The 72,089-nt window shown below is 41.6% G+C and overlaps 1 protein-coding gene across 1 annotated transcript; it reads left to right on the top strand.

The window, feature by feature from the left end:
• Nucleotides 1-23,112: 23,112 nt before the first annotated feature.
• PSMG1 (proteasome assembly chaperone 1) lies at nucleotides 23,113-39,011 on the top strand. The gene is made up of 7 exons (XM_073668424.1): nucleotides 23,113-23,343; nucleotides 23,998-24,107; nucleotides 34,447-34,601; nucleotides 34,926-34,988; nucleotides 36,102-36,300; nucleotides 37,974-38,110; nucleotides 38,803-39,011. The coding sequence occupies exons 1-7, from the start codon at nucleotides 23,210-23,212 to the stop codon at nucleotides 38,875-38,877; spliced, it is 873 nt and encodes a 290-aa protein (XP_073524525.1). The 5' UTR covers nucleotides 23,113-23,209; the 3' UTR covers nucleotides 38,878-39,011.
• The last annotated feature ends 33,078 nt before the right edge of the window (nucleotides 39,012-72,089 follow it).

The raw sequence follows: 72,089 nt of genomic DNA, 5'->3' as shown, positions 1-72,089 counted from the left end.
CGAAGCCGGAACCTCACCCTCAGCCTCCTCCTCAGAATAAGAGATGTTATCAAGGGCTTGGAACCGGTTAGAAAGACCAACCAGAGGGGAGTCGGTTTTACCTTCCTTAGGTACCTTGGTCAGAGCGGGAGAAGATGTTTTATCTCCCTTCTTTTTCTTCTTTTTGGTGCCGAGCTTACGCTTGTTCTCTAGCCACCACTTATTATCCTCATCCATACTTTCATAATGGGAGGATTCTGAGGCAGAGGCAGTTTCCTCCCTGTGGATCATCCTGACCTCCTCATCCAACTCATCATCCCTCGGGGCCTCAGCAGCAAGACTGGCATCCAGGACAGGGGCTGCCCCGGTAGTCTGGGGCTCGCCCCGCTCCCTCTCCTATCTGCGCTTGTCTAGACGCCTCAGCTGGGCAGGCGTCTTTTTATTGCTTTTCTTCCCTGGCCCCTCAGCTCCCCCACCCCTGCTAGTCCTCTCCCCAGCAGAATCGGCCTCACGGCTTTCTCCCACCGGGGTCTCGACTGCATTAGCGAAGGAGCGAGGACAACGGCTGAATGGGTGACCTAACTCACCACACAGGTGGCACCTAATCTCCAGACAAGAGGCAGCAAGATGGCCGACACCCCCACACAACGCGCATTTCTGCACAGTGCAGTTTGCACTGAAGTGTGTGGGGTCGCCGCACCTGTGACAGAGCTTCGGTTGCCCCTGGTAGAAGACCAGGATACGATCCCTACCCAGGAAGGCAGACGATGGAATGTGGGCAACCGTACCACCTGAACGCTTAAGTTTTACCATAAACGTCCAGGCCCCTGACCAGATACCAAACTCGTCGCGGTTTTTCTTTGGCATCTGCACCACCTCTCCAAACCGACCAAGCCACGTCATGATGTCATAGCAAGAAAGCGACTCGTTACGAGTCATCACGGTCACTTTCTTGATATGGTTTTGGCGAGACACTGCCTGAAAGGCAAAGTCTCGCCAGCCGGGCTCATTTTTTGCCAACTCATAATTCGCCCAGAAGAGCTCAAGCCCCTCCGGCCGAACAAAGCTGACATCAAACTCAGGCGTGGAATAGGGATGTATCAAGGCGTAGATGTCAATCGCCTTGAAGCCCATCCTCAGCAGGAGCTCCACAACTTTAGACCTTGGAGGACATGCATCACTGCCCCTCCACCGAAGACGGACCACATTCCTACGCACACTGCCTGGCCCGGCTGTTGGGAGGGACCACACTGTATCCCCCCCTTTTTGCTCTCGGAAGGCCCCGAGGCCATGCCTCTCTATCCAGAAGGATAGATCAACCTCTCGACCCTCTACCATTAGTGATCTCTCCCCCTTCTTTAGAGCCTCCAGAAGGCGCCGTTGCAACATGCCGTCCCCAAAGCCCGGAGACGAGGAGGATGCCCTATTTGCCCCGGAGGTGACACTGGCATAACTCTGGACAGGTGTTGCCACCCCCGGGGGGGCAACCGGACCAGTGACCACATCAGCCCCAACAGCATCACCATTACCCACCTCCATCTCACCCTCCACCAAACCAGCAACCACACCACTAGACAATGAATTAGCCTCATTCACCCCCACCACCACATTCATTCCTGCTGGACCAGTAACAATGGTGGATGACATTTTGACCTCCGCATCAGGCACATGGGGCTCAGTCACCTCCATAGAACTGGAGGCGATCTCACCCCCGGTCTTATGTGTGCCCTCCACATCATTGGTCGGTAATTTCCGCTGTTTGGCATTCGGTATAATGTGCCGCTGATCTTTAGCTGCTGTTAGGCTCCGCTGATCTTTAGCATCAGGATCTTCCGGACCAGCGACGCCAACACAAAATAGCACTTTCGTGGGAGGACCGGAACGCTCAGCCCCGACAGCCCCCTCACACTGCCGCCGCTTCTCAACTAAGTGATCAGCGGCAACAGCATTCAGAGGTGCCGAGGCTACCGGAGCAGCCCCCGACACCGGGCCGCTCCCCCCTCCCACTGAGGAGCACACCACAGCATCGTGGCCTGACGGAACGCCCGCCGCCGGGCCGCCCTCACTGTCCAGCCTCTCGGCTGATGCACCTCCTGCTACAAGCAGAGACGGAGCTCTGCGCCTCACTACCGCGCTCTGTAATCTCCCCGCGCCTTTGCACTGAATCCACAGCAGAACCCGGGCTGGGCTGGGCAACGGGGCTTATACAGCGAGCTGAGCCTGCCGCCGACTCAGGGGGTACAGGGAGGGGGACATATACGTATCTTACCACTTCCTGCAGCTTTGGCTTGGTCTTCTTTGCCTTTTTGTGGCCCCCAGGTGCCTCTTCTGGTAGATCGTCACCAAGATGGAAGTTTTGGAGGCACACTGGGGACTCCAGAAGCTTAATCTCCGCAATTAGCGCCCCTCCCTGGCCGCTGCTGTCACTGTCCTCCCCAGAGCCAGCAGAACTGTGACCGGATGTCACTATCGCCTGTCCTGCAGGGAGCTCACTGCACGTGGCCTGCGGGTGACTTTGCAGGCTGCCAGGTGGGGCTTCTTGCTGGTCATCATCACTCTCATCATCCACCTGGCTCTCAGGATGCAGCCCCATCTGCCTTTGCTCTCTGGTATCAGCCATTTCTTCATTTATTAGTTTTTCTTTGAATGGACCACTCTGCTCTCTGATGGTGGCTTTCCTTATTTCCAGCAGGTGAATCTCGCTGGTCAGCCTCTTTACTTCAGCCTGGAGCTTGGCCTTCCTTGGTTTGGAGGCCCCCGCAGCTTTTGCGCTTGTGCAGCGCAGCTCCTCCCGGAGCCTCCTGATGAGCTTACTGGCATCTTCATACTCACGGAGGTGGATCATGACCCGGGAGGCATAGGTGGACACAGACTCCCGGGGTCCCTGCAGCGCCCACCCCCTCTCAGGGAGGTCGGCCTCACCTCCATGAGCACTCAGCTTTCCTCCGGAAGGAGCGCCATCATGCACGCCGCTGTCAGGCTTTTCCTCCATGCTGGAAGCCTTGCGGCTTCTAGGGGTCTCCACAATCCTGGGGGGAGTAGGAGCCACATTGCTGTGACTCCTGGTGCAGCGTCTCACCCCCGAGTCCTCTGATGTGCAGGCCGGTTGCAGGTTTCTTCTGCCCCCCGCCGGCCTGGTTCAGGAAGCAGAAGCCTGGGACTTGGCTCCTTCACTCATCCCAGAAACCCGCTCTCTCTCTGGGAAAGAGAGAGAGCAGGTCCCCAGGTGGAGAGGTGTTGGTTTCTCAGAGATCAGGAGCTCACAGCAGGATCTGCAGCCACCACACCCGTAATCGGCACACTGACTAGCAGCTGATCAGAGCTGCACCCAGTATGCTGCTGGTGCAGTCACTGTGTACATACATTACATTACTGATCCTGTACTGATCCTGAGTTACATCCTGTATTATACTCCAGAGCTGCACTCACTATTCTGCTGGTGCAGGCACTGTGTACATACATTACATTACTTATCCTGTACTGATCCTGAGTTACATCCTGTATTATACTCCAGAGCTGCACTCACTATTCTGCTGGTGGAGTCACTGTGTACATACATTACAGATCCTGAGTTACATCCTGTATTCTACTCCTGAGCTGCACTCACTATTCTGCTGGTGCAGTCACTGTGTACATACATTACATTACAGATACTGAGTTACATCCTGTATTATACTCCAGAGCAGCACTCACTATTCTGCTGGTGCAGTCACTGTGTACATACATTACATTACTGATCCTGAGTTATATCCTGTATTATACTCCAGAGCTGCACTCACTATTCTGCTGGTGCAGTCACTGTGTACATACATTACATTACTGATCCTGTACTGATCCTGAGTTACATCCTGCATTATACTCCAGAGCAGCACTCACTATTCTGCTGGTGTAGTCACTGTGTACATGTAGCACCCTGAGGATTCGGCTGCTACAGGGGTATTGCACCTCAACCCAGAGGTGTGATATTCCACTCCCGGGTAAGGATGGAGTGTGGAACTGAGCTCAGAAGGCTGCATGCACTACACACATCCCATTTCCGGAGGGCAGACCAACGGTACTCCCACTTAGAAATGTGCAGGTACGACCGAGTCTGTCCTTGGCTGGAGTGGGAGGGGGGTGGTACATCCCAGTAGTGTAGGGGCAGATAGGGGGAGCAGCCTGGGTAAAGTTAGGAGCTCATTGGGTGCTGGTCACCTGAGCTCACACATAGAGGGAGTATTTAAGGTGGGAACCACTCTAAGATCAGGGTCAGTCAGTCAGCCACAGTCAGTCTGTGAGAAGTCAGCCTTTTGCAGAGCAGTGGAGGAAAGCAGAGGAGCAGAGCAGCTCCAAGGCCCAGAGAGAGAGAGAGGAGAAAGAAAGACCCAGAGGGGGAGAAAGAAGGAACTCCAAGAGCCCAAATTAGACCAGAGGGTGAAGAGTTGGCAACAGGGTACCGGATCCCAAACTGGTGGGGGCTATAGCATACCTCAGCCAGAGACCGGAGGCCGTGGGCAGCATCTGCCACGGCCACCCACCAAATCCACCCGGAAGGCAGACCACGCGTAGGGTCAGGGAACCCAGAGTCAAGGGTTCGCCAACAAGAGGCCCGAGGGAGCCGGACATAGGTGGATCCCTGGTGGGGAAGGCCAGAGACGAGGACAGGACAGAAAGGGAGCTCAGAACCACGCTCCAGAACTACTTGGGGGTTGGCCGAGTCCAGGACCTGGTGGACGCAGCACGGCTCGGGTGGTCACTCAAGGCCGGAGTGACCGGAACATCTGCAGTAAGTAAAGAACCCTGAACTGCACAACCCGACTCTGACTCTCATTACCATCATCCCTGCACTTCCACAACCACCATCCTCTGCACCTGACCCCCTGAGGCTATACCCCTCCCGTTGGGGGTTATACTACCTAAGCTGCACAAACACCATCAGCCTCAGTGGACCCTGCTGCAGCGGCGGCCGAAGTGACCGCAATTCAACGGGTGGCGTAGTCGACATAAAGAACTTTAGTAACATCAGTAAGGACTGCCACACACTGAGCTTGACACCCTGGGCACGGACCGGGTCACAGCCACTCGGAGACTACAACCCCCATCTGATCCGGCTCCGGGTATCCCCAACAACACTGGCCCAGGGGGCGCGTCAACTTTGGCGTAGTCGGCAGGTTTACGTGCCCGCAACAACCGGGTACTGCGTGCCTGAAGAAAAGTTCACCGTTACCTTAAAAAGAAGTCTCCTGCCGGTTCCGGAGGGTCCCCGCCATCGGGCCCCATCACAGGTCGTTTCCCGCCGGTTGTCCGCCATTTGCAGCTTTTTCCCGCCATCCATGGAGTTTTCCGCCACTGGGAGACGATTCCCGCCATTTCTGAAGATTTCCCGCCTTGGAAGAGCGGACGCCATTATGGGCGTGCCAGAGGGTGGCAAGAGGTCACCTCCCATCGTGGGCCAGGTCGAAGAATGGCGCCAAAAGCGGAAACCGCCCCCACCAACAGAGACTGTGATGCTGGAAGTGTCCATCAGCGTAAGAGAACTGCCCCTGGAACTGACAATCACAAAGTTGCCCCGGGACCACCCTCAATGTGGGCGGAGACAGAAGAAGAGAGCAAAGATGGGTGTCGCCTGGAGCAGTCTGGAGAGAGCGCACCCGGAGACAAGACGTCTGGAAGAGAGTCCAGAAAGAGCCTACCCGGAGATGGAGGGAGAGCCAGGCAGCACCGACCCAGTGGTCAGGAGCCTGATGCGGGCCGCCACTCCAGGCAGCACCGACCCAGTGGTCAGGAGCCTGTTGCCGGTCGCCATTCCAGAAGGCCGGCTGGAGACAACGAGAGGAGAGCAGAGCAGCACCGACCCGTTGGTCAGGAGCCTGCTAGAAGCAACGACCCCACTAGGCTTAGTGGAGGTCCTGGCACAGCTCCCCCGAGATCGGGAGTGTGCACAGACTGCGCTGGAGGGCCTCGCACGGAGGATGGCCCGGGTGCAGCGAGAGACGTTAGCAGAATGGAGCCGTGAGATGGCCCAGCAGACAAGAACTCGTCAGCGGAGCACGCCACCCGAGACGAGGAGACAGACCGCCTCTGAGGATGGCGCAGGAGGACTGAAGGCCGGAGACGGCGCCGAGAAGGGAGCCGAACGAATGGAGGCAGGTAAAGGGGACGTCTATACCCCGAGCCGGGAAACCGCGTGCCTGCCCCAGCTCCCCGTCGCAGAGCCCGAAGTACCCCCTGCCGTGCCCGTCGCTGCAACGTCACCGCCGCAGACTAGGCCTCAAACGGAAGCCGCGACCCCTGTGACGTCACACGCCTCGACCCCGAGCGTGGCCAAGCAGGAAGTACCATCGGCCTGGTCGCAAGGCCTAGTACCCCCGGGCGCCGCAATACCAACAGCGCCCCCTACCTCCGCGGAGCCACCGGCCTGGTCGCAGGGCCAAGTAGCCCAGGGCGCCGCCGTCCTTACGGTGCCCTTCACTTTCCAGGTGCCCCAGGCCTGGCCGCAAGGCCTGGGCAACCCGGGCGCCACCACCACCGCGCCCATAAAACCAAGAGTGCCGCATCTGGGAGAAGATCTGTTTGCCCAGCATACGTGCCCGAACGGGTCTGAAACTGAAACTGTCCACAAAGAAAGAGCAGGAGGACGTCGTCGTTGAGTACAGCAGAGTAGAAGCTGTATATAGTTGCCCGTCGGGGCACAGTGAACCGTTGCTGCTAATATAGTCCCCGTTGGGACCAGAGAACTGAACTGTTAACCCGTGTGTCCCTATCCCCACTGACCGAGGACTGAGAGCGGTCATCCCTTCCCTAATACCTGGCCGAGGACTGAGAGCGGCCATATCCCCTTGTATATAGTTGCGCTTCCTAAAGCGCCCCCTTCCGGTTTTATAGGAAACTGTTTGATTCCAAGAGAGACTGTCGCACTTTACCCGGTCACAAGTTGCACAGTGACCGGAGGAACCAGAAGATAAGAAAGTTTATATGAAAAGTTTATGCTGATATATATGATGATGTTTTATATGTTTTATATGTTTATGTTTATAAAAAAAATTGTATCTTTTGGATGTTGTTTAAATTTTACAGCCCGAGGACGTGCTGTGATTTACCAGGGGGGAATGTAGCACCCTGAGGATTCGGCTGCTACAGGGGTATTGCACCTCAACCCAGAGGTGTGATATTCCACTCCCGGGTAAGGATGGAGTGTGGAACTGAGCTCAGAAGGCTGCATGCACTACACACATCCCATTTCCGGAGGGCAGACCAACGGTACTCCCACTTAGAAATGTGCAGGTACGACCGAGTCTGTCCTTGGCTGGAGTGGGAGGGGGGTGGTACATCCCAGTAGTGTAGGGGCAGATAGGGGGAGCAGCCTGGGTAAAGTTAGGAGCTCATTGGGTGCTGGTCACCTGAGCTCACACATAGAGGGAGTATTTAAGGTGGGAACCATCTAAGATCAGGGTCAGTCAGTCAGCCACAGTCAGTCTGTGAGAAGTCAGCCTTTTGCAGAGCAGTGGAGGAAAGCAGAGGAGCAGAGCAGCTCCAAGGCCCAGAGAGAGAGAGAGGAGAAAGAAAGACCCAGAGGGGGAGACAGAAGGAACTCCAAGAGCCCAAATTAGACCAGAGGGTGAAGAGTTGGCAACAGGGTACCGGATCCCAAACTGGTGGGGGCTATAGCATACCTCAGCCAGAGACCGGAGGCCGTGGGCAGCATCTGCCACGGCCACCCACCAAATCCACCCGGAAGGCAGACCACGCGTAGGGTCAGGGAACCCAGAGTCAAGGGTTCGCCAACAAGAGGCCCGAGGGAGCCGGACATAGGTGGATCCCTGGTGGGGAAGGCCAGAGACGAGGACAGGACAGAAAGGGAGCTCAGAACCACGCTCCAGAACTACTTGGGGGTTGGCCGAGTCCAGGACCTGGTGGACGCAGCACGGCTCGGGTGGTCACTCAAGGCCGGAGTGACCGGAACATCTGCAGTAAGTAAAGAACCCTGAACTGCACAACCCGACTCTGACTCTCATTACCATCATCCCTGCACTTCCACAACCACCATCCTCTGCACCTGACCCCCTGAGGCTATACCCCTCCCGTTGGGGGTTATACTACCTAAGCTGCACAAACACCATCAGCCTCAGTGGACCCTGCTGCAGCGGCGGCCGAAGTGACCGCAATTCAACGGGTGGCGTAGTCGACATAAAGAACTTTAGTAACATCAGTAAGGACTGCCACACACTGAGCTTGACACCCTGGGCACGGACCGGGTCACAGCCACTCGGAGACTACAACCCCCATCTGATCCGGCTCCGGGTATCCCCAACAACACTGGCCCAGGGGGCGCGTCATACATACATTGCATTACTGATCCTGAGTTACATCCTGTATTATACCCCAGAGCTGCACTCACTATTCTGCTGGTGCAGTCACTGTGTATATACATTACATTACTGATCCTGAGTTACCTCCTGTATTATACTCCAGAGCTGCACTCACTATTCTGCTGGTGCAGTCATTGTGTACATACATTACATTACTGATCCAGAGTTATCTCCTGTATTATACTCCAGAGCTGCACTCACTATTATGCTGGTGCAGTCACTGTATACATACATTACATTACTGATACTGAGTTACATCCTGTATTATACTCCAGAGCTGCACTCACTATTCTGCTGGTGCAGTCACTGTGTACATACATTACATTACTGATACTGAGTTACATTCTGTATTATACTCCCAAGCTGCACTCACTATTCTGCTGGTGCAGTCACTGTGTACATACATTACATTACTGATCCTGTACTGATCCTGAGTTACATCCTGTATTATATTCCAGAGCTGCACTCACTATTCTGCTGGTGCAGTCACTGTGTACATACATTACATTACTGTTCCTGTACTGATCCTGAGTTACATCCTGTATTATACTCCAGAGCTGCAGTCACTATTCTGCTGGTGCAGTCACTGTGTACATACATTACAATACTTATCCTGTACTGATCCTGAGTTACATCCTGTATTATACTCCAGAGCTGCACTCACTATTCTGCTGGTGCAGTCACTGTGTACATACATTACATTACTGATCCTGTACTGATCCTGAGTTACATCCTCTATTATACTCCAGATCTGCACTCACTATTCTGCTGCTGTAGTCACTGTGTACATACATTACATTACTGATCCTGTACTGATCCTGAGTTACATCCTGTATAATACTCCAGAGCTGCACTCACTATTCTGCTGGTGCAGTCACTGTGTACATACATTACATTACTGATCCTGTACTGATCCTCAGTTAAATCCTGTATTATACTCCAGAGCTGCACTCACTATTCTGCTGGTGCAGTCACTGTGTACATACATTACATTACTGATCCTGAGTTACCTCCTGTATTATACTCCAGAGCTGCACTCACTATTCTGCTGGTGCAGTCACTGTGTACATACATTACATTACTGATCCTGAGTTACATCCTGTATTATACTCCAGAGCTGCACTCCCTATTCTGCTGGTGCAGTCACTGTGTACATACATTACATTACTTATCCTGTACTGATACTGAGTTACTTCCTGTATTATGCCCCAGAGCTGCACTCACTATTCTGCTAGTGCAGTTACTGCGTATATACATTACATTACTGATCCTGAGTTATATCCTGTATTATACTCCAGAGCTGCACTCACTATTCTGCTGGTGCAGTCACTGTGTACATACATTACATTACTGATCCTGAGTTACATCCTGAATTATACTCCAGAGCTGCAATCACTATTCTGCTGGTGCAGTCACTGTGTACATACATTACATTACTGATCCTGTACTGATCCTGAGTTATCTCCTGTATTATACTCCAGAGCTGCACTCACTATTCTGCTGGTGCAGTCACTGTGCACATACATTACATTACTGATCCTGAGTTACATCCTGTATTATACTCCAGAGCTGCACTCACTATTCTGCTGATATAGTCACTGTGTACATACATTACATTACTGATCCTGTACTGATGCTGAGTTACATCCTGTATTATACTCCAGAGCTGCACTCACTATTCTGCTGGTGCAGTCACTGTGTTCATACATTACATTACTGATCCTGTACTGATCCTGAGTTACATCCTGTATTATACTCCAGAGCTGCACTCACTATTCTGCTAGTGCAGTCACTGTGTGCATACATTACATTACTGATCCTGCACTGATCCTGAGTTACCTCCTGTATTATACTCCAGAGCTGCACTCACTATTCTGCTGGTGCAGTCACTGTGTACATACATCACATTACTGATCCTGTACTGATCCTGAGTTACATGCTGTATTATACTCCAGAGCTGCACTCACTATTCTGCTGGTGCAGTCACTGTGTACATACATTACATTACTGATCCTGTACTGATCCTGAGTTACATCCTGTATTATACTCCAGAGCTGCACTCACTATTCTGCTGGTGCAGTCACTGTGTACATACATTACATTACTAATCCTGTACTGATCCTGAGTTACATCCTGTATAATACTCCAGAGCTGCACTCACTATTCTGCTGGTGCTGTCACTGTGTACATACATTACATTACTAATCCTGTACTGATCCTGAGTTACATCCGGTATAATACTCCAGAGCTGCACTCACTATTCTGCTGGTGCAGTCACTGTGTACATACATTACATTACTGATCCTGTACTGATCCTGAGTTACATCCTGTATTATACTCCAGAGCTGCACTCACTATTCTGCTGGTGCAGTCACTGTGTACATACATTACATTATTGATCCTGTACTGATCCTGAGTTACATCCTGTATAATACTCCAGAGCTGCACTCACTATTCTGCTGGTGCAGTCACTGTGTACATACATTACATTACTGATCCTGTACTGATCCTGAGTTACATCCTGTATTATACCCCAGAGCTGCACTCACTATTCTGCTGTGCAGTTACTGTGTACATGCATTACATTACTGATCCTGAGTTACATCCTGTATTATACTCCAGAGCTGTACTCACTATTCTGCTGGTGCAGTCACTGTGTACATACATTACATTACTGATCCTGAGTTACATCCTGTATTATACTCCAGAGCTGCACTCACTATTCTGCTGGTGCAGTCACTGTGTACATACATTACATTACTGATCCTGAGTTACATCCAGTATTATACTCCAGAGCTGAACTCACTATTCTGCTGGTGCAGTCACTGTGTACATACATTACATTACTGATCCTGAGTTACATCCTGTATTATACTCCAGAGCTGCACTCACTATTCTGCTGTGCAGTTACTGTGTACATACATTACATTACTGATCCTGTACTGATCCTGAGTTACATCCTGTATTATACTCCAGAGCTGCACTCACTATTCTTCTGGTGCAGTCACTGTGTACATACATTACATTACTGATCCTGTACTGATCCTGAGTTACATCCTGTATTATACTCCAGAGCTGCACTCACTATTCTGCTGGTGCAGTCACTGTGTACATACATTACATTACTGATCCTGTACTGATCCTGAGTTACATCCTGTATTATACTCCAGAGCTGCACTCACTATTCTGCTGGTGCAGTCACTGTGTACATACATTACATTACTGATCCTGTACTGATCCTGAGTTATATCCTGTATTATACTCCAGAGCTGCACTCACTATTCTTCTGGTGGAGTCACTGTGTACCTACATTACATTACTGATCCTGTACTGATCCTGAGTTACATCCTGTATTATACTCCAGAGCTGCACTCACTATTCTTCTGTTGCAGTCACTGTGTACATACATTACATTACTGATCCTGTACTGATCCTGAGTTACATCCTGTATTATACTCCAGAGCTGCACTCACTATTCTGCTGGTGGAGTCACTGTGTACATACATTACATTACTGATCCTGTACTGATCCTGAGTTATATCCTGTATTATACTCCAGAGCTGCACTCACTATTCTTCTGGTGCAGTCACTGTGTACATACATTACATTACTGATCCTGTACTGATCCTGAGTTACATCCTGTATTATACTCCAGAGCTGCACTCACTATTCTTCTGGTGGAGTCACTGTGTACATACATTACATTACTGATCCTGTACTGATCCTGAGTTACATCCTGTATTATACTCCAGAGCTACACTCACTATTCTGCTGTGCAGTTACTGTGTACATACATTACATTATTGATCCTGTACTGATCCTGAGTTACATCCTGTATTATACTCCAGAGCTGCACTCACTATTCTGCTGGTGGAGTCACTGTGTACATATATTACTGATCCTGAGTTACCTCCTGTATTATACTCCAGAGCTGCACTCACTATTCTTCTGGTGCAGTCACTGTGTACATACATTACTGATCCTGAGTTACATCCTGTATTATACTCCAGAGCTGCACTCACTATTCTGCTGGTGGAGTCACTGTGTACATACATTACATTACTGATCCTGAGTTACATCCTGTATTATACTACAGAGCTGCACTCACTATTCTGCTGGTGCAGTCACTGTGTACATACATTACATTACTGATCCTGAGTTACATCCTGTATTATACCCCAGAGCTGCACTCACTATTCTGCTGGTGCAGTCACTGTGTACATACATTACATTACTGATCCTGAGTTACATCCTGTATTATACTCCAGAGCTGAACTCACTATTCTGCTGGTGCAGTCACTGTGTACATACATTACATTACTGATCCTGAGTTACATCCTGTATTATACTCCAGAGCTGCACTCACTATTCTGCTGGTGGAGTCACTGTGTACATACATTACATTACTGATCCTGAGTTACATCCTGTATTATACTCCAGAGCTGCACTCACTATTCTGCTGGTGCAGTCATTGTGTACATACATTACATTACTGATCCTGTACTGATCCTGAGTTACATCCTGTATTATACTCCAGAGCTGCACTCACTATTCTGCTGGTGCAGTCACTGTGTACATACAGTACAGACCAAAAGTTTGGACACACCTTCTCATTGAAAGATTTTTCTGTATTTTCATGACTATGAAAATTGTACATTCACACTGAAGGCATCAAAACTATGAATTAACACATGTGGAATTATATACTTAACAAAAAAGTATGAAACAACTGAAAATATGTCTTATATTCTAGGTTCTTCAAAGTAGCCACCTTTTGCTTTGATGACTGCTTTGCACAATCTTGGCATTCTCTTGATGAGCTTCAAGAGGTAGTCACCGGAAATGGTCTTCCAACAATCTTGAAGGAGTTCCCAGAGATGCTTAGCACTTGTTGGCCCTTTTGCCTTCACTCTGCGGTCCAGCTCACCCCAAACCATCTCGATTGGGTTCAGGTCTGGTGACTGTGGAGGCCAGGTCATCTGGCGTAGCCCCCCATCACTCTCCTTCTTGGTCAAATAGCCCTTACACAGCCTGGAGGTGTGTTTGGGGTCATTGTCCTGTTGAAAAATAAATGATGATCCAACTAAACGCAAACCGGATGGAATAGCATGTCTCTGCAAGATGCTGTGGTAGCCATGCTGGTTCAGTATGCCTTCAATTTTGAATACATCCCCAACAGTGTCACCAGCAAAGCACCCCCACACCATCACACCTCCTCCTCCATGCTTCACGGTGGGAACCAGGCATGTAGAGTCCATTAGTTCACCTTTTCTGCGTCGCACAAAGACACGGTGGTTGGAACCAAAGATCTCAAATTTGGACTCATCAGACCAAAGCACAGATTTCCACTGGTCTAATGTCCATTCCTTGTGTTCTTTAGCCCAAACAAGTCTCTTCTGCTTGCTGCCTGTCCTTAGCAGTGGTTTCCTAGCAGCTATTTTACCATGAAGGCCTGCTGCACAAAGTCTCCTCTTAGCAGCTGTTGAAGAGATGTGTCTGCTGCTAGAACTCTGTGTGGCATTGACCTGGTCTCTAATCTGAGCTGCTGTTAACCTGCGATTTCTGAGGCTGGTGACTCGGATAAACTTATCCTCAGAAGTAGAGGTGACTCTTGGTCTTCCTTTCCTGGGGCGGTCCTCATGTGAGCCAGTTTCTTTGTAGCGCTTGATGGTTTTTGCAACTGCACTTGGGGACACTTTCAAAGTCTGCCCAATTTTTCGGACTGACTGACCTTCATTTCTTAAAGTAATGATGGCCTCTCGTTTTTCTTTACTTAGCTGCTTTTTTTTGCCATAATACAAATTCTAACAGTCTATTCAGTAGGACTATCAGCTGTGTATCCACTTGACTTCTGCACAACACAACTGATGGTCCCAACCCCATTTATAAGGCAAGAAATCCCACTTATTAAACCTGACAGGGCACACCTGTGAAGTGAAAACCATTTCCAGTGACTACCTCTTGAAACTCATCAAGAGAATGCCAAGAGTGTGCAAAGCAGTCATCAAAGCAAAAGGTGGCTACTTTGAAGAACCTAGAATTTAAGACATATTTTCAGTTGTTTCACACTTTTTTGTTAAGTATATAATTTCACATGTGTTAATTCATAGTTTTGATGCCTTCAGTGTGAATGTACAATTTTCATAGTCATGAAAATACAGAAAAATCTTTAAATGAGAAGGTGTGTCCAAACTTTTGGTCTGTACTGTACATTACATTACTGATCCTGAGTTACATCCTGTATTATACTCCAGAGCTGCACTCACTATTCTGCTGGTGCAGTCACTGTGTACATACATTACATTACTGATCCTGAGTTACATCCTGTATTATACTCCAGAGCTGCACTCACTATTCTGCTGGTGGAGTCACTGTGTACATACATTAAATTACTGATCCTGAGTTACATCCTGTATTATACTCCAGAGCTGCACTCACTATTCTGCTGGTGGAGTCACTGTGTACATACATTACATTACTGATCCTGAGTTACATCCTGTATTATACTCCAGAGCTGCACTCACTATTCTGCTGGTGCAGTCACTGTGTACATACATTACATTACTGATCCTGTACTGATCCTGAGTTACATCCTGTATTATACTCCAGAGCTGCACTCACTATTCTGCTGGTGCAGTCACTGTGTACATACATTACAATATTGATCCTGAGTTACATCCTGTATTATACTCCAGAGCTGCACTCACTATTCTGCTGGTGCAGTCACTGTGTACATACATTACATTACTGATCCTGAGTTACATCCTGTATTATACTCCAGAGCTGCACTCACTATTCTGCTGGTGGAGTCACTGTGTACATACATTACATTACTGATCCTGAGTTACATCCTGTATTATACTCCAGAGCTGCACTCACTATTCTGCTGGTGCAGTCACTGTGTACATACATTACATTACTGATCCTGAGTTACATCCTGTATTATACCCCAGAGCTGCACTCACTATTCTGCTGGTGCAGTCACTGTGTACATACATTACATTACTGATCCTGAGTTACATCCTGTATTATACTCCAGAGCTGAACTCACTATTCTGCTGGTGCAGTCACTGTGTACATACATTACATTAATGATCCTGTACTGATCCTGATTTACATCCTGTATTATACTCCAGAGCTGCACTCACTATTCTGCTGGTGCAGTCACTGTGTACATACATTACATTACTGATCCTGAGTTACATCCTGTATTATACTCCAGAGCTGCACTCACTATTCTGCTGGTGCAGTCACTGTGTACATACATTACATTACTGATCCTGAGTTACATCCTGTATTATACTCCAGAGCTGCACTCACTATTCTGCTGGTGGAGTCACTGTGTACATACATTACATTACTGATCCTGAGTTACATCCTGTATTATACTCCAGAGCTGCACTCACTATTCTGCTGGTGGAGTCACTGTGTACATACATTACATTACTGATCCTGAGTTACATCCTGTATTATACTCCAGAGCTGCACTCACTATTCTGCTGGTGCAGTCACTGTGTACATACATTACATTACTGATCCTGTACTGATCCTGAGTTACATCCTGTATTATACTCCAGAGCTGCACTCACTATTCTGCTGGTGCAGTCACTGTGTACATACATTACATTACTGATCCTGAGTTACATCCTGTATTATACTCCAGAGCTCCACTCACTATTCTGCTGGTGCAGTCACTGTGTACATACATTACATTACTGATCCTGAGTTACATCCTGTATTATACTCCAGAGCTGCACTCACTATTCTGCTGGTGGAGTCACTGTGTACATACATTACATTACTGATCCTGAGTTACATCCTGTACTATACTCCAGAGCTGCACTCACTATTCTGCTGGTGCAGTCACTGTGTACATACATTACATTACTGATCCTGAGTTACATCCTGTATTATACCCCAGAGCTGCACTCACTATTCTGCTGGTGCAGTCACTGTGTACATACATTACATTACTGATCCTGAGTTACATCCTGTATTATACTCCAGAGCTGAACTCACTATTCTGCTGGTGCAGTCACTGTGTACATACATTACATTAATGATCCTGTACTGATCCTGATTTACATCCTGTATTATACTCCAGAGCTGCACTCACTATTCTGCTGGTGCAGTCACTGTGTACATACATTACATTACTGATCCTGAGTTACATCCTGTATTATACTCCAGAGCTGCACTCACTATTCTGCTGGTGCAGTCACTGTGTACATACATTACATTACTGATCCTGAGTTACATCCTGTATTATACTCCAGAGCTGCACTCACTATTCTGCTGGTGCAGTCACTGTGTACATACATTACATTACTGATCCTGTACTGATCCTGAGTTACATCCTGTATTATACTCCAGAGCTGCACTCTCTATTCTGCTGGTGCAGTCACTGTGTACATACATTACATTACTGATCCTGAGTTACATCCTGTATTATACTCCAGAGCTGCACTCACTATTCTGCTGGTGCAGTCACTGTCTACATACATTACATTACTGATCCTGAGTTACATCCTGTATTATACTCCAGAGCTGCACTCACTATTCTGCTGGTGCAGTCACTGTGTACATACATTACATTACTGATCCTGAGTTACATCCTGTATTATACTCCAGAGCTGCACTCACTATTCTGCTGGTGCAGTCACTGTGTACATACATTACATTACTGATCCTGAGTTACATCCTGTATTATACTCCAGAGCTGCACTCACTATTCTGCTGGTGCAGTCACTGTGTACATACATTACATTACTGATCCTGTACTGATCCTGAGTTACATCCTGTATTATACTCCAGAGCTGCACTCACTATTCTGCTGGTGCAGTCACTGTGTACATACATTACATTACTGATCCTGAGTTACCTCCGTATTATACTCCAGAGCGGCACTCACTCTTCTGCTGGAGCAGTCACTGTGTGCATACATTACATTACTGATCCTGTACTGATCCTGAGTTACATCCTGTATTATACTCCAGAGCTGCACTCACTATTCTGCTGGTGCAGTCACTGTGTACATACATTACATTACTGATCCTGAGTTACCTCCGTATTATACTCCAGAGCGGCACTCACTATTCTGCTGGTGCAGTCACTGTGTACATACATTACATTACTGATCCTGAGTTACATCCTGTATTATACTCCAGAGCGGCACTCACTATTCTGCTGGTGCAGTCACTGTGTACATACATTACATTACTGATCCTGAGTTACCTCCTGTATTATACTGCAGAGCTGCACTCACTATTCTGCTGGTGCAGTCACTGTGTACATACATTACATTACTGATCCTGAGTTACCTCCGTATTATACTCCAGAGCGGCACTCACTCTTCTGCTGGTGCAGTCACTGTGTACATACATTACATTACTGATCCTGAGGTACGTCCTGTATTATACTCCAGAGCGGCACTCACTATTCTGCTGGTGCAGTCACTGTGTACATACATTACATTACTGATCCTGAGTTACATCCTGTATTATACTCCAGAGCGGCATTCACTATTCTGCTGGTGCAGTCACTGTGTACATACATTACATTACTGATCCTGAGTTACCTCCTGTATTATACTGCAGAGCTGCACTCACTATTCTGCTGGTGCAGTCACTGTGTACATACATTACATTACTGATCCTGTACTGATCCTGAGTTACATCCTGTATTATACTCCAGAGCGGCACTCACTATTCTGCTGGTGCAGTCACTGTGTACATACATTACATTACTGATCCTGAGTTACCTCCTGTATTATACTCCAGAGCGGCACTCACTATTCTGCTGGTGCAGTCACTGTGTACATACATTACATTACTGATCCTGAGTTACATCCTGTATTATACTCCAGAGCGGCACTCACTATTCTGCTGGTGCAGTCACTGTGTACATACATTACATTACTGATCCTGAGTTACCTCCTGTATTATACTCCAGAGCGGCACTCATTTTTCTGCTGGTGCAGTCACTGTGTACATACATTACATTACTGATCCTGAGTTACATCCTGTATTATACTCCAGAGCAGCACTCACTATTCTGCTGGTGCAGTCACTGTGTACATACATTACATTACTGATCCTGAGTTACATCCTGTATTATACTCCAGAGCTGAACTCACTATTCTGCTGGTGCAGTCACTGTGTACATACATTACATTAATGATCCTGTACTGATCCTGATTTACATCCTGTATTATACTCCAGAGCTGCACTCACTATTCTGCTGGTGCAGTCACTGTGTACATACATTACATTACTGATCCTGAGTTACATCCTGTATTATACTCCAGAGCTGCACTCACTATTCTGCTGGTGCAGTCACTGTGTACATACATTACATTACTGATCCTGAGTTACATCCTGTATTATACTCCAGAGCTGCACTCACTATTCTGCTGGTGGAGTCACTGTGTACATACATTACATTACTGATCCTGAGTTACATCCTGTATTATACTCCAGAGCTGCACTCACTATTCTGCTGGTGGAGTCACTGTGTACATACATTACATTACTGATCCTGAGTTACATCCTGTATTATACTCCAGAGCTGCACTCACTATTCTGCTGGTGCAGTCACTGTGTACATACATTACATTACTGATCCTGTACTGATCCTGAGTTACATCCTGTATTATACTCCAGAGCTGCACTCACTATTCTGCTGGTGCAGTCACTGTGTACATACATTACATTACTGATCCTGAGTTACATCCTGTATTATACTCCAGAGCTGCACTCACTATTCTGCTGGTGCAGTCACTGTGTACATACATTACATTACTGATCCTGAGTTACATCCTGTATTATACTCCAGAGCTGCACTCACTATTCTGCTGGTGGAGTCACTGTGTACATACATTACATTACTGATCCTGAGTTACATCCTGTATTATACTCCAGAGCTGCACTCACTATTCTGCTGGTGCAGTCACTGTGTACATACATTACATTACTGATCCTGAGTTACATCCTGTATTATACCCCAGAGCTGCACTCACTATTCTGCTGGTGCAGTCACTGTGTACATACATTACATTACTGATCCTGAGTTACATCCTGTATTATACTCCAGAGCTGAACTCACTATTCTGCTGGTGCAGTCACTGTGTACATACATTACATTAATGATCCTGTACTGATCCTGATTTACATCCTGTATTATACTCCAGAGCTGCACTCACTATTCTGCTGGTGCAGTCACTGTGTACATACATTACATTACTGATCCTGAGTTACATCCTGTATTATACTCCAGAGCTGCACTCACTATTCTGCTGGTGCAGTAACTGTGTACATACATTACATTACTGATCCTGAGTTACATCCTGTATTATACTCCAGAGCTGCACTCACTATTCTGCTGGTGCAGTCACTGTGTACATACATTACATTACTGATCCTGAGTTACATCCTGTATTATACTCCAGAGCTGCACTCACTATTCTGCTGGTGGAGTCACTGTGTACATACATTACATTACTGATCCTGAGTTACATCCTGTATTATACTCCAGAGCTGCACTCACTATTCTGCTGGTGCAGTCACTGTGTACATACATTACATTACTGATCCTGTACTGATCCTGAGTTACATCCTGTATTATACTCCAGAGCTGCACTCTCTATTCTGCTGGTGCAGTCACTGTGTACATACATTACATTACTGATCCTGAGTTACATCCTGTATTATACTCCAGAGCTGCACTCACTATTCTGCTGGTGCAGTCACTGTGTACATACATTACATTACTGATCCTGAGTTACATCCTGTATTATACTCCAGAGCTGCACTCACTATTCTGCTGGTGCAGTCACTGTGTACATACATTACATTACTGATCCTGAGTTACATCCTGTATTATACTCCAGAGCTGCACTCACTATTCTGCTGGTGCAGTCACTGTGTACATACATTACATTACTGATCCTGAGTTACATCCTGTATTATACTCCAGAGCTGCACTCACTATTCTGCTGGTGCAGTCACTGTGTACATACATTACATTACTGATCCTGTACTGATCCTGAGTTACATCCTGTATTATACTCCAGAGCTGCACTCACTATTCTGCTGGTGCAGTCACTGTGTACATACATTACATTACTGATCCTGAGTTACCTCCGTATTATACTCCAGAGCGGCACTCACTATTCTGCTGGTGCAGTCACTGTGTACATACATTACATTACTGATCCTGAGTTACATCCTGTATTATACTCCAGAGCGGCACTCACTATTCTGCTGGTGCAGTCACTGTGTACATACATTACATTACTGATCCTGAGTTACCTCCTGTATTATACTGCAGAGCTGCACTCACTATTCTGCTGGTGCAGTCACTGTGTACATACATTACATTACTGATCCTGAGTTACCTCCGTATTATACTCCAGAGCTGCACTCACTCTTCTGCTGGTGCAGTCACTGTGTACATACATTACATTACTGATCCTGAGGTACGTCCTGTATTATACTCCAGAGCGGCATTCACTATTCTGCTGGTGCAGTCACTGTGTACATACATTACATTACTGATCCTGAGTTACCTCCGTATTATACTCCAGAGCTGCACTCACTCTTCTGCTGGTGCAGTCACTGTGTACATACATTACATTACTGATCCTGAGTTACATCCTGTATTATACTGCAGAGCTGCACTCACTATTCTGCTGGTGCAGTCACTGTGTACATACATTACATTACTGATCCTGAGTTACCTCCTGTATTATACTGCAGAGCTGCACTCACTATTCTGCTGGTGCAGTCACTGTGTACATACATTACATTACTGATCCTGTACTGATCCTGAGTTACATCCTGTATTATACTCCAGAGCGGCACTCACTATTCTGCTGGTGCAGTCACTGTGTACATACATTACATTACTGATCCTGAGTTACCTCCTGTATTATACTCCAGAGCGGCACTCACTATTCTGCTGGTGCAGTCACTGTGTACATACATTACATTACTGATCCTGAGTTACATCCTGTATTATACTCCAGAGCGGCACTCACTATTCTGCTGGTGCAGTCACTGTGTACATACATTACATTACTGATCCTGAGTTACCTCCTGTATTATACTCCAGAGCGGCACTCATTTTTCTGCTGGTGCAGTCACTGTGTACATACATTACATTACTGATCCTGAGTTACATCCTGTATTATACTCCAGAGCTGCACTCACTATTCTGCTGGTGCAGTCACTGTGTACATACATTACATTACTGATCCTGAGTTACATCCTGTATTATACTCCAGAGCGGCACTCACTATTCTGCTGGTGCAGTCACTGTGTACATACATTACATTACTGATCCTGAGTTACCTCCTGTATTATACTGCAGAGCTGCACTCACTATTCTGCTGGTGCAGTCACTGTGTACATACATTACATTACTGATCCTGAGTTACATCCTGTATTATACTCCAGAGCTGCACTCACTATTCTGCTGGTGCAGTCACTGTGTACATACATTACATTACTGATCCTGAGTTACCTCCTGTATTATACTCCAGAGCTGCACTCACTATTCTGCTGGTGCAGTCACTGTGTACATACATTACATTACTGATCCTGTACTGATCCTGAGTTACATCCTGTATTATACTCCAGAGCTGCACTCACTCTTCTGCTGGTGCAGTCACTGTGTACATACATTACATTACTGATCCTGAGTTACATCCTGTATTATACTCCAGAGCTGTACTCACTATTCTGCTGGTAACTTTAGAGAACGGGTGGGTATATACAATGCGGTGTATCCAGGTACAGGGGGGCTTACGGTGACGGCGTCCATATTGGAGCTGCGGCTCTGTCTCGGTGTCGGTATAATCCAGAGTCTAACTTCACAATAACTGAAGAATAAAGCATAATGTACTAAAAAAAGGTTTTAAATAGTAATAAAACCTGCGTATTCGGTATCGCTGCGTCCGTAAAAGTCCAAACTAACAAAATATAAAATTAATTATCATTTTACACCGAAAAAAAATCTAAATGCCTCTAGTGCAGTTTTCTAAAAAGAGATATAATCGCTCTATGTCCCCCAGTATGGCAGAAATATGACCTACAGCTGGATGCAGCCCCCTCTGCTCCATGGACCGAAACATTAGAGTTAGCAGCAGTGGAAAATCTTAGTCTCCCTCTAGTGGCAGACAATGATAGTGTTCTATACGTACTGCAGTAATGCAGGCTGCTCTATCGCCATCTAGTGGTGGAAATTGTTTATGAGAGAAGCGTCGCCACTCGCCACGAATGGTAAATGTGTCTGACCCCCTAATATACAGTCAGCTCTGTACCCCTGCGCTATATCACGGATAGATACGAATCGTATCTCCTTGTTGCCGCAGTTATAGGACCCGATTCAGATAGTCCGGTCTGTGTGTTTTTATTAATCAGTTATGTCTCCCTCTAGCGGTAGTTGCTTCACGTCACACAAGAGAAAGTGCAGTGCATGGCGATCGGGCTCCCTCTAGTGTCCCCAGCTGGTTAGTACAGCACAATTCAGGATATGTAAAGTAATGCATTTTAAGCACGATCGTATCAGAGGTCATGCTCCCTCTAGCGTCAGCTATTGGTCAGTGCATACACGTGTTATTGCCGTGCGTCATGACGCATCTACACGTTGACGCTACGCACAGTGTTTGGGCTCCCTCTTGCGCTAGCTGATGAGTATTACATTTGTGCAATCAAGTCTCCCTCTCGCGGCTGTTTCTTAGTACTGCAGTATAAATCCGCGTTTGCATTCTCCAGGCTCCCTCTTGTGGTGAGAGGTGAGAATTGATCCCTCCTCCATTTCGCCTATGTCATGCTGCACAGCCACTTCCTGCTGCCATTGCTCTTTGCACACAATACACAATCATGGCCACCTTCTTTGGGGAGGTTGTATCTGTGTTATCCAGAGCTGTGGAGGAGGAAGAGGAGGAGGAAGAAGATGGAGCAGAAGAGCTGGATGAAGAAGACAAGGAGATCAGGAGGGAGTTAGCAAAAAAAAGGTAATTGTGTCTTCAGCACCTGACTGCGGCGCGTTCCAGCGTTATAATAAGACAGGATTATAAGTCTGGGGTACGTGGCTGTAATGTACGATACGATGGGCGGCGTGCAGCCTCACTGTTGGAAGCTGCATATTATTTTTAACCCCTTAAAGTGTGGGTTGTCTCATCCTATTAAATGAGCAAAAATTTTTAAAAATAAACTATTTTGCAATTTACCTCTGATTATAAAAAATCCTCTCCCTTCTCAATAACATAGGGATTTTTTTTAATTATATTATTTACAGCTTGTTGCGTTGGTTACCAACCACCTGTGCAGTTAATCAGAGGTGGTCGGTTTCCCAGGCAGGTCCCCTGTTGTGCTCTTCCAATGCTGCAGAGGCAAAGGGGTCTCCATCAGCCGCCTGGAAGAGCTCAGAATAGTCAGTTTCTCATTGGTTTCCTGCAAAAAAAAAAAAAAAAAAGGGGGATTATAAGTTTGCACGGACCCCATGATGATGATGAAAGCGACAGCTCGTACTGCGAAAAACAAGCCCTGAAAAATCAAGAGCAAAGAGAATCCCTGACGGGATCATTGTACTGGGTACCAGCCTTGAGATAGTCTGCGGTAAGCGCTGGTTCAGACCTGACGTCTGGTGTCCTTTGCTGTCTCTGTAGAGAAGTGACCGTCACGTGGAGCTCTGAAAGCTGCGCAGCCATGGAGAACTCTGGTGACCGTACGCTGCCCTGCTCCAGCCTCATCCTGGGGGTCGGGGACAACGCTGCAGGTATGACAGATACGGAATTACTAAACAAAAATAAGTCACCCTGAAATACTCTGTGCTGCTGGCGGGGCCCTACTTCTTTGTATATGTTACTCCCGCCCCTATCAGAAAGCCAACGGATTGCCGTGGATATGGGGTAGTTTCAGGAGAAGAAGCTCAAAGGAATTGTGACTATAGTTGTACGTGCCGAGGCGCCATCCTTTGTGCTTATTCTCCTGAAACTGCTCCATCCTCGGCAATCCGTCGCTTTCTGAAAAAGGTTCAAAATCTAGGACTGAAGCATCTAATCTATCTTCCAATTGGATTGCTTCAATAAAACTGTCACAATTCTACAACTCAACCCCCGAGTGCTGAATTTTTCTCTATTTAAGTTTACAGACTGGATCCCTACTCGGGCATCGCTACCCTTAAAAGAGTGATGTATAGTACTATATAATAATTATCTCACTATAATTTAGGCTGGATGTGAGGTCTGCGTGTCTCTCCCAGTAATATAGGCTGGATGTGAGGTCTGCGTGTCTCTCTCAGTAATATAGGCTGGATGTGAGGTCTGTGTGTCTCCCCCAGTAATATAGGATGGATGTGAGGTCTGTGTGTCTCTCCCAGTAATATAGGCTGGATGTGAGGTCTGCGTGTCTCTCTCAGTAATTTAGGCTGGATGTGAGGTCTGTGTGTCTCTCCCAGTAATATAGGCTAGATGTGAGGTCTGCGTGTCTCTCTCAGTAATATAGGCTGGATGTGAGGTCTGCGTGTCTCTCTCAGTAATATAGGCTGGATGTGAGGTCTGTGTGTCTCCCCCAGTAATATAAGCTGGATGTGAGGTCTGTGTGTCTCTCCCAGTAATATAGGCTGGATGTGAGCTCTGTGTCTCTCCCAGTAATATAGGCTGGATGTGATATCTGTGTGTCATCCTGTAATTTAGGCTGGATGTGAGGTCTGTGTGTCTCCCCCAGTAATATAGGGTGGATATGAGGTCTGTGTGTCTCTCCCAGTAATATAGGCTGGATGTGAGCTCTGTGTGTCTCTCCCAGTAATATAGGCTGGATGTGAGCTCTGTGTGTCTCCCCCAGTAATATAAGCTGGATGTGAGGTCTGTGTGTCTCCCCCAGTAATATAGGCTGGATGTGAGCTCTGTGTGTCTCTCCCAGTAATATAGGCTGGATGTGAGCTCTGTGTGTCTCCCCCAGTAATATAAGCTGGATGTGAGGTCTGTGTGTCTCCCCCAGTAATATAGGATGGATGTGAGGTCTGTGTGTCTCACCCTGTAATACCGGCTGGATGTGAGGTCTGTGTGTCCTCCAGGAATATAGGCTGGATGTAAGGTCTGTGTGTCTCTCCCAGTAATATAGGCTGGATGTAAGGTCTGTGTGTCTCTCCCAGTAATATAGGCTGGATGTGATATCTGTGTGTCATCCTGTAATATAGGCTGGGTGTGAGGTCTGTGTGTGTCTCCCAGTAATATAGGCTGGATGTGAGGTCTGTGTGTGTCTCCCAGTAATATAGGCTGGATGTGAGCTCTGTGTGTCTCTCCCAGTAATATAGGCTGGATGTAAGGTCTGTGTGTTTCTCCCAGTAATATAGGCTGGATGTGATATCTGTGTGTCATCCTGTAATATAGGCTGGGTGTGAGGTCTGTGTGTCTCTCCCAGTAATATAGGCTGGATGTGAGCTCTGCTTGTCTCTCCCAGTAATATAGGCTGGATGTGAGCTCTGTGTGTCTCTCCCAGTAATATAGGCTGGATGTGAGGTCTGCGTGTCTCTCTCAGTAATTTAGGCTGGATGTGAGGTCTGTGTGTCTCCCCCTGTAATATAGGATGGATGTGAGGTCTGTGTGTCTCTCCCAGTAATATAGGCTGGATGTGAGGTCTGCGTGTCTCTCTCAGTAATTTAGGCTGGATGTGAGGTCTGCGTGTCTCTCCCAGTAATATAGGCTAGATGTGAGGTCTGCGTGTCTCTCTCAGTAATATAGGCTAGATGTGAGGTCTGCGTGTCTCAGTAATATAGGCTGGATGTGAGGTCTGTGTGTCTCCCCCAGTAATATAAGCTGGATGTGAGGTCTGTGTGTCTCTCCCAGTAATATAGGCTGGATGTGAGCTCTGTGTCTCTCCCAGTAATATAGGCTGGATGTGATATCTGTGTGTCATCCTGTAATTTAGGCTGGATGTGAGCTCTGCGTGTCTCTCCCAGTAATATAGGCTGGATGTGAGGTCTGCGTGTCTCTCCCGGTAATATAGGCTGGATGTGAGCTCTGTGTGACTCTCTCAGTAATATAGGCTGGATGTGAGGTATATGTGTCTCTCCCAGTAATATAGGCTGGGTGTGAGGTCTGTGTGTCTTTCCCAGTAATATAGGCTGGATGTGAGGTCTGCGTGTCTCTCCCAGTAATATAGGCTGGATGTGAGGTCTGCGTGTCTCTCCCAGTAATATAGGCTGGATATGAGCTCTGTGTGTCTCTCCCAGTAATATAGGCTGGGTGTGAGCTCTGCGTGTCTCTCCCAGTAATATAGGCTGGGTGTGAGCTCTGCGTGTCTCTCCCAGTAATATAGGCTGGGTGTGAGCTCTGCGTGTCTCTCCCAGTAATATAGGCTGGGTGTGAGCTCTGTGTGTCTCTCCCAGTAATATAGGCTGGGTGTGAGCTCTGTGTGTCTCTCCCAGTAATATAGGCTGGGTGTGAGCTCTTTGTGTGTCTCTCCCAGTAATATAGGCTGGGTGTGAGCTCTGTGTGTCTCTCCCAGTAATATAGGCTGGGTGTGAGCTCTGTGTGTCTCTCCCAGTAATATAAGCTGGGTGTGAGCTCTGTGTGTCTCTCCCAGTAATATAGGCTGGGTGTGAGCTCTGTGTGTCTCTCCCAGTAATATAGGCTGGGTGTGAGATCTGTGTGTCATCCTGTAATATAGGCTGGATGTGATATCTGTGTGTCTCTCCCAGTAATATAGGCTGGATGTGAGGTCTGCGTGTCTCTCCCAGTAATATAGGCTGGATGTGAGGTCTGCGTGTCTCTCCCAGTAATATAGGCTGGATGTGAGGTCTGCGTGTCTCTCCCAGTAATATATTCTGGATGTGAGGTCTGTGTGTCTCACCCAGTAATATAGGCTGGATGTGAGGTCTGTGTGTCTCACCCTGTAATACCGGCTGGATGTGAGGTCTGTGTGTCCTCCAGGAATATAGGCTGGATGTAAGGTCTGTGTGTCTCTCCCAGTAATATAGGCTGGATGTGATATCTGTGTGTCATCCTGTAATATAGGCTGGGTGTGAGGTCTGTGTGTGTCTCCCAGTAATATAGGCTGGATGTGAGGTCTGTGTGTGTCTCCCAGTAATATAGGCTGGATGTGAGCTCTGTGTGTCTCTCCCAGTAATATAGGCTGGATGTAAGGTCTGTGTGTTTCTCCCAGTAATATAGGCTGGATGTGATATCTGTGTGTCATCCTGTAATATAGGCTGGGTGTGAGGTCTATGTGTCTCTCCCAGTAATATAGGCTGGATGTGAGCTCTGCTTGTCTCTCCCAGTAATATAGGCTGGATGTGAGCTCTGTGTGTCTCTCCCAGTAATAAAGGCTGGATGTGAGCTCTGGGTGTCTCTCCCAGTAATATAGGCTGGATGTGAGGTCTATGTGTCTCTCCCAGTAATATAGGCTGGATGTGAGCTCTGCGTGTCTCTCCCAGTAATATAGTCTGGATGTGAGGTCTGCGTGTCTCTCCTAGTAATATAGGCTGGATGTGAGGTCTATGTGTCTCTCCCAGTAATATAGGCTGGATGTGAGCTCTGCGTGTCTCTCCCAGTAATATAGGCTGGATGTGAACTCTGCGTGTCTCTCCCAGTAATATAGGCTGGATGTGAGCTCTGCGTGTCTCTCCCAGTAATATAGGCTGGATGTGAGCTCTGCGTGTCTCCCCCAGTAATATAGGCTGGGTGTGAGGCCTGCGTGTCTCTCCCAGTAATATAGGCTGGGTGTGAGGCCTGCGTGTCTCTCCCAGTAATATAGGCTGGGTGTGAGGCCTGCGTGTCTCAGTAATATAGGCTGGATGTGAGCTTTGTGTGTCTCCCCCAGTAATATAGGCTGGGTGTGAGGCCTGCGTGTCTCTCCCAGTAATATAGGCTGGATGTGAGCTCTGCGTGTCTCTCCTAGTAATATAGGCTGGATGTGAGCTCTGCGTGTCTCTCCCAGTAATATAGGCTGGATGTGAGCTCTGCGTGTCTCTCCCAGTAATATAGGCTGGATGTGAGCTCTGCGTGTCTCTCCCAGTAATATAGGATGGATGTGAGGTCTGCGTGTCTCCCCCAGTAATATAGGCTGGGTGTGAGGCCTGCGTGTCTCTCCTAGTAATATAGGCTGGGTGTGAGGCCTGCGTGTCTCTCCCAGTAATATAGGCTGGGTGTGAGGCCTGCGTGTCTCTCCCAGTAATATAGGCTGGGTGTGAGGCCTGCGTGTCTCAGTAATATAGGCTGGATGTGAGCTCTGTGTGTCTCCCCCAGTAATATAGGATGGATGTGAGCTTTGTGTGTCTCTCTTAGTAATATAGGCTGGATGTGAGCTCTGTGTGTCTCTCCCAGTAATATAGGATGGATGTGAGGTCTGCTTGTCTCCCCCAGTAATATAGGATGGATGTGAGGTCTGTGTGTCTCCCTCAGTAATATAGGCTGGATGTGAGGTCTGCGTGTCTCTCCCAGCAATATAGGCTGGATGTGAGGTCTATATGTCTCCCCCAGTAATATAGGATGGATGTGAGATCTGTGTGTCTCCCTCAGTAATATAGGCTGGATGTGAGGTCTGCGTGTCTCTCTCAGCAATATAGGCTGGATGTGAGGTCTGTGTGTCTCTCTTAGTAATATACACACGTGGTCAAAATTGTTGTTACCCCTCGTTTAATGAAAGAAAAACCCACAATGGTCACAGAAATAACTTGAATCTGACAAAAGTAATAATAAATTAAAAATTTATGAAAATGAACAAATGAAAGTCAGACATTGCTTTTCTGCTTCCACAGAATTTAAAAAAAAATACTAATCATATCTCCCTGTTGCCGCAGTTATAGGACCTGATTCAGATAGTCCGATCTGTGTGTTTTTATTAATCAGTTATGTCTCCCTCTAGCGGTAGTTGCTTCACGTCACACAAGAGAAAGTGCAGTGCATGGCGATCGGGCTCCCTCTAGTGTCCCCAGCTGGTTAGTACAGCACAATTCAGGATATGTAAAGTAATGCATTTTAAGCACGATCGTATCAGAGGTCATGCTCCCTCTAGCGTCAGCTATTGGTCAGTGCATACACGTGTTATTGCCGTGCGTCATGACGCATCTACACGTTGACGCTACGCACAGTGTTTGGGCTCCCTCTTGCGCTAGCTGATGAGTATTACATTTGTGCTGCAAGGCTCCCTCTCGTGGCTGTTTCCTAATACTGCAGTATAAATCTGCGTTTGCATTCTCCAGGCTCCCTCTTGTGGTGAGAGGTGAGAATTGATCCCTCCTCCATTTCGCCTATGTCATGCTGCACAGCCACTTCCTGCTGCCATTGCTCTGCACACAATACACAATCATGGCCACCTTCTTTGGGGAGGTTGTATCTGTGTTCTCCAGAGCTGTGGAGGAGGAGGAGGAGGAGGAAGAAGAAGATGGAGTAGAAGAGCTGGATGAAGAAGACAAGGAGAGCTCTGCGTGTCTCTCCCAGTAATATAGGATGGATGTGAGGTCTGCGTGTCTCCCCCAGTAATATAGGCTGGATGTGAGGTCTGTGTGTCTCCCCCAGTAATATAGGCTGGATGTGAGGTCTGCGTGTCTCCCCCAGTAATATAGGCTGGATGTGAGGTCTGTGTGTCTCCCCCAGTAATATAGGCTGGATGTGAGGTCTGTGTGTCTCCCCCAGTAATATAGGCTGGATGTGAGGTCTGTGTGTCTCCCCCAGTAATATAGGCTGGATGTGAGGTCTGCGTGTCTCCCCCAGTAATATAGGCTGGATGTGAGGTCTGTGTGTCTCCCCCAGTAATATAGGCTGGATGTGAGGTCTGCGTGTCTCCCCCAGTAATATAGGCTGGATGTGAGGTCTGCGTGTCTCCCCCAGTAATATAGGCTGGATGTGAGGTCTGCGTGTCTCCCCCAGTAATATAGGCCGGCTGTGAGCTTTGTGTCTCTCTCTTAGTAATATACACACGTGGTCAAAATTGTTGGTACCCCTCCTTTAATGAAAGAAAAACCCACAATGGTCACAGAAATAAATTGAATCTGACAAAAGTAATAATAAACTAAAAATCTTTGAAAATGAACAAATGAAAGTCAGACATTGCTTTTCTGCTTCCACAGAATTTAAAAAAAAATTAAACTCCTGAAATCGGCCCGGACAGAAATGATGGTTCTTCTTAACTTAATATTTTGTTGAACAACCTTTTGAGGCAATCACTGCAATCAAACGATTCCTGTAACTGTCAATGAGACTTCTGCACCTCTCGACAGGTATTTTGGAGACTCCTCATGGGTAACTGCTCCAGTTGTCTCGTGTGTGAAGGTTGCCTTTTCCAGAATGTTTCAGCTCTTTCCAAAGATGCTCAATAGGATTTAGGTCAGGGCTCATAGAAGCCACTTCAGAATAGTCTAATGTTTTCCTCTTAGCCATTCTTGGGTGTTTTTAGCTGTGTGTTTTTGGTCATTATCCTGTTGCAAGATCCATGACCTGCGACTGAGACCAAGCTTTCTGACACTGGGCAGCACATTTCTCTCTGGAATCCCTTGATAGTCTTGAGACTTCATTGTACCCTGCACAGATTCAAGACACCCTGTGCCAGGTGCAGCAAAGCAGCCCCAGAACATAACAGAGCCTCCTCCATGTTTCACAGTGGGGACAGTGTTCTTTTCTTGATATGCTTCATTTTTCCATCTGTGAACATAGAGCTGATGTGCCTTGCCAAAAACTTCCATTTTTGTCTCATCTGTCCATAGGACATTCTCCCAGAAGCTTTGTGGATTGTCAACATGTAGTTTGGCAATTTACAGTCTGGCTTTTTTATTTTTTTCAACAATGGTGTCTCCTTGGTCGTCTCCCATGAAGTCCACTTTGGATCAAACAACGATGGATGGTGTGATCTGGCACTGATGTTCCTTGAGCTTGAAGTTCACCTTTACTCTCTTTAGAAGTGTTCCTGGGCTCTTTTGTTACCATTCGGATTATCCGTCTCTTTGATTTGTCATCAATTTTCCTCCTGCGGCCACGTCCAGGGAGATTGGCTACAGTTCCATGTATCTTAAATTTCTGAATAATATGTGCAACTGTAGTCACAGGAACATCAAGCTGCTTGGAGATGGTCCTATAACCTTTACCTTTACCATGCTTGTCTATAATTTTCTTTCTAATCTCCTGAGACAACTCTTTCCTTTGCTTCCTCTGGTCCATGTTGAGTGTGGTACACACCATGTCACCAAACAGCACAGTGAGTATCTGTAGCCCTATATACAGGCCCACTGACTGATTACAAGATTGTAATCAGCTGTGGCAAGAAGGTTTGCTGTGTCTGTCAGCGTAGTGTCCAGAGGCTGGAGGCGCTACCAGGAGACAGGCCTGTACACCAGGAGATGTGGAAGGGGCCATAGAAGGGCAACAACCCAGCAGCAGGACCACTACCTCCGCCTTTGTGCAAGGAGGAACAGGAGGAGCACTGCCAGAGCCCTGCAAAATGACCTCCAGCAGGCCACAAATGTGCATGTGTCTGCACAAACGGTTAGAAACCGACTCCATGAGGGTGGTATGAGGGCCCAACGTCCACAGATGGGGGTTGTGCTCACAGCCCAACACCGTGCAGGACGCTTGGCATTTGCCACAGAACACCAGGATTGGCAAAGTCGCCACTGGCGCCCTGTGCTCTTCACAGGTGAAAGCAGGTTCACACTGAGCACATGTGACAGACGTGACAGAGTCTGGAGACGCCGTGGAGAGCGATCTGTTGCCTGCAACATCCTTCAGCATGACCGGTTTGGCAGTGGGTCAGTAATGGTGTGGGGTGGCATTTCTTTGGAGGGCCGCACAGCCCTCCATGTGCTCGCCAGAGGTAGCCTGACTGCCATTAGGTACCGAGATGAGATCCTCAGACCCCTCATGAGACCATATGCTGGTGCGGTTGGCCCTGGGTTCCTCCTAATGCAGGACAATGCCAGACCTCATGTGGCTGGAGTGTGTCAGCAGTTCCTGCAAGATGAAGGCATTGAAGCTATGGACTGGCCGCCCGTTCCCCAGACCTGAATCCGATTTGAGCACATCTGGGACATCATGTCTCGCTCCATCCACCAACGTCACGTTGCACCACAGACTGTCCAGGAGTTGGCGGATGCTTTAGTCCAGGTCTGGGAGGAGATCCCACAGGAGACCATCCACAACCTCATAAGGAGCATGCCCAGGCGTTGTAGGGAGGTCATACAGGCACGTGGAGGCCACACACAATACTGAGCCTCATCAGGAGCATGCCCAGGCATTGTAGGGAGGTCATACAGGCACGTGGAGGCCACACACAATACTGAGCCTCATCAGGAGCATGCCCAGGTGTTGTAGGGAGGTCATACAGGCACGTGGAGGCCACACACAATACTGAGCCTCATTTTGACTTGTTTTAAGGACATTACATCAAAGTTGGATCAGCCTGTAGTGTGTTTTTCCACTTTAATTTTGGGGGTGACTCCAAATCCAGGCCTCCATTGGTTAATAAATGTGATTTCCATTGATGATTTTTGTGTGATTTTGTTGTCAGCACATTCAGCTTTGTACAGAACAAACTATTCAATGAGAAGATTTCATTCATTCAGATCTAGGATGTGATATTTGAGTGTTCCCTTTATTTTTTTGAGCAGTGTATATAAAAATAAATATGTGAGATATATAATCAGTGCTTTGTGTGTGCAGCTTACTGTACATGTAATTTAGTGATTAAATATTTACATTTCTGAAAAAAAATGGCGTGGGATCCCTTTAAATTTTATTAACTAGCAGAAGGAATATCAGCTCACAGCTGTATACTTAGCCATTACTGGTTACTAAAATGGGGGGAACTCCCTCCTATAATTAATAACCAGCAAAGGCTAGGCAGATAGCTGGGGGCTGATATTAATAGTCAGGGAAGGGGCCATGGATATTGGGCCCCTCCCATACTACAAACATCAGCTCTCAGCCTCCCGAGAAAAGGTACATCCATAAAAAGCGCCAATTCTGGCACTTAGCCTCCTCTCTTCCGACTTGCTCTGCGGTGGCAAGTGGTGCGGTGGCAAGTGGGGCAATAGGGTTGGGGGTTGATGTCAGCTTTATATTGGCAGCTGACATGAAGCCCAGGGGATAGTAATGGAGAGTTGTCTATAAGACACCCCCATTACTAACCCCATAGTCAAATTGTAAAATAAAATACAAACACCCAGAATAAATTCCTTTATTTGAAATAATGACACAGACTGCTTTATTTAATCTCAATTTACCAAAAACAATCATACTTGCCATAGTGCCCAATCCATTGAAGCCCATGTCCCCTGTAAAAGAAGTAAAATAATAAAGAACCATATTCCTGACCTCTCTGACTTGATGATAATAATCAATTTGTCCCGCGATGCGTCTAGCTCTGCTACATCTAGATGGCAGGCTGAATTGTTGCATCATGCGCCTATACAGCTTGCCATCCAGCAGAGACACTGAACTGTGTGTGCTAGCACGCAGGTCAGTGCCCCGCTGTAATGGGGAAAAAAGTGAGCGTAGTTCATATCCAATAAACTCCTTTTACCTCACGGACGTCAGTGAGAGCGCCGTGGGAGAGCTATCACGGCGCTCGTGCTGACATCATTGAGGTGATAGGAGTTCATTGGCAATGAACTCCTATCACCTTTCTGACGGCACTGCGAGCCCGAGAACTTTCTCACGCTCACAGTGATTTCAGTGAGGTAAAAGGAGTTCATTGGATATGAAGCTTTGTATCTATCTAGGGTGCTGCTATCTTCAAATGTTATCATGTTTCATCTCATCATCGGTCCTGGCCTGAATTTTCCTTCTACCAGTCATTGATAGACACTGAGCAGTTTGTGTTCAGTCTGTGGTGGATCCTTTCCTTACTTTCTACACTCATACACAGCCTGTGGTTTTTTTTACTCCTCCTCCTGCAAACTGCATTGTTTGCTTTCCTCTTTATCTACAACATGTGTGATCTGCGCTCCCTGAACACATAGATGCTTTCTTCCCTCTTCATAAATGTAAAAGTTTCTTAATTTTATATTTCGGAAGCAAATGAACAGAAACAATGCCATAGCCTTTTAAGGACAGTGCTCGAGTGCCATGCATTAGCAATTAATACACTGAAGGAAAGTAATAATCATTTATTTCTGTCTCCAGGGTTTCTGTCGGCCTATATCCTGAGCTCTGGGAGCTGGGAGGTTGCCGGCTCTATTAAATTATGGAATGAGAGATGTCGAGACCACACAAGCAAAAGTGACACAACAACTTCTGCATCATCCTGTATCTTCTACCGATCCCTCACGGATCCCTCAGTAAGTGGCGGCAGGAGGAGATATATTCTCTAAGCTGATGCGAGAATTAAAGATGCCCTTGAGGCTCAGTATATGGGTAGTACTTTCCTGACATTCAGGATTTCTTACTTGTGATTTAGTACCTTGTACTTTTATAACTGGTCGGTTCTTAATGTAATGGACATCAGCTTTCTAGTGAATCTGAAGAAGCAGAGCTGCAGTGTAAAGTATGAGGGAGTTTCAGAGCAGCAGAGTGGGCATTTAATGATACAAGAGGTAGATTTCACACTAGCTAAGACCAGCAATAGACAGCCGCCATTACTGAATTTGTTTCCCTGGTTTCAGGTGCTGCTCTGCCTGTGTAAGTCCTATGTGGCCGAAGATCAGCAGTTCCAGTGGGGTGAGAAGGTGAGAGACAGACTGACGGCCGATGTCCGGCTATTCTATTCCATTCTGCTCCCATCTCCTAGTTGAGAGGATTATCCGTCGCCCGCTACACAAACACTTTTTGATTGCAGCAGTCGGATTCTGTAGAAATCCTTCGATGACATCAGCGGTCTTCTGTGATTTAATATGATGTCATCAGATCTGTTTGTAATTACATTAATCTCCGGCAGGTGAGGGGCTTACATCCATCCATCATTATCTCCTCCACCAACATAAGGGAATATGTGAAGGAATCTTGTAAAGTTTGAACATATTGGGGGATATTACGTGAGCTGGAAATATTAGCATCACTTAGATACTGGAGGTGTGACCCTCTACAATAATAAAAGATAAAATAATCCCCTAAATGCTGTGGCCTAACTAGAGTCCTATGGGCCCAGTGCAAAATTTGAACCTAGTCCCCTATCTGCATGATGATCGAATGTACAGCCCCTATGGCTTTCTAGAACCTATAAAGACATAAGTGTTGACCCGTCATGTAATATTGACCTCCGTCCTGGTCCCCTTCCTGTCAGAATGGCCCACCGTCCGGGTCCCCTTCCCGTCAGAGTGGCCCACCGTCCGGGTCCCCTTCCCGTCAGAGTGGCCCACCGTCCGGGTCCCCTTCCTGTCAGAATGCCCCTCTATCCTGGAGCTGATGGGTCTCTGCGCTGCAATACATTTGAGCTGAATGTTCGTCATTGGACGAACATCCTGCTGAAATAGGCCCTGGCGTTGTCAGGTCCCACTCCTCCACAGGCCCAGGCACACCCTCTGTGACCACGACCGTTACGCCCCTGCCTAAATGTAACACTCAGAGATCACATAAGTTCACTGACTGATAAGAGGGTGATAACAAGAAGAAATGCTCCTGTATCTTTTGTCACTGGAGATTGGACCGAACTGAAGCCCTAATATTTTGTCCATTACTTGCATCCTTCGCAGTGAGAAGATGTAAGAGCTGGTTTCAAAGTTTTCCCAGTGTCCTTTTTTTTGTGGATCTGCCTAGAGTTTCCGGACTTTGAGAAGGCTGGTTGTCACCCATCAGAACTAAAGGCTTAGCAGACTTCTCCTATCTTATTTTGTCTCTTCCAGGTTTTCAGTTGTCTCCAGAAGTCATCTCTGAAGGTGACTGTCCTCTCCACTTGTCCCTTCACGGACTATAAAACCACAGAATCCATACATAATCTGACGGTCCCATTTCTCAAAGTGGTTACCACAAAGCAGTTCACAGACCGCACACCCTGCAGTTACCTGGAGCAGCCGAATATCGTGGACGGGCTGCCCTCGGCAGGTAATATTGATCGTCAGTCCTGTTAGTTCTGGCAGCGGCTGTCGGATGATGACACAATAAATTGCGACCTTTTTTCCAGAAGAGAGCACAATGTAGCATTATGGGGTGGACGACTTATGGATAGGGGCTACTATGTAGGTATTTAGTGCATTATTCCTGTGCCCTATTGTGTATAACTCCTTCAGATTTTGTGGTATACTATGCTTGATGAAGAGACCGGAGTAGTCTGGAAAGCTTGCAATTTGTTACCATCTTTTCTGTTAGCCATTAAAAGGTACCAACCACTGAGGACACTCAAGTTATAATATTTTTCTATCTACTGTCTAACACGGTGCAAAGATATCTTTTTCCTGTATCACTATGTAGGTAGTCACTTGTGCAGTGTATGGCAATAGTGATGTGGTGGCACTGGCCATATAAAGTATGAAAATCACCTATTGTCAAAGTACTTGAGCCAGGTACTGACTGGAATATGTTCACATTACCAAGTTCATTCCTCTTTTTTTCCCAAAAAAACTGCTATCTTTGATATACTGACTTATAAAAGTTGCAGATTCTAGGCTCAGTAGGTGTTCCCAGTGAAGCTGCAGATTCTGAGCTCAGTGGATGTTCTCTGTGCAGCTGAAGGTTTTGTGTTTTAATAATTGTTCCTTGTAAAACTGCAGGGTCTGAGTTCAATGAGTTTTCCCTGTAAATTTGTAGTTTCTGAATTCAGTGGATGTTTCCTGTGAAGCTGGAGATTGTGCTTTCAGCAGGTGTTCCCTGTTTAAGTTGCAGGTTCTGAGGTCTGTGGGTGATTCCTGTGAAGCTGCAGGGTCAGAGCTAAGTTAATGTACTCTGAACAATTACAGGTTCCAAGCTTAGTGGTTGTTCACTATGGAGCTGCAGTTTTTGAACTCTTGCTTCCCTGTGAAGCCTCAGGTTTTGATCTCCGTTAGTATACCCTTTGAAACGACAGGTTCCATGCTCAGTGGGCATTCCCTGTGAAGCTGCAGGTTGTACACTCAATGTGTTTCCTGTAAAGCTGCAAGTTCTGTGATCAGTGGGTGTTCCCTGTCTGAAGTTGTAGGTTGTACACTCAGAATGTGTTTTCTTGTGAAGCTTCTGGTTCTGAGATCAGTGGGTAGTCTCTATAAAGCTGTAGGTTGTACACTCAATGGGTGTTTCTTATGAAGCTTGAGGTTCTGAGTTCATTAGGTGTTCACTGTGAAGCGTCACCCTGATTCTTATTTTAAAATCCCAGAAGCCACAAAAGCCAAAATCTCAAGCCTGTGTAATGTTTCGTCCCTCTCCCTTTTGCACCATGACATGGAGGTGCAAGAAGGAATTTCTGAGAAGTCTCCTCAGGGATTCATAACTTACCAGTTGGGAATCTTTCTTCCTGACCTTCACTGACTAAAGATGTCTCTACAGTAGTCAGAGTGGATTAGCAAGAAGGGAAGCTATGACAGCAGCAGATTTATTTGAAGTTTGTCACCTTGGAAACATATATGTCTGCATGGGAACTGTATACTTTTAATGGAGCTTTTTATTCAAGAAGAGTTGAAAAGTTTCTTACATTTTTGGAAAACGTAAGTGTCTGCAGGATGCCTTGTGATTTTCTTTTTCTCCTTTGTCCTTATTACATTCGGTTAATAGAGTATTGAATTGTTTTCCCATTCCTGTTTTTGCAGTGATGGCGCACTGTCAGGTGTTTAGGATCCCCGCCGCGTTCTACCAGTGCTACACCGATGTCGCCAATCTGGACTCAGTCACGATTGAAGCGTTTCGCCCCTTACTGTCCTGTCAGAACATGAGTCTTCTGGCCGCGGTAAGATTTGTGGGTTTTAAGAAGTAATGCAACACATCACGTGCAAATTCCTAATGGAAGCAATGTAAAGAGCCGTACAACAGGCAGATAGTCGTGCCGCCATACATGAAATAAGGTGGTAGCTGGTCCTGGACTGGAGATATGTCACCGAGGTGGTTAGCCTAGTGATGTGAAGGCTTCAGCGCAGATAGTGCTGAGAAGATTTTAATGGGTCCAGATTTTGCCTTCGAGTTTTAGGAACGGCTATAAGAACAGGGTGGGACTGGCTGTTCCCATATCTCCACTTCCAGGCTTTGAACAGCCTATATAAGGAAGCTCAGCTGCCTCAGTCTTGGTCTGTGAGTGAGAGGTGAAAGACCTCTTTCTGCTGTGAGAGTCTGGACATTACTCAAAACAGGCTCCCCAGGTCAATCATATGGACTATTTTGTTTTTCCTTTTCTGGTCTTCATGCTGAAGGAAATGCTGTTTGTTTTTCTTTATGCTGGAAGAGTGTGAACTTTACTAAATCGTCCTGTGTGAACAAGACCTTATGTGCCTGTGCATGCATCTAACCCGCTGCCGGAGAGCGTGAATCCCTTCAATGTGTATATGATGAGTTAGATGGGGCTGATATGGATATGAAATATATATATTTAATACCACTTTAGATAAAGAATGGTGTGACTAACCTGCCTCATTTTATTATATTTAGAAATCTGAGAAGATTGAAGAATCTTTGAAAAAAATGGTGACGATCAATGAAGTCCGGAGCAACCTGTACATATAGGGTTATCCAGAAGCCCCCTAATCCTCGCTAATGGGACTTGTCAGGAATCATTTACCCCACCAGTAAAGGTTTATAGCTGAAACAACCATTTTTATATACAGAACAGTTATTGATTAATAAATAGTTTATTTTTATGTTTTGTATTTGTGGCTGCGAGGGGTCCCCATACTCCTCCATGCTCCAGAGTGGAGCCATCTCTCCGATATCTGTAAAGCCATACTCTCGCGGACAATCTGGCCATTTTCCTCATAGCTCCTGGTCCTTCTCGTGGTCACCCCTGAGCCTTTCCTCTGGGTCTCTGCTGCTCGGATTTTTACAGGCCGTTCCTGAGCGCAGTGCCATCAGCAGAATGTTTGGGTCATCCTGGGCAACAGTTCTTTCCACCTCTGCGCCATCTTAGAACAAAGTTTCTCCAAGGTTTCTTGGAGAGACGTCACAGCCTCTTCCATAAATTGTGATGTTCCCATCCCACCGTCTTGTTCCTCTTGTTGCCATCACATCCAGGATGAGCGCCTCATTACCACTAATGAAGTTCTTCACCATCGCCATACTACTGAGCCACAGACTGGTCTCTGATGATCTTCCCAATATTTGGCTTAGCTGCATTTCCCACTGGGTGTCGCTTTCCAATTTATACTGCAAGTTTTGACTTCTAATTTCCTCTATATCTCTAGGATCAGGGTGAAATCTCCATAGATCACCAACCGGTATCAAAAGATGGTGTCTAGGGTGTCCCATTGCTCCATGGGCAGAAGCACCATCACCCTGAGGTCATGATGCCCTGCTGGTACTTGGCAGAAGCTTATTTTTCATCACCTATTTCTCTGTTCTTTATCACTTCGGTTCCTTTTTTTTTTTTGGTTTCTGTCTTTGTTTTCTTCTTCATTAAAGGCCCTGTCACACTAAGCGACGCTACAGCGATCCCGACAACGATACGACCTGTCAGGGATCGTTGCTGCATCGCTATGTGGTCGCTGGTGAGCTGTCAAACAGTCAGATCTTCCCAACGACGCAGCAGCGATGCAGCGACCCGTAATGATCTGTGTAACAATGCACGCCTATGTGTTTCTGTGTCTGAGTCGTCAACAAGGTCGTTGGTAAGGTGTCAAACACACCGATGCATGCTACCCAGCGGGACCTCAACGATCAAAGAAATGTCCAGACCATTCCGACACGACCAGCGATCTCACAGCAGGGGCCTGGTCGCTGCTAAGTGTCAAACGTAGCAAGATCGCTACTGAGGTCGCTGTTGCTTTCGCTTAGTGTGACGGGGGCTTTAGTCTTATTTATCTTATCTTGTAGTCTGTTTTTTTCTTTTTGTCATATTTTCTCTTCTATTATTTTCCATCTCTCTTCGTTTTCTGTCTTTTTTTTTTTTTCTCCCTTTTTTTTTCTTGTCTTTTTTTTTTTCTTTCTGATGCACTTGTTGTGGGCCACTTACACTTACTTATAGAATTATGTAAAAACTGGCATACCAGAAGTTCCAATTCTGGGGTCTTGACTGCTGGTCCCTGGACTACTGACATTGTGATAGTCTTATATGTTTCTAGTGTAGCATGGTGTATTTTGTTTGAGTGGTTTCCTGTCTGCTGCTGAATCAAGCTGCTCCAGTGGGTTTCTCCAGTGCATCTGGTAATGCTCTGCACATCTCTGTCCAGGCCCATGTCCTGTCTCATGGCCTCCAGCCCACCACCTATCTGCGGAGAACAAGCTGCTTCCATTCCCTGGTCCACTTCTCTCTTCTTGGGTGGCCATGGTCCTACACAGACCATGCACTGGTCATAGGCCATCTCCTTTATTGGTACCAAACTTTCCCTTTTGCCTACGTCTCCGTTGTCCTTCCAGTCCCTACCGTTCATGGCATGGTGGTGCAGTGCATAGGCGTCATGGTGCAAACCTTATCAGGAACAGGCTGCTCATGGGCCTGGTGTCCACTGGTACCTCCCCTTGTGGATGATAGCTCATCATGGCTGCACCACAGGACACAGCAGCCCGCCATCCAAACAACCTGTAAAATAAAGGCAACACATACACAATCACATATATACACATATCCCAAAAAATGAGAAGATTAGAGGGTTAAATGCAGTGACAATCAAGAGGGCAGATTTTTTTTAAACCATGGCGGCCTTGTATGTTAGTCCCGTTTCTGTAATCAGTTCCCTTTATTAACAGTAGATGGCGGTTTTGAGCTTTACAGCTATGACCAAGTGTGGTGATAAAAGTCTCGTATAAGTTTTACCTGCGCCAAAATGCCAACGTTACAGAGTCTACAGGCAATAAATAATAACAAGGCTGGATTTTATGATAGTATCTAATCTGTATCTAGTGTGTATATAGTCCACATAAGAAGAGAAGGCAGCAATGAAGTAGCTGAAAAAGATGCAAATCCAGGGATCCGCGACAAAAATCCACATACTAGTAAGAAAAATAATAGCAGCACCACAATAATTCATGGAAAAAGGTAAAGCAAAAGGTTTATACTCCCCTATCAATACATGCAGCATTTCAGTTCTTCATCGAGCCTTTCTAAAGCTTGAGACATTTGCATGTATTGATATGGGGGAGTAAATAGTTTGTTATACCGTTTTGCATAGATTATTGGAGTGACGCCACGTTTTGCTTATTAGAAGGAAAATTTATGGAATGATGGAAATCGCCGGATGGAGATGACGCTGATTTTACAATGAAAAAATGGAAACAAAAGTTTAAGAAATATTCTTGATTTATTCAGTAAGAAGTATGAGCCCCCCCTCAAAAATCCCAGCACATACAGCCTCGGCTGCCATCAGTGAGGTTATTAGTAGTGATGAGCGAGTATGTTCTGTTCCGAGTACGCTCGGGCCGAGCTCCGAGTATTTATAGCTGCTCGGTGATGAGGTTAAATCGCTCCCGTGTGCATGATTTGCGACTGTTAGACATTCCTCACATGTAATAAAGCTGTCACAGTTGCAAATCATGCACACGGGAGCGATTCAACCATATCACCGAGCAGTTATAAATACTTGGAGCTCGGCCCGAGCATACTAGGCGAAAGGGTTAATAGAACATACTCGCTCGACACTAGTTATTAATGGTCGTCTGACAAAGGTTCTGTCGCTACATGCACTCGAGCAAATCATCAAGATCCGCTGCTGGCAGCTCATGTGTAATCACCGACCAATGATGTGCTTGATGGGAGACAAGTCCGGAGACGCTGTTGCACACAGTACCACCAGCAACATGTTGACTGTGTTTAAAAGCGACTCCTGCAATTCTTTGAAGAAATATAACTACTATAATACTGCCTCTATGTACAAGAATATAACTACTATAATGCTGCCCCTATATACAAGAATATAACTACTATAATACTGCCCACTATGTACAAGAATATAACTACTATAATACTGCTCCTATGTACAAGAATATAAATACTATAATACGGCTCCCTATGTACAAGAATATAACTACTATAATACTGCCCACTATGTACAAGAATATAACTACTATAATACTGCTCCTATGTACAAGAATATAACTACTATAATACTGCCCACTATGTACAAGAATATAACTACTATAATACTGCTCCTATGTACAAGAATATTACTACTATAATACTGCTCCTATGTACAAGAATATAACTACTATAATACTGCCCCTATGTACAAGAATATAACTACTATAATACTGCCCACTATGTACAAGAATATAACTACTATAATACTGCTCCTATGTACAAGAATATTACTACTATAATACTGCTCCTATGTACAAGAATATTACTACTATAATACTGCCCCTATGTACAAGAATATAACTACTATAATACTGCCTCCTATGTACAAGAATATAACTACTATAATACTGCCCCCTATGTACAAGAATAGAACTACTATAATACTGCCCCCTATGTACAAGAATAGAACTACTATAATACTGCCCCCTATGTACAAGAATAGAACTACTATAATACTGCCCCCTATGTACAAGAATAGAACTACTATAATACTGCCCCCTATGTACAAGAATAGAACTACTATAATACTGCCCCTATGTACAAGAATAGAACTACTATAATGCTGCTCCTATGTACAAGAATAGAACTACTATAATACTGCTCCTATGTACAAGAATAGAACTACTATAATACTGCCCCTATATGCAAGAATATAACTACTATAATACTGCTCCTATGTACAAAAATATAACTACTATAATACTGCCCCTATATACAAGAATATAACTTCTGTAATACTGCTCCTATGTACAAGAATATAACTACTATAATACTGCTCCTATGTACAAGAATATAACTACTATAATACTGCTCCTATATATAAGAATATAACTACTATAATACTGCCTCTATGTATAAGAATAGAACTACTATAATACTGCCCCTATGTACAAGAATAGAACTACTATAATACTGCTCCTATGTACAAGAATAGAACTACTATAATACTGCTCCTATGTACAAGAATAGAACTACTATAATACTGCTCCTATGTACAAGAATAGAACTACTATAATACTGCTCCTATGTACAAGAATATAACTACTATAATACTGCCCTCCTATGTACAAGAATATAACTACTATAATACTGCCCCCCCTATGTACAAGAATATAACTACTATAATACTGCCCCCCTATGTACAAGAATATAACTACTATAATACTGCTCCCCTATGAACAAGAATATAACTACTATAATACTGCTCCTATGTACAAGAATATAACTACTATAATACTGCTCCTATGTACAAGAATATAACTACTATAATACTGCCCTCCTATGTACAAGAATATAACTACTATAATACTGCCCTCCTATATACAAGAATATAACTACTGTAATACTGCCCTCCTATGTACAAGAATAGAACTACTATAATACTGCCCCCCTATGTACAAGAATAGAACTACTATAATACTGCCCCTATGTACAAGAATAGAACTACTATAATACTGCCCCTATGTACAAGAATAGAACTACTATAATACTGCCCTCCTATGTACAAGAATATAACTACTATAATACTGCCCCCCTATGTACAAGAATATAACTACTATAATACTGCCCCTATATACAAGAATATAACTACTATAATACTGCCCCTATGTACAAGAATATAACTACTATAATACTGCCCCCTGTGTACAAGAACATAACTACTATAATACTGCCCCTATATACAAGAATATAACTACTATAATACTGCCCCTATGTACAAGAATATAACTACTATAATACTGCTCCTATGTACAAGAATATAACTACTATAATACTGCCCCCTATGTACAAGAATATAACTCCTTTATTGGACATTATTATGTTAATACTAATAAATAAATCCCAACAAGCTGCCATAAAAGGAGCAGAGTGAAGTCGTGTTCCTGTGCCGGTGGCCTCTTCTCCGAGGTGATGACATATGGCTTCCAGACTCTGAATCTTTCTACATAAAACTTTAAAAGCTTCTACATTTTATGAAAAACTCAGGGCCCCATATTTCAATAATTGGGCCTCCTGCAGTACGTCCCACTCATCCAAAAATAGCAAACGGGGGTCTTGATGTGCTGCAGATGTGTTGGGTCTTCAGCACTGAGACTTGTTATATGCAGCCCGATCCAAGGATCAGGAGAGGACGAGCGGCTGCTCCGGGAGCTGGACCCGGATTTGGGTGATGAATGTTGTTTTTAGAGCCGTTATGTTTTGTCTCCTGGAGGGAGGAAAGTTTTTCCTTTCCTGCTTCTCCCAAAAATGATGGAGTGCGATGGATGTTATCATGCAGATGTAGCAGAGATGAGTTTGTCTTATTACTGCTCAGATGGCTCATCTGCTAATCATGGTAATTTACCTGCAGTCCTATATAAAACCCACAGATCACATGTGATAATATCACTATTTCTAAAATTTGCATCACTGCCCACCAGGATAAAAATCTATGAATCAGATTTTTTTTTTTTGGAGGGATTTAATTTGCGCAAAGGGGTTAAAACAAAATACTCCCCACTCCTCGGTACACCAATCTTCCGGCGGCTCTGCTTTTGCCTTTTCGGTCCAATCTGGATTTCTTCCCTAGGTCCCATGCCATCACGTGGGACTGAAAGTATGTCAGTGATGTTAACCACGAGTGATACCCCAGGCTCGGACTGGGGTGCCTGGGGCCAAGAGGTGGAATTGGCTGTAGGGGCCGACCATAAGGCTAAATGCAAGTACCTGTTATAGTGGAGCGTCGACTGTAAAATACAGGAGGTTCCTGCACATCTACTGTGCGTCACCATAACTGGGATGTACAATTATTGATTGGTGGCATCCGACCGCAGGAAACCGCACCGATCGGAAGAATGGGGAACTTTTAACCCTGACGGGGAACTTTAATCCCCATTTTAAAATGAAGCTGCAAGTGGGATGTCTGACCGCAGCTTCATTCATCCTCTTTGGGGTTTCCAGAAAAAGCCAAGTTCAGCGCTTGGCGGTCACTTAGTGAAAGAATGGATCAGCGGTCAAATCGAATATGAGCTCCATTCTAATGGGGATAATAGTTACACATTCTGCTGATCAGCTGGGTCCCAGCAGTCAGACCCCCACCAATCAATAAGTTATCACTTATCCTGTGGAGAGGCGATTACTTGTTTTTGCCGGAGAACCCCTGAAAGGGCATCTTTGCTACTGTGTAATAGTCACAGGACAGGGAGGGGTTAAACATCCACGTATTTAATCTCCAGTGGAAATAAAGAATCTTCTCCTTATTGATATCAGAGAGAACAAGTGACTCCATACACAACACAATCCACTATACTAAGACCAATAATACCACATACAAAGGCTAAAGATCACCACACCATGACTGGACTATATATTATCCCACATAGTGACCAAATAATACCACATAGAAGGGTAAAATACCGCCACTTCGTGTCCAGATCACATATTACCAACACATAGGGGTCATTAATAAAAACCACAATATTAACACCACTAATATTATCACCAGTGACATCATTCACAGGAGCTTTGTATATAGTGTGCATGTAATACTGCGATCGCTGGTGACATTATACACAGGAGCTATGTATATAGTGTACAGGTAATACAGTGATCACCAGTGACATTATACATAGGGGCTCTGTATATAGTGTCAGTGTACAGGTAATAGAGTGATCACCAGTGACATTATACACAGGAGCTCTGTATATAGTGTACAGGTAATACAGCGATCACCAGTGACATTATACACAGGAGCTCTGTATATAGTGTCAGTGTACAGGTAATACAGTGATCGCTGGTGACATTATACACAGGAGCTCTGTATATAGTGTCCGTGTACAGGTAATACAGGGATCACCAGTGACATTACACACAAGAGCTCTGTATATAGTGTCCGTGTACAGGTAATACAGTGATCAACAGTGACATTATACACAGGGGCTCTGTATATAGTATACAGGTAATACAGTGATCACCAGTGACATTATACACAGGAGCTCTGTATATAGTGTCAGTGTAGAGGTAATACAGTGATCACCAGTGACATTATACACAGGGGCTCTGTATATAGTATACAGATAATACAGTGATCACCAGTGACATTATACACAGGGGCTCTGTATATAGTATACAGATAATACAGTGATCACCAGTGCCATTATACACAGGGGCTCTGTATATAGTATACAGGTAATACAGTGATCACCAGTGACATTATACACAGGGGCTCTGTATATAGTATACAGGTAATACAGTGATTACCAGTGACATACACAGGAGCTCTGTATATAGTGTACAGGTAATACAGTGATCACCAGTGACATTATACACTGGAGCTCTGTATATAGTGTCCGTGTACAGGTAATACAGTGATCACCAGTGACATTATACATAGGAGCTCTGTATATAGTGTACAGGTAATACAGGGATCACCAGTGACATCATACACAGGGGCTCTGTATATAGTATACAGGTAATACAGTGATCACCAGTGACATACACAGGAGCTCTGTATATAGTGTATAGTGTACAGGTAATGCAGTGATCACCAGTGACATTATACACAGGAGCTCTGTATATAGTGTACAGGTAATACAGGGATCACCAGTGACATCATACACAGGGGCTCTATATATAGTATACAGGTAATACAGTGATCACCAGTGACATACACTGGAGCTCTGTATATAGTGTATAGTGTACAGGTAATGCAGTGATCACCAGTGACATTATACACTGGAGCTCTGTATATAGTGTACAGGTAATACAGGGATCACCAGTGACATTATACACAAGAGCTCTGTATATAGTGTCCGTGTACAGGTAATACAGTGATCACCAATGACTTTATACACAGAAGCTCTGTATATACCATATATAATGTAAGTGTATATGTAATACAGTGAAGTCTCTAGATAAAGTAATTCATTTTCGCTTTTCTTCTTCATCTGGCACAGACCGCCATCACTTCTTCCAGCCAGGACTCATCTCTGCAAAAAATAACACACAGTTATCTATAGCTGATCTCTTCTAGAGCACATTCCTCACTTTTTCCCTGACTTCTACACTGCACCAGATGAAGAAAAAAGTGACAGTGTCACCCTGCACAGTTATAGGAGCACCCTTTTATTCCCCCCATGGAAAACAGTATTCTCAAAAGTAAAATATACAGTATAACAACAATAATTACAGTAATTATGTCCCCTACTTGCCAATATAAACTAATAAAGTATGTTCCTCATTCTGACTCCCCTACAGTAATTATGTCCTTCATCCTGGGCCCCTTCCTGTAATAGTGTCCTCCATCCTCAGCCCTTTTTGTAATAATGTCCTCCATGCTGGACCCCTTCCTGTAGTAATGACCTCCATCCAATTTTGTTCCCCTTCCTGTAATAATGTCACTGATCCTTGGCCCCTTCCTGGTACAATGTCCTCCATCCTAGGCCCCTTCCTGGTACAATGTCCTCCATCCTAGGCCCCTTCCTGGTACAATGTCCTCCATCCTAGGCCCCTTCCTGGTACAATGTCCTCCATCCTAGGCCCCTTCCTGGTACAATGTCCTCCATCCTAGGCCCCTTCCTGGTACAATGTCCTCCATCCTAGGCCCCTTCCTGGTACAATGATCTCCATCCTAGGCCCCTTCCTGGTACAATGTCCTCCATCCTAGGCCCCTTCCTGTAATAATGTCCCCTCCATCCTGAGCCTCTCCCTGTAAAAATGTTCCTTATCCTGGGCCTCTTCCTGTAAAAATGTTCCCTATCCTGGGCCCCTTTATTTAATAATGTCCCCCATCATGCCGCTCTTCTGCATCACAGAAAAAAAAGATCCTTCTTACCTGTGCGCGCTCCTACGGTGAGCGGTGTCCTCTTGCTGCTCTACATCCGGTCTACAGGGACAGGATGGCGCATGGCAGTGACATCATTTGCTGCCCACAGTGGGCACACCGACGTCAGATGCTGGCCATTCCGGCGGTTATTTTAACTGTTTTATTCAGCTGAAACCAGTGCTAATACTGGTCGGCCCCCACTGCGTCCATCTCAGAGGCCCAACGGAGCATTCTCTAATTTCCTGGAGGGTCAGTCTGACCTTTTTGTTTCGCCCCATATTATGGCAATGGACCTAGTGAAGAACGAGAGCGCTGTGGACCCAGATTAAAAAGAAAAGTCGAATGGAGGATTTGCACCAAACGTAATAATCAAATTTCTCTGCTAAATTTGAGTCAATCTGCAAAATTTGAATTTCAGCAGATTCACTCATCTCTAGCGCAAAACTGCAGTTACAACACACAACCTGGCTCAGGGTTGGCGCTGTTTTTGGAAAAAGGCAACCATGATTTTTTAATCCTGGACAACTATAAAATCCTACAGAGATTGAACAGCTGTATATACAAACATGAATAATGATTTCAACCAAGGCAAAAATGTCCCTATGAACATATGATGGGAAGTGTTGTCGTGAGACCATCTGAACAAAGGAGATGCAAAATTATGTAGGTTGTAAATATAATAATTATATGAAAGAATAATGAAACTATATGTTGGATTATTATGCAGTAAGAAGGCTTTTGAGAGTTCCCCTTTAATTTTCGGTTATTAGCTTTTACAATGTCCATCTGGGGGATGTGATCCGATAAGTAGCTCAACGCCAGAAATTCTCAGCTGTGACACCTTTAAAACTTTACTCGGGCTGCAGGCCAGTAATGTCTTCCCATATTTGCAGCCAAGTGTATTCTGGTTATTTTGCATCTTGACTATAAGAATTAATGGCCTTCAGTCATGTAGCACTTCTCTACTTTCTTCATTTATCACCGACTTGTCATTGCCAAATACAGTATAAAAGAGCAGCTGCAGAGACTTGTCTCACTGCAGGCACCTGGACGTAAGAAAATAAGTCATTAACTTGTATGGGAGAGTGTTGTGGACATGGGGGGTGAGAGGGACCAGGAGCCGTCCCTGTCATCAATGGTGTAATCTTGAGTAATTTATCTCCTTTGTATTATAAAGTAGATAGTGACATGGATCTAATCTACTAATATTCTTAATTCTCATACCAGAGAGAATGTTTTTTTTTAAATTATATAGCTATAATACTGCTCCTCTGCAAAAGAATATAACTACTATAGTACTGCCCCCTATGTACAAGAATATAACTACTATAATACTGCCCCTATGTACAAGAATATAACTACTATAATACTGTCCCTATGTACAAGAATATAACTACCATAATACTGCTCCTATGTACAAGAATATAACTACTATAATACTGCTCCCTATGTACAAGAATATAACTACTATAATGCTGCCCCTATGTACAAGAATATAACTACTATAATACTGCTCCTATGTACAAGAATATAACTACTATAATACTGCTCCTATGTACAAGAATATAACTACTATAATACTGCCCCCTATGTACAAGAATATAACTACTATAATACTGCTCCTATGTACAAGAATATAACTACTATAGTACTGCCCCCTATGTACAAGAATATAACTACTATAATACTGCCTCCTATGTACAAGAATATAACTACTATAATACTGCCCCTATGTACAAGAATATAACTACTATAATACTGCCCCTACGTACAAGAATATAACTACTATAATACTGCTCCTATGTACAAGAATATAACTACTATAATACTGCTCCTATGTACAAGAATATAACTACTAAAATACAGCCCCCTATATACAAAAATATAACTACTATAATACTGCCCCTATGTACAAGAATATAACTACTATAATACTGCTCCTATGTACAAGAATATAACTACTATAATACTGCTCCTATGTACAAGAATATAAGTACTATAATACTGACCCTATGTGCAAGAACACAACTACTATAATACTGCCCCCTATGTACAAGAATATAACTACTATAATACTGCTCCTATGTACAAGAATATAACTACTATAATACTGCTCCTATGTACAAGAATATAACTACTATAATACTGCCCCCTATGTACAAGAATATAACTACTATAATACCGCCCACTATGTACAAGAATATAACTATTATAATACTGCTCCTATGTCCAAGAATATAACTACTATAATACTGCCCCTATGTACAAAAATATAATTACTATAACACTGCTCCTATGTACAAGAATATAACTACTATAATACTGCTCCCTATGTATAAGAATATGACTACTATAATACTGCTCCCTATGTATAAGAATATGACTACTATAATACTGCTCCCTATGTGCAAGAATATAACTACTATAATACTGCCCCTATGTACAAGAATATATCTACTATAATACTGACCCCTATGTACAAGAATATAACTACTATAATACTGCTCCTATTTACAAGAATATAACTACTATAATACTGCTCCTATGTACAAGAATATAACTACTATAATACTGCTCCTATGTGCAAGAATATAACTGCTATAATACTGCCCCTATGTACAAGAATATCACTACTATAATACTGCCTCCTATGTACAAGAATATAACTACTATAATACTGCCGCTATGTACAAGAATATAACTAATACAGCCACTATGTACAAGAATATAACGACTATAATACTGCCACTATGTACAAGAATATAACGACTATAATACTGCCACTATGTACAAGAATATAACTACTATAATACTGCCTCTATGTACAAGAATATAACTACTATAATACTGCCGCTATGCACAAGAATATAACTACTATAATACTGCCCCCTATGTATAAGAATATAACTACTATAATACCGTCCACTATGTACAAGAATATAACTATTATAATACTGCTCCTATGTCCAAGAATATAACTACTATAATACTGCCCCTATGTACAAAAATATAACTACTATAACACTGCTCCTATGTACAAGAATATAACTACTATAATACTGCTCCCTATGTATAAGAATATGACTACTATAATACTGCTCGCTATGTGCAAGAATATGACTACTATAATACTGCCCCTATGTACAAGAATATAACTACTATAATACTGCCCCCTATGTACAAGAATATAACTACTATAATACTGCTCCTATGTGCAAGAATATAACTGCTATAATACTGCCCCTATGTACAAGAATATAACTACTATAATACTGCCTCCTATGTACAAGAATATAACTACTATAATACTGCCCCCTATGTACAAGAATATAACTACTGTAATACTGCCCCCTATGTACAAGAATATAACTACTGTAATACTGCCCCCTATGTACAAGAATATAACTACAATAATACTGCCCCCTATGTACAAGAATATAACTACTATAATACTGCTCCTATGTACAAGAATATAACTACTATAATACTGCTCCTATGTACAAGAATATAACTACTATAATACTTCCACTATGTACAAGAATATAACTACTATAATACTGCCCCCTATGTACAAGAATATAACTACTATAATACTGCTCCTATGTACAAGAATATAACTACTATAATACTGCTCCTATGTACAAGAATATAACTACTATAATACTGCCCCCTATGTACAAGAATATAACTACTATAATACTGCCCCCTATGTACAAGAATATAACTACTATAATACTGCCCCTATGTACAAGAATAGAACTACTATAATACTGCTCCTATGTACAAGAATATAACTACTATAATACTGCTCCTATGTACAAGAATATAACTACTATAATACTGCCCCTATGTACAAGAATATAACTACTATAATACTGCTCCTATGTACAAGAATATAACAACTATAATACTGCCCCCTATGTACAAGAATATAACTACTATAATACTGCTCCTATGTACAAGAATATAACTACTATAATACTGCTCCTATGTACAAGAATATAACTACTATAATACTGCCCCTATGTACAAGAATATAACTACTATAATACTGCCACTATGTACAAGAATATAACTACTATAATACTGCCTCTATGTACAAGAATATAGCTACTATAATACTGCCTCTATGTACAAGAATATAACTACTATAATACTGCCACTATGTACAAGAATATAACTACTATAATACTGCCACTATGTACAAGAATATAACTACTATAATACTGCCACTATGTACAAGAATATAACTACTATAATACTGCCACTATGTACAAGAATATAACTACTATAATACTGCCACTTTGTAGAAGAATATAACTACTATAATACTGCCACTATGTACAAGAATATAACTACTATAATACTGCCACTATGTGCAAGAATATAACTACTATAATACTGCTCCTATGTACAAGAATATAACTACTATAATACTGCTCCTATGTACAAGAATATAATTACTATAATACTGCCCCCTATGTAAAAGAATATAACTACTATAATACTGCCCCCTATGTACAAGAATATAACTACTATAATACTGCCCCTATGTACAAGAATATAACTACTATAATACTGCTCCTATGTACAAGAATATAACTACTATAATACTGCCACTATGTACAAGAATATAACTACTATAATTCTGCACCCTATGTACAAGAATATAACTACTATAATACTGCTCCTATGTACAAGAATATAACTACTATAATACTGCTCCTATGTACAGGAATATAACTACTATAATACTGCCACCTATGTACAAGAATATAACTACTATAATACTGCCCCCTATGTACAAGAATATAACTATTATAATACTGCCACTATGTACAAGAGTATAACTACTATAATACTGCCACTATGTACAAGAATATAACTACTATAATACTGCTCCTATGTACAAGAATATAACTACTATAATACTGCACCTATGTACAAGAATATAACTACTATAATACTGCTCCTATGTGCAAGAATATAACTACTATAACACTGCTCCTATGTACAAGAATATAACTACTATAATACTGCTCCTATGTACAAGAATATAACTACTATAATACTGCTCCTATGTACAAGAATATAACTACTATAATACTGCTCCTATGTACAATAATATAACTACTATAATACTGCTCCTATGTACAATAATATAACTACTATAATACTGCCTCCTATGTACAAGAATATAACTACTATAATACTGCCCCCTATGTACAAGAATATAACTACTATAATACTGCCCCCTATGTACAAGAATATAACTACTATAATACTGCTCCTATGTACAAGAATACAACTACTATAATACTGTTCCTATGTGCAAGAATACAACTACTATAATACTGACCCTATGTGCAAGAATACAACTACTATAATACTGCCCCCTATGTACAAGAATATAACTACTATAATACTGCCCCCTATGTACAAAAATATAACTACTATAATACTGCTCCTATGTACAAGAATATAACTACTATAATACTGCACCTATATGCAAGAATATAACTACTATAATACTGCCCCTATGTGCAAGAATATAATTACTATAATACTGCCCCCTATGTACAAGAATATAACTACTATAATACCGCCCACTATGTACAAGAATATAACTATTATAATACTGCTCCTATGTCCAAGAATATAACTACTATAATACTGCCCCTATGTACAAAAATATAATTACTATAACACTGCTCCTATGTACAAGAATATAACTACTATAATACTGCTCCCTATGTATAAGAATATGACTACTATAATACTGCTCCCTATGTGCAAGAATATAACTACTATAATACTGCCCCTATGTACAAGAATATAACTACTATAATACTGATCCCTATGTACAAGAATATAATTACTATAATACTGCTCCTATTTACAAGAATATAACTACTATAATACTGCTCCTATGTACAAGAATATAACTACTATAATACTGCTCCTATGTGCAAGAATATAACTGCTATAATACTGCCCCAATGTACAAGAATATAACTACTATAATACTGCCTCCTATGTACAAGAATATAACTACTATAATACTGCCACTATGTACAAGAATATAACTAATACTGCCACTATGTACAAGAATATAACGACTATAATACTGCCACTATGTACAAGAATATAACTACTATAATACTGCTCTTATGTACAAAAATATAACTGCTATAATACTGCTCCTATGTACAAGAATATAACTACTATAATACTGCCCCTATATACAAGAATATAACTACTATAATTCTGCCCCTATGTACAGGAATATAACTACTATAATACTGCCCCTATGTACAAGAATATAACTACTATAATATTGCCCCCTATGTACAAGAATATAACTACTATAATACCGCCCACTATGTACAAGAATATAACTATTATAATACTGCTCCTATGTCCAAGAATATAACTACTATAATACTGCCCCTATGTACAAAAATATAATTACTATAACACTGCTCCTATGTACAAGAATATAACTACTATAATACTGCTCCCTATGTATAAGAATATGACTACTATAATGCTGCTCCCTATGTGCAAGAATATAACTACTATAATACTGCCCCTATGTACAAGAATATAACTACTATAATACTGATCCCTATGTACAAGAATATAATTACTATAATACTGCTCCTATTTACAAGAATATAACTACTATAATACTGCTCCTATGTACAAGAATATAACTGCTATAATACTGCTCCCAGGTGCAAGAATATAACTGCTATAATACTGCCCCTATGTACAAGAATATAACTACTATAATACTGCCTCCTATGTACAAGAATATAACTACTATAATACTGCCACTATGTACAAGAATATAACTAATACTGCCACTATGTACAAGAATATAACGACTATAATACTGCCACTATGTACAAGAATATAACTACTATAATACTGCTCTTATGTACAAAAATATAACTACTATAATACTGCTCCTATGTACAAGAATATAACTACTATAATACTGCCCCTATATACAAGAATATAACTACTATAATTCTGCCCCTATGTGCAAGAATATAACTACTATAATACGGCCCCCTATGTACAGGAATATAACTACTATAATACTGCCCCTATGTCCAAGAATATAACTACTATAATACTGCCCCCTATGTACAAGAATATAACTACTATAATACCGCCCACTATGTACAAGAATATAACTATTATAATACTGCTCCTATGTACAAGAATATAACTACTATAATACTGCTCCCTATGTATAAGAATATAAATACTATAATACTGCTCCTATGTACAAGAATATAACTACTATAATACTGCCCCTATGTACAAGAATATAACTACTATAATACTGATCCCTATGTACAAGAATATAACTACTATAATACTGCTCCTATTTACAAGAATATAACTACTATAATACTGACCCTATGTGCAAGAATACAACTACTATAATACTGGTCCTATGTGCAAGAATATAACTACTATAATACTGCCTCCTATGTACAAGAATATAACTGCTATAATACTGCCACTATGTACAAGAATATAACTAATACTGCCACTATGTACAAGAATATAACGACTATAATACTGCAACTATGTACAAGAATATAACTAATACTGCCACTATGTACAAGAATATAACTACTATAATACTGCCACTATGTACAAGAATATAACTACTATAATACTGCCTCTATGTACAAGAATATAACTGCTATAATACTGCCTCTATGTACAAGAATATAACTACTATAATACTGCCCCCTATGTACAAGAATATAACTAGTATAATACCGCCCACTATGTACAAGAATACAACTATTATAATACTGCTCCTATGTCCAAGAATATAACTACTATAATACTGCCCCTATGTACAAAAATATAACTACTATAACACTGCTCCTATGTACAAGAATATAACTACTATAATACTGCTCCCTATGTATAAGAATATGACTACTATAATACTGCTCCCTATGTGCAAGAATATAACTACTATAATACTGCCCCTATGTACAAGAATATAACCACTATAATACTGCCACTATGTACAAGAATATAAATACTATAATACTGCTCCTATGTGCAAGAATATAACTGCTATAATACTGCTCCTATGTACAAGAATATAACTACTATAATACTGCTCCTATGTGCAAGAATATAACTGCTATAATACTGCCACTATGTACAAGAATATAACTAATACTGCCACTATGTACAAGAATATAACGACTATAATACTGCAACTATGTACAAGAATATAACTAATACTGACACTATGTACAAGAATATAACTACTATAATACTGCCACTATGTACAAGAATATAACTACTATAATACTGCCTCTATGTACAAGAATATAACTGCTATAATACTGCCTCTATGTACAAGAATATAACTACTATAATACTGCCCCCTATGTACAAGAATATAACTAGTATAATACCGCCCACTATGTACAAGAATACAACTATTATAATACTGCTCCTATGTCCAAGAATATAACTACTATAATACTGCCCCTATGTACAAAAATATAACTACTATAACACTGCTCCTATGTACAAGAATATAACTACTATAATACTGCTCCCTATGTATAAGAATCTGACTACTTTAATACTGCTCCCTATGTGCAAGAATATAACTACTATAATACTGCCCCTATGTACAAGAATATAACTACTATAATACTGCCACTATGTACAAGAATATAAATACTATAATACTGCCCCTATGTACAAGAATATAACTACTATAATACTGCCCCCTATGTACAAGAATATAACTACTATAATACCGCCCACTATGTACAAGAATATAACTATTATAATACTGCTCCTATGTCCAAGAATATAACTACTATAATACTGCCCCTATGTACAAAAATATAATTACTATAACACTGCTCCTATGTACAAGAATATAACTACTATAATACTGCTCCCTATGTATAAGAATATGACTACTATAATACTGCTCCCTATGTGCAAGAATATAACTACTATAATACTGCCCCTATGTACAAGAATATAACTACTATAATACTGATCCCTATGTACAAGAATATAATTACTATAATACTGCTCCTATTTACAAGAATATAACTACTATAATACTGCTCCTATGTACAAAAATATAACTACTATAATACTGCTCCTATGTGCAAGAATATAACTGCTATAATACTGCCCCAATGTACAAGAATATAACTACTATAATACTGCCTCCTATGTACAAGAATATAACTACTATAATACTGCCACTATGTACAAGAATATAACTAATACTGCCACTATGTACAAGAATATAACGACTATAATACTGCCACTATGTACAAGAATATAACTACTATACTACTGCTCTTATGTACAAAAATATAACTGCTATAATACTGCTCCTATGTACAAGAATATAACTACTATAATACTGCCCCTATATACAAGAATATAACTACTATAATTCTGCCCCTATGTGCAAGAATATAACTACTATAATACGGCCCCCTATGTACAGGAATATAACTACTATAATACTGCCCCTATGTACAAGAATATAACTACTATAATACTGCCCCCTATGTACAAGAATATAACTACTATAATACCGCCCACTATGTACAAGAATATAACTATTATAATACTGCTCCTATGTCCAAGAATATAACTACTATAATACTGCCCCTATGTACAAAAATATAATTACTATAACACTGCTCCTATGTACAAGAATATAACTACTATAATACTGCTCCCTATGTATAAGAATATGACTACTATAATACTGCTCCCTATGTGCAAGAATATAACTACTATAATACTGCCCCTATGTACAAGAATATAACTACTATAATACTGATCCCTATGTACAAGAATATAATTACTATAATACTGCTCCTATTTACAAGAATATAACTACTATAATACTGCTCCTATGTACAAGAATATAACTGCTATAATACTGCTCCTATGTGCAAGAATATAACTGCTATAATACTGCCCCTATGTACAAGAATATAACTACTATAATACTGCCTCCTATGTACAAGAATATAACTACTATAATACTGCCACTATGTACAAGAATATAACTAATACTGCCACTATGTACAAGAATATAACGACTATAATACTGTCACTATGTACAAGAATATAACTACTATAATACTGCTCTTATGTACAAAAATATAACTGCTATAATACTGCTCCTATGTACAAGAATATAACTACTATAATACTGCCCCTATATACAAGAATATAACTACTATAATTCTGCCCCTATGTGCAAGAATATAACTACTATAATACGGCCCCCTATGTACAGGAATATAACTACTATAATACTGCCCCTATGTCCAAGAATATAACTACTATAATACTGCCCCCTATGTACAAGAATATAACTACTATAATACCGCCCACTATGTACAAGAATATAACTATTATAATACTGCTCCTATGTACAAGAATATAACTACTATAATACTGCTCCCTATGTATAAGAATATAAATACTATAATACTGCTCCTATGTACAAGAATATAACTACTATAATACTGCCCCTATGTACAAGAATATAACTACTATAATACTGATCCCTATGTACAAGAATATAACTACTATAATACTGCTCCTATTTACAAGAATATAACTACTATAATACTGACCCTATGTGCAAGAATACAACTACTATAATACTGGTCCTATGTGCAAGAATATAACTACTATAATACTGCCTCCTATGTACAAGAATATAATTGCTATAATACTGCCACTATGTACAAGAATATAACTAATACTGCCACTATGTACAAGAATATAACTACTATAATACTGCCACTATGTACAAGAATATAACTACTATAATACTGCCTCTATGTACAAGAATATAACTGCTATAATACTGCCTCTATGTACAAGAATATAACTACTATAATACTGCCCCCTATGTACAAGAATATAACTAGTATAATACCGCCCACTATGTACAAGAATACAACTATTATAATACTGCTCCTATGTCCAAGAATATAACTACTATAATACTGCCCCTATGTACAAAAATATAACTACTATAACACTGCTCCTATGTACAAGAATATAACTACTATAATACTGCTCCCTATGTATAAGAATATGACTACTATAATACTGCTCCCTATGTGCAAGAATATAACTACTATAATACTGCCCCTATGTACAAGAATATAACTACTATAATACTGCCACTATGTACAAGAATATAAATACTATAATACTGCTCCTATGTACAAGAATATAACTACTATAATACTGCCCCCTATGTACAAGAATATAACTACTATAATACTGCTCCTATGTACAAGAATATAACTACTATAATACTGCCACTATGTACAAGAATATAACTACTATAATACTGCTCCTATGTGCAAGAATATAACTGCTATAATACTGCCCCTATGTACAAGAATATAACTACTATAATACTGCTTCCTATGTACAAGAATATAACTACTATAATACTGCCACTATGTACAAGAATATAACTAATACTACCACTATGTACAAGAATATAACGACTATAATACTGCCACTATGTACAAGAATATAACTACTATAATACTGCCACTATGTACAAGAATATAACTACTATAATACTGCCTCTATGTACAAGAATATAACTACTATAATACTTCCTCTATGTACAAGAATATAACTACTATAATACTGCTCCTATGTACAAGAATGTAACTACTATAATACTGCCCCTATGTACAAGAATATAACTACTATAATACTGCCCCCTATGTACAAGAATATAACTACTATAATACTGCCACTATGTACTAGAATATAAATACTATAATACTGCTCCTATGTACAAGAATATAACTACTATAATACTGCCCCCTATGTACAAGAATATAACTACTATAATACTGCCCCTATGTACAAGAATATAACTACTATAATACTGCTCCTATGTACAAGAATATAACTACTATAATCCTGCCACTATGTACAAGAATATAACTACTATAATACTGCCCCTATGTACAAGAATATAACTACTATAATACTGTTCCTATGTACAAGAATATAACTACTATAATACTGCAACTATGTACAAGAATATAACTAATACTGCCACTATGTACAAGAATATAACGACTATAATACTGCCACTATGTACAAGAATATAACTACTATACTACTGCTCTTATGTACAAAAATATAACTGCTATAATACTGCTCCTATGTACAAGAATATAACTACTATAATACTGCCCCTATATACAAGAATATAACTACTATAATTCTGCCCCTATGTGCAAGAATATAACTACTATAATACGGCCCCCTATGTACAGGAATATAACTACTATAATACTGCCCCTATGTACAAGAATATAACTACTATAATACTGCCCCCTATGTACAAGAATATAACTACTATAATACCGCCCACTATGTACAAGAATATAACTATTATAATACTGCTCCTATGTCCAAGAATATAACTACTATAATACTGCCCCTATGTACAAAAATATAATTACTATAACACTGCTCCTATGTACAAGAATATAACTACTATAATACTGCTCCCTATGTATAAGAATATGACTACTATAATACTGCTCCCTATGTGCAAGAATATAACTACTATAATACTGCCCCTATGTACAAGAATATAACTACTATAATACTGATCCCTATGTACAAGAATATAATTACTATAATACTGCTCCTATTTACAAGAATATAACTACTATAATACTGCTCCTATGTACAAGAATATAACTGCTATAATACTGCTCCTATGTGCAAGAATATAACTGCTATAATACTGCCCCTATGTACAAGAATATAACTACTATAATACTGCCTCCTATGTACAAGAATATAACTACTATAATACTGCCACTATGTACAAGAATATAACTAATACTGCCACTATGTACAAGAATATAACGACTATAATACTGTCACTATGTACAAGAATATAACTACTATAATACTGCTCTTATGTACAAAAATATAACTGCTATAATACTGCTCCTATGTACAAGAATATAACTACTATAATACTGCCCCTATATACAAGAATATAACTACTATAATTCTGCCCCTATGTGCAAGAATATAACTACTATAATACGGCCCCCTATGTACAGGAATATAACTACTATAATACTGCCCCTATGTCCAAGAATATAACTACTATAATACTGCCCCCTATGTACAAGAATATAACTACTATAATACCGCCCACTATGTACAAGAATATAACTATTATAATACTGCTCCTATGTACAAGAATATAACTACTATAATACTGCTCCCTATGTATAAGAATATAAATACTATAATACTGCTCCTATGTACAAGAATATAACTACTATAATACTGCCCCTATGTACAAGAATATAACTACTATAATACTGATCCCTATGTACAAGAATATAACTACTATAATACTGCTCCTATTTACAAGAATATAACTACTATAATACTGACCCTATGTGCAAGAATACAACTACTATAATACTGGTCCTATGTGCAAGAATATAACTACTATAATACTGCCTCCTATGTACAAGAATATAATTGCTATAATACTGCCACTATGTACAAGAATATAACTAATACTGCCACTATGTACAAGAATATAACGACTATAATACTGCAACTATGTACAAGAATATAACTAATACTGCCACTATGTACAAGAATATAACTACTATAATACTGCCACTATGTACAAGAATATAACTACTATAATACTGCCTCTATGTACAAGAATATAACTGCTATAATACTGCCTCTATGTACAAGAATATAACTACTATAATACTGCCCCCTATGTACAAGAATATAACTAGTATAATACCGCCCACTATGTACAAGAATACAACTATTATAATACTGCTCCTATGTCCAAGAATATAACTACTATAATACTGCCCCTATGTACAAAAATATAACTACTATAACACTGCTCCTATGTACAAGAATATAACTACTATAATACTGCTCCCTATGTATAAGAATATGACTACTATAATACTGCTCCCTATGTGCAAGAATATAACTACTATAATACTGCCCCTATGTACAAGAATATAACTACTATAATACTGCCACTATGTACAAGAATATAAATACTATAATACTGCTCCTATGTACAAGAATATAACTACTATAATACTGCCCCCTATGTACAAGAATATAACTACTATAATACTGCTCCTATGTACAAGAATATAACTACTATAATACTGCCACTATGTACAAGAATATAACTACTATAATACTGCTCCTATGTGCAAGAATATAACTGCTATAATACTGCCCCTATGTACAAGAATATAACTACTATAATACTGCTTCCTATGTACAAGAATATAACTACTATAATACTGCCCCCTATGTACAAGAATATAACTAGTATAATACCGCCCACTATGTACAAGAATACAACTATTATAATACTGCTCCTATGTCCAAGAATATAACTACTATAATACTGCCCCTATGTACAAAAATATAACTACTATAACACTGCTCCTATGTACAAGAATATAACTACTATAATACTGCTCCCTATGTATAAGAATATGACTACTATAATACTGCTCCCTATGTGCAAGAATATAACTACTATAATACTGCCCCTATGTACAAGAATATAACTACTATAATACTGCCACTATGTACAAGAATATAAATACTATAATACTGCTCCTATGTACAAGAATATAACTACTATAATACTGCCCCCTATGTACAAGAATATAACTACTATAATACTGCTCCTATGTACAAGAATATAACTACTATAATACTGCCACTATGTACAAGAATATAACTACTATAATACTGCTCCTATGTGCAAGAATATAACTGCTATAATACTGCCCCTATGTACAAGAATATAACTACTATAATACTGCTTCCTATGTACAAGAATATAACTACTATAATACTGCCACTATGTACAAGAATATAACTACTATAATACTGCCACTATGTACAAGAATATAACTACTATAATACTGCCTCTATGTACAAGAATATAACTACTATAATACTTCCTCTATGTACAAGAATATAACTACTATAATACTGCTCCTATGTACAAGAATGTAACTACTATAATACTGCCCCTATGTACAAGAATATAACTACTATAATACTGCCCCCTATGTACAAGAATATAACTACTATAATACTGCCACTATGTACTAGAATATAAATACTATAATACTGCTCCTATGTACAAGAATATAACTACTATAATACTGCCCCCTATGTACAAGAATATAACTACTATAATACTGCCCCTATGTACAAGAATATAACTACTATAATACTGCTCCTATGTACAAGAATATAACTACTATAATCCTGCCACTATGTACAAGAATATAACTACTATAATACTGCCCCTATGTACAAGAATATAACTACTATAATACTGTTCCTATGTACAAGAATATAACTACTATAATACTGCCCCTATGTACAAGAATATAACTACTATAATACTGCCCCTATGTACAAGAATATAACTACTATAATACTGCTCCTATGTACAAGAATATAACTACTATAATACTGCCACTATGTACAAGAATATAACTACTATAATACTGCCCCCTATGTACAAGAATATAACTACTATAATACTGCCTCCTATGTACAAGAATATAACTACTATAATACTGCCACTATGTACAAGAATATAACTAATACTGCCACTATGCACAAGAATATAACGACTATAATACTGCCACTATGTACAAGAATATAACTACTATAATACTGCTCTTATGTACAAAAATATAACTGCTATAATACTGCTCCTATGTACAAGAATATAACTACTATAATACTGCCCCTATATACAAGAATATAACTACTATAATTCTGCCCCTATGTGCAAGAATATAACTACTATAATACGGCCCCCTATGTACAGGAATATAACTACTATAATACTGCCCCTATGTACAAGAATATAACTACTATAATACTGCCCCCTATGTACAAGAATATAACTACTATAATACCGCCCACTATGTACAAGAATATAACTATTATAATACTGCTCCTATGTCCAAAAATATAACTACTATAATACTGCCCCTATGTACAAAAATATAATTACTATAACACTGCTCCTATGTACAAGAATATAACTACTATAATACTGCTCCCTATGTATAAGAATATGACTACTATAATACTGCTCCCTATGTACAAGAATATAACTACTATAATACTGCCCCTATGTACAAGAATATAACTACTGTAATACTGATCCCTATGTACAAGAATATAACTACTATAATACTGCTCCTATTTACAAGAATATAACTACTATAATACTGACCCTATGTGCAAGAATACAACTACTATAATACTGGTCCTATGTACAAGAATATAACTACTATAATACTGCCTCCTATGTACAAGAATATAACTGCTATAATACTGGCGCTATGTACAAGAATATAACTAATACTGGCACTATGTACAAGAATATAACTAATACTGCCACTATGTACAAGAATATAACTACTATAACACTGCCACTATGTACAAGAATATAACTACTATAATACTGCCTCTATGTACAAGAATATAACTGCTATAATACTGCCTCTATGTACAAGAATATAACTACTATAATACTGCCCCCTATGTACAAGAATATAACTACTATAATACCGCCCACTATGTACAAGAATATAACTATTATAATACTGCTCCTATGTCCAAGAATATAACTACTATAATACTGCCCCTATGTACAAAAATATAACTACTATAACACTGCTCCTATGTACAAGAATATAACTACTATAATACTGCTCCCTATGTATAAGAATATGACTACTATAATACTGCTCCCTATGTGCAAGAATATAACTACTATAATACTGCCCCTATGTACAAGAATATAACTACTATAATACTGCCACTATGTACAAGACTATAAATACTATAATACTGCTCCTATGTACAAGAATATAACTTCTATAATACTGCCCCCTATGTACAAGAATATAACTACTATAATACTGCCCCTATGTACAAGAATATAACTACTATAATACTGCTCCTATGTACAAGAATATAACTACTATAATACTGCCACTATGTACAAGAATATAACTACTATAATACTGCTCCTATGTGCAAGAATATAACTGCTATAATACTGCCCCTATGTACAAGAATATAACTACTATAATACTGCTTCCTATGTACAAGAATATAACTACTATAATACTGCCACTATGTACAAGAATATAACTAATTCTGCCACTATGTACAAGAATATAACGACTATAATACTGCCACTATGTACAAGAATATAACTACTATAATACTGCCACTATGTACAAGAATATAACTACTATAATACTGCCTCTATGTACAAGAATATAACTACTATAATACTGCCTCTATGTACAAGAATATAACTACTATAATACTGCTCCTATGTACAAGAATGTAACTACTATAATACTGCCCCTATGTACAAGAATATAACTACTATAATACTGCCTCCTATGTACAAGAATATAACTACTATAATACTGCCACTATGTACAAGAATATAAATACTATAATACTGCTCCTATGTACAAGAATATAACTACTATAATACTGCCACTATGTACAAGAATATAACTACTATAATACTGCCCCCTATGTACAAGAATATAACTACTATAATACTGCTCCTATGTACAAGAATATAACTACTATAATACTGCTCCTATGTGCAAGAATATAACTGCTATAATACTGCCCCTATGTACAAGAATATAACTACTATAATACTGCTTCCTATGTACAAGAATATAACTACTATAATACTGCCACTATGTACAAGAATATAACTAATACTGCCACTATGTACAAGAATATAACGACTATAATACTGCCACTATGTACAAGAATATAACTACTATAATACTGCCACTATGTACAAGAATATAACTACTATAATACTGCCTCTATGTACAATAATATAACTACTATAATACTGCCTCTATGTACAAGAATATAACTACTATAATACTGCTCCTATGTACAAGAATGTAACTACTATAATACTGCCCCTATGTACAAGAATATAACTACTATAATACTGCCCCCTATGTACAAGAATATAACTTACTATAATACTGCCCCCTATGTACAAAAATATAACTACTATAATACTGCCCCCTATGTACAAGAATATAACTACTATAATACTGCCACTATGTACAAGAATATAACTACTATAATACTGCCACTATGTACAAGAATATAACTAGTATAATACTGCCACTATGTACAAGAATATAACTACTATAATACTGCCACTATGTACAAGAATATAACTACTATAATACTGCCCCCTTTGTACAAGAATATAACTACTATAATACTGCCACTATGTACAAGAATATAACTACTATAATACTGCTCCTATGTACAAGAATATAACTACTATAATACTGCCCCCTATGTACAAGAATATAACTACTATAATACTGCCCCTATGTACAAGAATATAACTACTATAATACTGCTCCTATGTACAAGAATATAACTACTATAATACTGCCACTATGTACAAGAATATAACTGCTAAAATACTTCCCCCTATGTACAAGAAAATAACTACTATAATACTGCTCCTATGTACAAGAATATAACTACTATAATACTGCTCCTATGTACAAGAATATAACTACTATAATACTGCCCCTATGTACAAGAATATAACTTCTATAATACTGCCCCCTATGTACAAGAATATAACTACTATAATACTGCTCCTATGTACAAGAATATAACTACTATAATACTGCCTCTATGTACAAGAATATAACTACTATAATACTGCCTCTATGTACAAGAATATAACTACTATAATACTGCCCCCTATGTACAAGAATATAATTACTATAATACTGCCACTATGTACAAGAATATAACTACTATAATACTGCCACTATGTACAAGAATATAACTACTATAATAATGCTTCTATGTACAAGAATATAACTACTATAATACTGCCACTATGTACAAGAATATAACTACTATAATTCTGCACCCTATGTACAAGAATATAACAACTATAATACTGCTCCTATATACAAGAATATAACTACTATAATACTGCTCCTATGTACAAGAATATAACTACTATAATACTGCCCCCTATGTACAAGAATATAACTACTATAATACTGCCCCCTATGTACAAGAATATAACTACTATAATACTGCTCCTATGTACAAGAATATAACTACTATAATACTGCCACTATGTACAAGAATATAACTACTATAATACTGCCACTATGTACAAGAATATAACTACTCTAATACTGCTCCTATGTTCAAGAATATAACTACTATAATACTGCTCCTATGTACAAGAATATAACTACTATAATACTGCTCCTATATACAAGAATATAACTACTATAATACTGCGCCCTATGTACAAGAATATAACTACTATAATACTGCTCCTATGTACAAGAATATAACTACTATAATACTGCCCCCTATGTACAAGAATATAACTACTATAATACTGCTCCTATGTACAAGAATATAACTACTATAATACTGCTCCTATGTACAAGAATATAACTACTATAATACTGCTCCTATATACAAGAATATAACTACTATAATACTGCCACTATGTACAAGAATATAACTACTATAATACTGCTCCTATGTACAAGAGTATAACTACTATAATACTGCCCCCTATGTACAAGAATATAACTACTATAATACTGCTCCTATGTACAAGAATATAACTACTATAATACTGCCACTATGTACAAGAATATAACTACTATAATACTGCTCCTATGTACAAGAATATAACTACTATAATACTGCTCCTATGTACAAGAATATAACTACTATAATACTACTCCTATGTACAAGAATATAACTACTATAATACTGCTCCTATGTACAAGAATATAACTACTGGCCAATATTGGAAGCAATGTGTGAGGAACAAACCAAATGGGCGAAGATGTGATTGCAATTCTCAGCAAAAAGGTAAAAGAAATTGCCATGGATAACAGCGCCTCCTTGTATCCCGGCCAGGTTTTGCAAAATGTAGAGAAACTGAAGGCTCGTGCTTCTTCCCCAGGTTATACCGGCTGCACAATCCATTGGTGGTATATAAAATAAAAGGAATGAAAAAAATTGAATGTGAAGCTTCGAGTGCAGTAAAAAGTACAACTCCATCACTGGTTCCAATGCAAACAGTGTGCGGTGAGAAGTACAGCTCCACACTACTAACCAGTCCCCGCAGGGTTCAATGTCTTAAAGGCCGCTCGGAAATACTTATTTAAGAGCATAACTTGCTGGCCAAGTGCTGCACATGGTAGACAGCTTAATGGCTGTGGTCAGGGTGTCTGGCATTTTTAGAAAGTCTCGGGTGCTATAATGTTCCCATCATTCTGATGTAGCCTTATGGTTGTGGATTTGGCACCCAGCGATGAACCTGCGGGGACCTGCGCAGTCTCGACAGTTTATGTTTTCGGAATCCCTCGTAAGACTCGTGTGTGAGTTAATTAATGAGTCCAGACTACCGTACAGTTATTTACTGAGCCGCTCGAGCAACCTGATCTCAGCAGGTAATATAGAGAATGTCATGGAGGAGGGGATCGGGGAAATTGTCTGCTCAGCACTTTCTGACTCTTCTCCGGGGATATTTTATGGGAGTTACTGTATATATGGAGTGTACAGGATCTTGTCCCCGTCAATAATTAACTTTTTAACCCGTTCAGGACACTGTGATTTTTCATTCTTGTATTACATAACTTTTAATTTGACTTCTATTTTCTGTGGGGAACCATTTCCGTGAATTTGCATTGTAAGGTATGATGTTACTCACCTGTCCTGGCTCCAGCGCTGGGCTTTGCATCCTCCTTCCCCGGTGGCTGGCTTCTTCTGCTCCTGTGTGTATCAGGTTAGCATAGTAACCTGCCGCACACCACTGATGTCACACGCTTTGGCCTTATGGGCAATACACTGCCTGATTATTCAAATAATTGCCGTCCTAGCTGCTACCTCTTTGCTGGGCTCTGCTACTTCTTTCCACCTGTGTGTCTCATGATAAACTCAGCACTGCTTTACCGCTGGGCTCTGCTACTTCTGTCCACCTGTGTGTCACATGATAAACCAAGCACTGCTTTACCGCTGGGCTCTGCTACTTCTGTCCTCCTGTGTGTCACATGATAAACCAAGCACTGCTTTACCGCTGGGCTCTGCTACTTCAGTCCACCTGTGTGTCACATGATAAACCAAGCACTGCTTACCGCTGGGCTCTGCTACTTCAGTCCACCTGTGTGTCACATGATAAACCAAACACTGCTTTACTGCTGGGCTCTGCTACTTCAGTCGACCTGTGTGTCACATGGTAAACCAAGCACTGCTTTACTGCTGGGCTCTGCTACTTCTGTCCTCCTGTGTGTCACATGATAAACCAAGCACTGCTTTACTGCTGGGCTCTGCTACTTCTGTCCTCCTGTGTGTCACATGATAAACCAAGCACTGCTTTACCGCTGGGCTCTGCTACTTCTGTCCTCCTGTGTGTCACATGATAAACCAAGCACTGCTTTACCGCTGGGCTCTGCTACTTCTGTCCACCTGTGTGTCACATGATAAACCAAGCACTGCTTTACCGCTGGGCTCTGCTACTTCTGTCCACCTGTGTGTCACATGATAAACCAAGCACTGCTTTATCTCTGGGCTCTGCTACTTCTGTCCACCTGTGTGTCACATGATAAACCAAGCACTGCTTTACTGCTGGGCTCTGCTACTTCTGTCCTCCTGTGTGTCACATGATAAACCAAGCACTGCTTTACTGCTGGGCTATGCAACATGAACCCAAAAGTAAGTCCCCTAGGAAACTGGGCTCTACTTCATCAGAACCAAATGTGTTTCACGACAAACCCAGCTCAGCTGTCCCATATTTGGGCCAGCATATCCAGCGACATTGTTCCACGCTGCTCCAGATACCAACCAGCATTTTCAGCTCTGCTGTTCCATGCTACACCAATGCCTCGAGTCCATGCTACAGCTCAGAGAATCCACATCACCAGGTGAGCCACAACAAATAACTTACATATGATGTTCTCCGAGTTATAAATGACACAAATGGCCGTGATCAGAGATAGCTCCAGTCTCATTTGTTGTGGCAGATGATGGCGCCTGCAGGTGATGGTGCAGGCTCGGCTCCTGTTATATCCAGTATCTGCAGCACAGGGCTGGAAGAGAAGCGTTTAAATGCTTTATTATAGCCTAATGTTAAGGTACAGATATAGCAGAGCTGAGTTTGTCGTTCTGTAAAACCTCGCACTATTAGGTTTTACACAGGACCTCTGAGAAATAAGAAGTAAAATATGAAACAGTTCAAGTGACTCCAAAAAATAAACTGATCTTCACATCTAGTTTTAATTATTGCATTCAGCCTGGTAGACTTGTGTGTATACATAAAAACCAACAAGAAGAGCTGCAGTGTAAAGCATGGCGAGACAGAACACCATGATCACCCAGCCACAACAGCTGCAATGGCAGAGACCCTTGTCACTATGCAATCAATAGTGATCATGATATTGACCCACCACGTGTCGTCTCTAGAAAAGCAACAGCAACATAAATGAAGGAGGTGAAGCTATCCTAAATACTCAAATACACTCAAGGTATATGGATTCAATAGGGGTCTGCACAAAACAGCTCTGGGGGACCAGCCAAGTACCAGGCTTAAAAGGACCGTCCATTGATTCCCCTGTGTAATTCTTTTTTTCAGCTGCTGAGGAGCCATAGGGAAATTGAAATTGTGCCAAATGGGGAGATTTCTTTGTTGATCGTGTATAGAACTCACGTTATAGAATATTTAGTGAAAATGAACATTGTGAAAAGCATTCCTATTCACCCATCACTTTTGTAGGTAAGCTGCATACTTCTCTCTGTCCCGTAGAGCAGGGTTCCCCAACTCCAGTCCTCAAGGCCCACCAACAGGTCATGTTTTCAGGATTTCCTTAGTATTACACAGGTGATAATTGCATCACCTGCACAGGCAATAATTCCATCACCTGTGCAATACTAAGGAAATCCTGAAAACATGACCTGTTGGTGGGCCTTGAGGACTGGAGTTGGGGAACCCTGCCGTAGAGGGCGCTATGCTGCCGCCATTTACATTAGCAGGAGGTTTTACATCCGCTGTGTGAGCGGGAGACGCCGCTGTATACTCTATAGACTGTGGAGTGTAAAGGACCCAAGGTCAGACCTGCGTCCTACACAATGCGTCACCGCAACGCACCGCTCAGCTGTGAAGGACGGCGCCACCGTCACCTATTGTGTTAGTAATAAGTCTGCGGAACGGGAAATAAGAAATATCTAAGGAAACAGCGAGAAAATGGATTACTGGGAGATTCACTTCATTAACTGCTGACATACCTGTCATCTATCTATTATCTATCTATCTATCTATCTATCTATCTATCTATTATCTATCTATCTATCTATCTATCTATTATCTATCTATCTATCATCTACCTATTATTTATCTATTATCTATCTATCTATCTATCATCTACCTATTATTTATCTATTATCTATCTATCTATCTATCATCTATCTATCATCTATCTATTATCTATCTATTATCCATCTATCTATCTATCATCTATCTATTATCTATGTATTTATCTATTATCTATCTATTATCTATTATCTATCATCTATCTATTATCTAACTATTATCTATCTATCTATCATCTACCTATTATTTATCTATTATCTATCTATTTATCTATTTATCTATTATCCATCTATCTATCTATTATC

This window comes from Phyllobates terribilis, unplaced genomic scaffold, assembly GCF_046119375.1.
Source record: "Phyllobates terribilis strain yellow unplaced genomic scaffold, ASM4611937v1 Scaffold_2__4_contigs__length_985480577, whole genome shotgun sequence".
Taxonomy (NCBI): domain Eukaryota; kingdom Metazoa; phylum Chordata; class Amphibia; order Anura; family Dendrobatidae; genus Phyllobates; species Phyllobates terribilis.
The sequence above is the reverse complement of the archived record's forward strand: the minus strand, read 5'-3'. Positions and strand labels throughout refer to the sequence as shown.

Excerpts from the sequence above, each read along its gene's own strand:
- PSMG1 (XM_073668424.1), top strand. The coding sequence starts at position 23,210 with ATGGCCACCTTCTTTGGGGAGGTTGTATCTGTGTTATCCAGAGCTGTG. Across the intron at positions 23,344-23,997 it reads AGGGAGTTAGCAAAAAAAAG|AGAAGTGACCGTCACGTGGA; the intron begins GTAATTGTGTCT and ends CTGTCTCTGTAG. Across the intron at positions 38,111-38,802 it reads ACATGAGTCTTCTGGCCGCG|AAATCTGAGAAGATTGAAGA; the intron begins GTAAGATTTGTG and ends TATTATATTTAG.